The sequence below is a fragment of the Nicotiana tabacum genome, chromosome 15 (genome assembly GCF_000715075.1).
Source record: "Nicotiana tabacum cultivar K326 chromosome 15, ASM71507v2, whole genome shotgun sequence".
Classification (NCBI taxonomy): domain Eukaryota; kingdom Viridiplantae; phylum Streptophyta; class Magnoliopsida; order Solanales; family Solanaceae; genus Nicotiana; species Nicotiana tabacum.
The window spans coordinates 18,405,300-18,477,388 of record NC_134094.1 but is presented as its reverse complement, the minus strand read 5'-3'; the positions used below and the strand labels follow the sequence as shown (position 1 = coordinate 18,477,388).

General features: G+C 40.2%; 1 protein-coding gene and 1 pseudogene across 1 annotated transcript; both read right to left on the bottom strand.

Annotated features, from left to right (window-relative positions):
• Positions 1-31,328: 31,328 nt before the first annotated feature.
• Positions 31,329-56,965, bottom strand: LOC142169542 (pectin acetylesterase 8-like; annotated as a pseudogene).
• Positions 56,966-57,127: 162 nt separating this feature from the next.
• LOC142169541 (uncharacterized) lies at positions 57,128-57,862 on the bottom strand. Its single transcript, XM_075231411.1, has one exon. It carries the CDS (start codon positions 57,860-57,862, stop codon positions 57,128-57,130), a length of 735 nt encoding a protein of 244 aa, XP_075087512.1.
• Positions 57,863-72,089: the final 14,227 nt, after the last annotated feature.

Below are 72,089 nucleotides of genomic sequence, written 5' to 3'. Positions count from 1 at the left end.
TTTTGGAATTATTGTGTGGTTAACTGGCTTACCTAGCGGGTTGGATTAGGTGCCATTACGACTAGTTGGGTCGTTACAGCAATTTTTTGTAATAAGTAAGAAAATTAATATAGTAATAAAGAAACATAGGGAATGCTAAAAATTTGTTTAGAAAAACCTTAGCAGATCCCTAAAGTACACCCCAAAGTTGTACAAGAAAAAAAGTAAACTATAGTTGAGATAAAATATTCAATAACAATAAGAAAAGAGAAACTATTTAAATGATGTTTCTTATGTGTAAGGAAACGACCCTTTTATACTCAATAACTGGTTCACCCTTATAGTCTTTCTGCATAAATTCATACGAGAATTAGTTTGTGTATTATTTTGGGAGCTATATTGTATTCACCCTTCGTGCTTTTACTCTCATCCTTATCATGTAATAGCATGAATATAATGGCAAGATATCATCCTTCATGCTTTTACTCTAAAACCTCACAATATATGATAATGAATGCAAATGAGGCACGACAACACCCTTCGTGCTTTTCTCTCTTTCTCACCAAGCAACAATATGAATTCGAAGAATAAAATCAAGGCGAGGAACAATTTCACTTCAAACACGGTGCCATGATATCAAACTTCAACTTTCAAAATATTCAACATCTTCGAAATAAACAATAAATACGAAACGAATAACTAAAGAAGTAATATTCTAACCTAAGCATGTATAACATAATTAAAGAAATAATATAATACAAAGAAACCATTCCTACCCGCATACTTTAACCCAATGAAAATGCATAGGTACTCGTCACCTCATATATACGTTATGCCCACACATAAAAACACGTAGAAAATAGACCAACAAATTCTAATTCCTTAAGTCAAGGTTAACCACAACACTTACCTCACCCCGCAATCAAATCAATGCTCAATCGCGGCTTTCCTCAAGAATTAGCCTCCAAACCAATCAAATCTAACAAAATATAGTTCAAATAATTCAAAATAAGCTTTAGAAACTACCCGTGAGTGAAAAAGATTCATCTTTAATGTTTTTGGGAAAAGTCAACAAAATTAAACCCCGAGCCTGCTTGGTCAAACCTGAGATTTGGACCAAAACCCAATTATCCATTAACTCCCAAGCCCGATTATGTGATTAGTTTTGAAATTCGACCTCAATTTAAGGTCTAAACCTCAATTTCTCAAAATCTCTAATTTCTACCTAAATTCCTAATTTCTACCATGAAAAATCATATATTAAAGGTTAAAATCAATGGGTGTTTTTGAAAATGTGAAGTAGCAAGTTAAAATCTACTAACCTATGAAGTTGTAATGAAAAACCTCTTCACAATCGCCACTAGCCCGAGCTCAAACTTGAAAATGGTGAGAAATGAAATAAATTCCGATTTTTAGAAGTTTAAAAGATTGGGTGTCAGGTGTTCATCGCGTTTGCGAGACAACATACACGATCGCGAAGCTTTGCGGCCTAAATGGCCTTCGCGTTCGCGGAAAACCCTTCACGTTCGTGATGACCTCACCCACCCGGCCTTCGCATTTGCGAGCCTGGGCTCGTATTCGCATAGAGTAACCACATGCCTCCCCAGAATCTCCCTTAACCCATCACGTTCGCGAGTGAACGGCCTTATTCGCAAAGGATAATCCCCTCACTGCTTCGCGTTCGTGATCCACTCCTAATCCATACTCAACAATGAGTGGGAGAGGTCGTTGGAAGAATAGTACCCAACTATGAGTCGGGTTCAATTTCCTCAGGGAGCTAAATGTGGATGTTAGAGTGTACACTTGATGAGTATGGAAGAAATAGATTAAATGCGCTTCCAAACTAGATAGTTTTGCAAATTACGTCTACAATCTATACTAACAGCGATTAACTAGAGAAATGAAACTAGAGATTAGTTAATTATTTTTTGTTGTTTTCAAATAGGTAAAAGGCCTAGGGATGTAACCTTCGTCTAGGTGTTAGCCTAATGGGTTAATTACTTTAGCACTTGTTTTAGTGATCGGGGTGTATTATCACTCTCAACTCTAAGTTACCCACTCAATACCTCTCGGTCATAGAGTGATTTTGCCCAGTTTGGCTTTCTCAAGCCCAAATGCGTATCAAGCCAAATAGTTGATATGAGCTCAAGTCGGGTTTTTCCTATCTCCAGTTCAAACCCTTTAATTAGGCTAGTCAAAACCTTGAATAGCCCAATGTTTTCATAGCCAAATTTTCCTGGACTAGGTCCCTCTTTTTCAAATAAAGATCAAGTCAAAAAGGCATGAATCCATGTTTGCAACCATTAATTCTAAAATTAAAGCATGAAAAAAGCTAAATAACAAACACCCAATCATAAACAAGTATTAGATTAATTACCCATAAGGTTTACATACTAGGGTTGGGTCACAACCCTAGAAAATATCTAGCTACCCATAATGGGAATAGAAGAAAATAAAGAAGAAATACTAATTAAAGCCATACAAAATTAAAATGATAAACTAATGTGTTTTAAATCCAAATTGTTCACAAATTACAAAAAGTGGTAAACTACAACGGGTACAAGTCAAAAAGCTACCAAACATGACCTAAAAAGTCATTTCCGTCTATTTATAGTGGCCCAAAATTCGCTAATACAAATTCCTTTCGGGAGGTTATACGGCCGCACAATTCCATGTGCAGTACGCATTTTGCTCAAAGTCTGCAGGTTGAGGGATTCTACAACCGCACAATTTGATCTGCGGCTGCACTTTAGCTTCTGGGGCCGTACAATTCCATGTGCGGTCCGCACTTCTCGCAAGGCTTTACTCTTAGTCATTTTGCACACTCTCTGAACTTTTTGAATTCTTGTCAGTGCAGCCATGTTTTGTGGCCGGACAAATTGTGTGCGGTTCACGCTTTTCTTCAATCAACTTCTGAGCTTCAACACTAGATCAGCCGCAGAGAGAATTCGACGGTCTGTGCTTTCTTCTGCGTCCGCAGAAATACTTTTGCGGGCCGCACTTTTAGTCTGTTGTGCTCCTTCTTGCCTTATGAGCTGGAACACTGCCTTTTGAGTTATATTTCTTCATTAGAGTCCAATTCTCCAACATTCCTCCAATTTTCACACTTTCATTAGTTTTGGGAACATAAATCAACACTTTCGGACTAAAATTAAAGCAAAGGTAATAATAAGTGGTTAAAATCCACACTTATCAACTCCCCCAAACTTAAGTCTTTGCTTGTTCTCAAGATAATAGATAGCTCCCACCTCCTTAGAGTGAAATGTCATTTCATAGAGTCAATGGTAAGCGATTCATACTTAGTTGGGACCAGCAATCACCCACACTACTTATGCATTATCAACAAGGTGAAAAATCACATATTATGCACATATAGTTCTAATATGACATTTGGGCTTCAAGAATTGTCTTTACTCATCAAGGACTCTTGTTCTATCATGTAGATCATGGTGGACTCCAAACTCTTTCTCCTCTACCTTCCATTATCCAAGCTCACTTCAAAAGTTAGCACTCAATCTTTAGATCAATGAAAGGTTCACTCTTCTCTCACAAACAAATGTCACAAGTACGACTTCAAGTATTATAGGCTTGCCCCTTATGTAGATTGCCATTAACGTAAGCTCAGTCGGTTCAAAATCAAGTAGGACTTCTTTCGGATTGTAATGAAGGATTTTGGATCGGGGTAGGATACCATATGGGTAAGTGGTTACACTTTTCCTTAAGCACTCCATAATTTCATTTCTTGGCTCATATTTACCAACTCTTAGAGGCATTCTCTTTTTCTTGGGGGTAAGAGAGACTTGACATCACTATTTCTTATTCATTTCTTTCTTTTTCTCCCTTGATGCTCATGCTAGGGATAATAACCTCTTTTTGATTTCATCATCCCTTCTTTTTATTCCCTTTCTTGAATTTTCTTTTTGTTCTTTTTCTTTCTTGCCTTCTCTTTTCATAGAGATTATTTCTTTCTCTTTTGGTGCCTTGATACCTCTTTCAAATTCCTCAACTCTCCCCCAAAACTTATGCCTTAAGCCACTTATTTCACAAGAGTATTAAGTAAGGTCTGGGTGCCAAGAGAGGGTCACGACAAAACGGGTAAAGTCTTATAGCATGGTTATCAAATGAGAAAGGCTAAAGGATTAAAGGGGGTTGACTAGGGATAACAACATTGGTTGGAAATAGTAATCTCAAACGGACCAAGGAAAGACTACAATCATTTCCTAAACCAAGCAAAGTTATTATTTCGCCTTGAAGCACATTCGGGGCAAGTTCTAGACCATTTGCACGGGTACTTGGACTAGTAACGAACAATCACTTCACCCCTCATGCAACTAGACCATAAAAGAGGATAGAGTCGAGATCCTACAACAACCACAATCAAGTTAAGGATCACTATGGTCCAATAAACCACTGAATGATTACCAAAGTCAACTCAAGAGTCTCAAAGTCACTAACTAGAGCTATTTTCTTTCAAAAACCTTGTTTCAAACCATAAGCACGTAGTTAAGTGTGTTGGTACCAAATGAAGCATAAATAACTCTTTTCCAAGAATGACTTGATTAGCCCTTTTATTCATTACTATTACTATTGTTATTACCTAAACACAAAAATGGACTCATTCCCTTAAGAAGGTTGTCACACCATCCATCCTCCAGAAGAGTCACCCGGTTCACATAATACTACTTTTAGAAAGAACCGTGGCATTAAGAAAACCAAAGTTTTATTATCTATACTACTATGAAAAACATAAAAATAAACTACAAACATAAAAAAAAAGCTACTATCAAAACAAACTAAAAATAATAAAAGAAACAGAATCATCCAATTATTATAGCCCGAATGTATCCAAATGTGTCAATCAAATAAACTCCACCCCTCTCCGCCGAATAAAAGTAAGAATTGTCCCCAATGCTTAATAAAATAAGAGTGAAAAGAGAGAGAGCGAAGAAAACACCCTAAGCATCCTTGGACATATTAGTGTCCCCAGCAGCATCATCTCCCGTTGGGTCGGCCAAATGTATCTCATCATCATCATATCTGGGAGTGGAAGGAGTAGTAAACATCGTACACATTGCTTCAGTAGTATCGGCAACAAGGCATGGCTCATCATACTGGCCAACTGGTGTAACCAGTGCATATGGATCTGGGGCAGACTTGTTTAGGTCAAGCAGCATGTGAAATGGGAAATCCCCAACTATTGCAATTCGGGTCACCTCCTTCTTAAGCTTATCAACTGATCTCTTGCTGGCTTGGGACTTCCTCAGCTTCTTCACCTCCTTGGTCAAGTCCTCAATAAATGAACCATGTTATACCAGAGTGTTCATTATCAATTTCTGGTTCTCCAGGACCTTGCACAACTTATCATCAAAATCAGTAGGAACCTGTGGTGCCTATTTGGATGCATGTCCTGGAAAAATACTAGATATATCAGACAACTTTGAAGTAGTTGTCTGCATCCAGTTATTGAGACCCGCCAATGTCTAGGAGACTCGTAGATCAATGGAGTAGTAGGCATGGGCACCGACTTCAGAGCTGGAGTAAGGGCTGCCCTGGGGACTGTGGTAGGACCTGAAGATGGTGGCGGAGGCATAGAAGCAACACTAGAAGAGGGCTCAACTGATGTAGATGGGATGTCAGCTGTGTCAGAAACTACCACTGCCGGCTCATCAGACTGGCATGTGGTGGTAGAAGGCTGAGCTCTCTTCTTTGGGTTGGTCGATCCATCAACGAGTACCAGTCAAACGGCTTCTTCGGCTTCACCTTTGTATCATATGCTCTTGGCTCTACCTTTGCATCAATAAGGTACTCTATGATAGTGTTGAAAGAAGGGTAAGCTGCGTTAGTCTGCTGCGCTACCAATAAGATGTTGGCCGACATCACTGTACCCACATTAATTGGGTACCCGACCATGATAGAAGCCACTAGAATTGCACTTGGAATAGGCAAATTGTTCTTATTCTGGCATGGGTCAAGTCTGCTACACACAAATGTCTGCCAACCCTTTGCCTCAAAGCTCAATGTACTCTTCAGAATGGGTACCCAGCAGTGATCCATGGTGGTGGTGGCCCCGGTGGAGCTAAAATCTCAGCTAGCCATGGTCGGACTTCTTCTTTCATAGCACACTTCTCTAGGTACTCTTTTGGCTCTAAGTCATCAAACCTCAAGTACGCATTTAGCGTGTGCTAATCAAACCTCACCTCGAGGTTGTGTACTTTGGTCACTTTTGTCCCTTTTTGGATCTGAGAAACGTTTGTATAGAACTCGTGGATAAGGTGCTCCTTGGCATCTACCACTCTCTCAGTGAACAACATCCAACCCTTCCTTGATCTAAATTGTTTCAGCACTGTAGGGTTGTATTTATCTAGATCCTTTAACAGAAACTGCCTCTCAAGGGTCAAGGATCTCGTGGGCCTCCACATTCGGAAGTTAGTGAAGGAAGCCAAGATAACAAATATGTCCTCCCATATATCCTTCTTATTTCATCTCTCCACACCAGTTAATGTACCCTCTCCCCCTCTACTATCATCAGCTATATCTTGAACAGTCTGCACATCCGTCTCTCGAACAACTGCTGGCTCAGAAGTCTGGCTAGCACTTTTCGAACCCTCGTAAGTGTTGTGAGATGAAGAGCCTCATCCATGTGCTCAGATTGCCCCTGTGGCCTAGACTGTGCAACTGCCTGCTCCTTCGGAATAGATGTGGATTTTCCCTCAGAAGCTTCTCTAAACAAGACATAAGATCTAGACTCGGAGAGGTCTGCACCCTTCCCTCTGCCTATTGTGGCCTTCTTCCTGATAGTTTTGGGCTAGCTAAGGGGCAATGTACCTCTACCTCGACCCTTAGAAGAGTCACCTCTACCTTTTGTAGTTTCTCCACGGCCGTGCAATTGAACCATTTTCTGTATCAAAGCAAAGAGGATTATTAGTTACAATTCATCATTCAACACAATCAAGACTTATGCAGGCAAGGGAGAATATTGTGGAAAAAGTAAGGTTACAATAGAAACAACATTATGTAGGAATTGGGAACTACGGTCCACAATCAAGAATTGGGAACAGGGAGTGCAGACCGCACAACTGCAAGTGCAGCCGTGCTTCTGACAAATAAACTTTAGAGGCTCAGAAGCCTCTCATCCAAAGATAGTACGAAAGCCTTTCTATGGCCGCAAAATGCATCTGCAGTCAGTCGAATTATCAGTGCGGTCCGCACATTTGTGTCTCAAGAGGTAGACCTCTGATAGATTATGCGGACTTAAGTGCAGCCTCTCTCAGATTTCTGCTATCCGCACAATTGAAGTGCGACTGCAGAAGCACTTTCCTTCACCAGGTTGCCTAGAACAACAAAACTATGGACCGCACAAATTCAAGTGCAGCCACAGATTTCAAATTTTACGAATAGGAAGTCACTTATATTTACTTAGATTTTGCAATTACTTGTACAAATCGCTATGGCAACATGGTATAAACATGAAATCTCACTAACCCAACCCAATTGAGCATATATTATTAACTACCCAGTACAGGTCTACCCTACATGGACACATGGATGAACTCTAATAATAGATGGCCTAAAAAGAAACTAAAATTTCAAAAATTAAACTAACACAAAGATTAACATGAAGTGAAGCATACCAGATAAAGTGAGTGCACTAAGTGTGTAAGCACAGGTAGGTGCAGGTGGTTGGCAGTAAAAATCTTCTCAGTAAAAACTTGCAGAGCAACAGTGATTGTGAAGACAGTGAAAAGTGTAAAATGATCTCAAAACCCCTATTTATACTTTAGGTGATTAAGAGGAAAAGAGATCGAGTGTGAGCGCACAATTCCAAGTGTGGTCTGCATTCTTTTACATGGGCCTGCCTTCTCTGAAACTCGCACATTTTTTAGTGTGGCCATAGAGTTCTTCTTGCGGTCGCAGGTTTGCCCCGCACTGACAGACTCAAACTTCAAAGAGTTTACATTTTGACACTTTGGCAAGACTCCAATTGTGCTGTCCGCATGTGAAATATGTGGTCGCACAAGCAGTTTTGCTGTGGCACATGAAATTCTGCGGCCCAACAATTAGAGTGTGGTCCGTAGTTCCTTCAACACTTAGCCATTTTTAGTCCACCCTTCTTTCATGTAACACAGAATCCTATAGCACACTTTAAATCAAGTTAGAACAACAAATGACATCTAATCTACGAAATAAAAAGGAAATGAACATTGGTTGCCTCCCAAGAAGCATCTGATTAAATGTCGCGGCACTACGCAATGTCAAAGCATCCTCAAGTGAATTAAATGACCGCCACCACGTGACTATCTCCAACCTTGCCCAAGTAGTGCTTCACCCGATGACCATTGAATCAGAATACTTCATTGTTTTTATTCTTCAAGCCTAATGTACCAAAAGGTGTCACACCAACAATTTCAAATGGACCACTCCACTTGGATTTTAGCTTCCTAGGGAAACATTCTCAACCTTGAGTTAAATAACAATACAAGATCGCCCGCCTTGAACTCTTTGTTCCAAATGTATTTGTCATGAACATATTTCATCTTTTGTTTTATACAAGGACGAACTCGAATATGTATGGTACCAGAACTCATCCAATTCATTCAAGTGTGTAACCCCCAAGTTAGCGCCTACATCCCACACAGGATATAATTTCTTTAGAGCCCACATTGCTTTCTGCTTTAGTTCCACCGGAATATGACATGCTTTACGGACACTAACCGGTATGGATACATTCTGATAGGTGTTTTGTAAGCCGTCCAATAAGCCCACAACGCATCATCAAGTTTCTTGGACCAATCCGTCAGATTAGCATTCATCGTTTTTAACAAGATACTCTTTATATCTCGGTTGGAGACTTCCACTTTCCCACTAGCGTATGGGTGATAGGGCGTCGTGACCTTGTAAGTAACACCATATTTGCTAAGTAAAGTGTCAAAAGCTTTGTTGCAAAAGTGTGACCCCCCATCGCTTATGATTGCACGTGGAGTACCAAATCTTATAAAAATATTCTTTTTCAAGAAAGCCACTACACTTCTCGCCTCATTGTTGGGTAAGGCGATGGCCTCAACCCATTTGGACACATAATACACCGCGAACAAGATATAAGTGTTACCATAAGAGCTCATAAAAGGGTCTATAAATCCAATGCCCCAAACATTGAAAATATCAATCTCCAAGATGGTTGTGAGAGGTATTTCATTTTTCTTTGAGAATACACTGGTCCATTGACATTCATCACATCTTTTTACCAAATCACTTGCATCCTTATAAAGAGTAGGCCAATAGAAACCACAACTAAGAACTTTGGCCGCCGCTCTTGTTCCACCATGATGACCACCATATGATGAAGAATGCCAAGCCCCAAGAATATCACCTTGCTCTTCTTCTGGTACACACCGCCTAATCACCCCATCCATATAAATCCAGAAAAGGTATTGTTCATCCCAATTATAATTTTGATAATCTCTTTTGAGCTTCTTCCTTTGGTTTGAAGAGAACTCATCCGGAATGATTCCACTCATAAGAAAATTTGCCAAATCCGCAAACTATGGCACCTCTTTCATTGAAATCGCCAAAAGTTGCTCATCGGGAAAGGAGTCATTGATTTAATAGTAATCATGCGGCCTCCCCTCCTCCTCCAAACGAGACAAGGGATCCGCCACTTGGTTTTTACTACCTTTCCTATCTTGGATATCAATATCAAATTATTGCAACAAGAGTACCTATCCCATCAATCGGGCTTTGTAATCCTTTTTTCTCATAAGATAACGAGGCGCCGCATGGTCTGTGTGGACAATAACTTTGGCACCCATCAAGTACGGGCGTAACTTCTCAATTGCAAACACAATAGCAAGGAGCTCTTTCTCCGTAATGGCATAATTGACTTGGGAACTATTCATGGTCTTACTAGCATAGTAGAATGGATAGAAAATTTTGTTGATACGTTGCCCCAAAACTGCCCCAACCGCTACTTCACTTGAATCACACATGAGTTCAAAAGGCATACTCTAATTTGGAGTTGTAATGATATGAGTAGTTATCAACTTGAGCTTCAATAGTTCAAAATCCCTCATGCAATCATCATTGAAATTGAACTTGGCATCCTTCTCAAAGAGCTTACACAATGGGTTCACCACTTTAGAGAAATCTTTGATAAAGCGCGGTAGAAACTCGCATGGCCTAAGAAACTCTGCACACCCTTCACCGAAGTTGGAGGTAGAATCTTAGAAATCACTTCAATATTCGCCTTGTTAAATTCAATTACATCCCTTGAGATTTTATGGCCAAGGACAATACCTTCGTCAACCATGAAATGACATTTATCCCAATTGAGTACCAAGTTGGTGTCTTCACATCTAGCTATCACTTTGTCCAAATTTGCAAGACAATCATCAAAAGATTCCCCTACCACCGAGAAGTCATCCATGAAAACTTCCAGGTAGTCCTCCACCATATCCATGAAAATAGCCATCATACACCATTGAAAAGTCATCGGTGCATTGTACAAACCAAATGGCATCCTCTTGAAAGCAAAAGTACCATAGGGACATGTAAAGGTTGTTTTCTCTTGATCTTCCGGAGTAATAAGAACTTTTTGTAGCCCGAGTACCCATTAAGAAAGCAATAGAAATCATGGCCGCACAATCTATCGAGCATTTTATCTAAGAAAGGAAGTGGAGAGTGATATTTCCTTGTAACTTTGTTGAGCTTGCGATAATCTATACAATCCCTCCAACCGGTCACCGTTCTTGTAGGAATCAATTCATTCTTCTCATTGGTAACCACCATCATGCCCCTCTTCTTTGGGACACACTGAACCGGAGAGGTCCATGAACTATTGGAGATGGGGTAGACAAATCCGGCATCGAACCACTTGATAATCTCCTTCTTGACTACTTCTTGCATAGCCTCATTGAGTCTTCTTCGATGTTCAATGGACGATTTAACACCATCCTCCAACTTGATCTTATGTATGAAAAAGGTGGGTCTTATACCCTGAATATCCGCTAAAGTCCACCCAATAGCCTTCTTCCTCTTTTGTAACACCGCCAATGTGGAATTAACTTGCACGTTTGAGTGTGGTGATACCCTCCATATTATTAGAGACTGCCCCAGACTTAGGAGGGGTGCACCTCCACAGGCCGTTGAGGCTTCATAGATCTAGTTAGATCTACAGATTTCATAAGCCATGGTTGTTGCCTAGTTGCCACTCCACCCGCACAGCCAGCTACGGCCAGGTTCTATGATGTTCCAGGTAGTACGGAGTCAGTTTCTTCAGATACAGTCATTATAGGTATGGTTCTGGTTTGCTATAGGGATGCATCAGTCTTATTTGATTCGGGATCCACTTATCCATATGTTTCATCTTACATTGCTCCGTACTTGGGTATATCTCGTGATTCTTTGAGGTCTCCCATTTATGTGTCCACTCCCGTGGGAGATTCTATTGTTCTGTACTGTGTGTATCGGTCGTGTCTAGTTGTTATTTGTGTTTTTGAGACTATAGTCGATCTATTGTTGCTTAGTATGGTAGACTTTGATGTTATCTTGGGCATAGACGAGTTGTCGCCCTATCATGCTATTCTATATTGTCACGCCAAGACTGTGATGTTGGCTATGCCAGTTTTACCACAGTTAGAGTGGAAAGGTGCATTAGATTATGGTCCTAGCAAGGTTGTATCTTTTCTAAAGGCTCACCAGATGGTTGATAAGGGGTGTGATGCTTATATATCCTTTGTGAGGGATGTCAGTGCTGATACTCCTACCGTTGAGTCAGTTCGGTAGTGAGAGACTTTACATATGTGTTTTCAGCATATCTTCCGAGCATGCCGCCCAATAGAGATATCGGTTTTGGTATTGACTTATTGTCGGGCACTTATCCCATTTCTATCCACCATATCGTATTGCCTCATCGGAGCTGAAGGAGTTAAAGGAGCAGTATCAAGAGTTTATTGACAAGGGATTCATTCGGCCTAGTGTATCATCGTGGGATGCTCTGCTCTTATATGTAAAGAAGAAGGATGGTTATATGTGCATATGTATTGACTGTCGGCAATTGAACAAGGTTACGGTAAAGAACATGTATCCATTTCCATGCATTGATGACTTATTTGATCAACTACAGGGTGCCAGGGTGTTCTCCAAGATTGACTTACGGTCAGGTTATCATCAGTTAAAGATTTGGATCTAGAAATCTCGAAGACTGCCTTTAGGACTCGTTATAGTCATTATAAGTTCCTTGTGATATATTTTGGGCCCAATGACCCATCAACATTTATGCACCTAATGAACAGTATATTCCAGTCTTATCTTGATTCATTCGTCATTGTGTTTATTGACGATATCTTGGTGTACTCCCGTAGTCGAGACGATCATGAGCAGCACTTGAGGATCATGCTCCAGACCTTGAGAGAGAAGAAGTTATATGCAAAGTTCTCAAAGTGTGAATTCTACATTGATTCGGTGGCGTTTCTGGGTCATGTGGTGTCGACTGAGGGGATCAAGGTAGACCTGAAGAAGATTGAGGCAGTGCAGAGTTGGCCCAGACCGTCTTCAGCCACTAAGATCCAGAGTTTCCTTGGTTTGGCTAGGTATTATTGTTGTTTCGTAGAGGGCTTCTCATCTATTGCTGCACTTATGACCAGATTGACCCAGAAGGGTGCTCCATTCAGATGGACCGAAGAGTGTGAGGTGATATTTCAAAACCTCAAAACTGCCTTGACTAAAGCCCCAGTATTGGTGTTGCCTACGGGCTTGTGGTCTTATACTGTGTATTGTGATGCGTCACGTGTTGGCCTTGGCACGGTGTTGATGCAAGACAGTAGGGTGATTGCCTACACATCTCGACAACTGAAGACCCATGAGAAGAATTACCCATTCCATGACTTGGAGTTAGCAACCATTGCTTATGCATTGAAGATCTCACGGCATTATTTGTACATTGTTCCCTATGAGGTCTTCACCGACAATCGGAGTCTACAACATCTATTCAAACGGAAAGATCTTAACTTGAGGCAGTAGAGATGGTTAGAGTTACTTAAGGACTATGATATCACCATTCTATATCATCCCGGGAAGACCAATGTGGTGGCCGATTCCTTGAGACGAGAGTTGGAGAGTTTGAGTAGTTTAGCATATCTACTGGTAGTTGAGAGGCCATTAGCATTGAAGGTTCAGACGTTAACCAACCAGTTTGTTAGATTAGATATTTTTGAGCCCAGTCGATTTCTTGCCTACGTGGTTTCTCGGTCTTCTCTATATGACTGCATCAGATAGTGTTAGTATGACGACCCCCATTTGCTTGTCCTTAAAGACACGGTTCAGCACGGTGATGCCAAGGAGGTTACTATTGGGGATGACGGAGTGTTGAGGATGCAGGGCTGGTTATGTGTGCCCTATGTGGATGGTTTACGTGAGTTGATTCTTCAGGAGGCCCACAGTTCGCGGTACTCCATTCATTCGGGTGTCGCTAAGATGCATCAGGATTTGAGACATCACTACTGGTGGAGGAGGATGAAGAAAGACATAGTGGAGTATGTAGCTCGGTGCCTAAATTATCAGCAGGTGAAGTGTGAGCACCAGAGGCCAGGCGGTTTGCTTTAGAGAATTGAGATTACCGAGTGGAAATGGGAGTGTTTCACCATAGATTTTGTTGTTGGGCTTCCACAGACTCAGAAGAAATTTGATGCAGTATGGGTGATTGTGGACAGGTTGACCAAGTCGGCTCACTTCATTCCAGTAATAACTACCTATTCTTTAGAGCAGCTTGCTTGGATCTATATCTGCGAGATTGTCCAACTTTATGGTGTGTCGGTATCCATCATCTCACCGGGGTACGCAGTTCACATCACACTTCTGGAGAGTTGTATAGCGTGAGCTAGGCACACGGGTTGAGTGGAGTACAACATTTCACCCTCAGATGGACGGACAGTCCGAGCGCACTATTCACATATTGGAGGATATGCTTCACGCCTGTGTTATGGTGGGGGTGCTTGGGATCGGTTCTTGACACTTGCGGAGTTTGCCTACAACAACAACTATCAATCGAGTATTCAGATAGCTCCTTACAGGCTCTATTTGGGAGACGATGTCATTCTTCAGTTGGTTAGTTTGAGGCGGGAGAGGCTAAGTTATTAGGCACGGATCTGGGTTGAGATACTCTGGAAAAGGTCAAGATGATCCAAGATTGACTTCGTACATCCTAATCGAGACAAATGTGTTACGTGGATTGGAAGGGTGTGATGAGGTTCGGGAGGAAGGGAAAGTTAAGCCCTAGGTATATCAGACCTTTTGAGATCCCTGAAAGGATTGGGGAGGTGATCTACATGCTTTCCTTGCAACCTAGTTTATCTGCGGTTCATTTAGTGTTCCAAGTCTATATGCTCCGGAAGTATCATGGTAATCCGTCTCATGTTCTAGACTTCAGCACAGTCCAGTTGGACGAGGATTTGAGTTATATTGAGGAGCATGTGTCTATCTTGGACCGACAGGTCCGGAAGTTGAGATCAAAGGATATCGCTTCAGTGAAGGTTCAGTGGAGGGGTCATTCGGTCGAGGAGGAGACCTGGGAGACCGAGCACGACATGCAGAGTCGTTATCCTCATTAATTCACCACTTCAAGTATGTCCTTATGCAAGTTCGAGGACAAACGTTTGTTTTAATAGAGGGAGAATGTAATGACCAGATCGATCATTTTGTGTAATTACACCCCGTTTTTCCTTTTCATGCTTCACACATGTGTGTTTATGCTTTTATGACTTGCAGAGTTGATTAGTTTCATTCCAGGAAGCTTTTGGGTTGATTTGGACCCTTGATTCTTGACTTAGAAGTTTAAATTTAAAAATGTTGTGAAAATAACCCCAGAACTGTAATTTTATGGCTCCGATAGCTTCGTATCGTGATTTCGGACTTGGGCGTATGCCCGAAATTGATTTTGGAAGTCCGTAGGTTGATTTGTGTTGATTTGCCGAAATTTGGCAATTTAAAGTTAGAAAGTTTGACCGTAGGTTGACTTTTAGCTATCGAGCTTGAAATTTGATTTTAGGGACTTGGAATAGGTCCATTTTGGCATTTAGAACTTGTTTGCAATATTTGGTGTCGATCGGAGTTGATTTGATAGGATTCGGACGCTTATTCATAATTTTAGAAGTTCTTGAAAATTTCTTCGAATTTCATGCATTTTTTTATTCGATTCGTAGTTTTAGATGTTATTTTTATGTTTTGATCACGTGAGCGAGTTTGTATGATATTTTTAGACTTGTGTGGATGTTTGGCTTGGAGCCCCAAAGGCTCGGTTGAGTTTCGGACACATTCCGAAAGTGTATTGGACTGAAAAATAGAAGCTGGTGTCTGGTTCCCTCTGGTGTCTCAATTGCGAACACCAAGGTCGCATATGCGACTATAGCAGGAATCACAGGTATCGCAAATGTGATGCCTTGGTCGCATTTGCGAAGGTTTTCTGGGATAAGCTAGGTTCGCAAATGCGATGATCTTGTCGCTATTGGGAGGACAGCAGGGGTCGCAAATGTGATCCCATATTCGCATTTGCGATGAGATTTCCAAGGCTTCAGTGCCGCATTTGCGAGGCTTTCTTCGCAATTGTGAACCCATGTTGCAATCGCAACACCTGCAACTGATCAAAAGGGCTGGAAGTCGGGATTTATCAATCATTCTCTCGTTTTTAACCCTAGACTCAGTAGGAGACGACTTCGAGGGGGAATTTTCACCTACAAACCTTGGGTAAGTGGTTCTAATCTATTTCTTATTATATTCCATCAACATATCATAGATTTTAACATCAAAATCATATGAATCAAAGTAAAAACTTGTGAAACTTTGTCATGTTTTTGAAAAATAAGAAATTGAGTTTTGAGAGTCGATTTGGACTCGGATTTTGAAACTAATCACATATATGAACTCGTGGGGTCATGGATAGATGAAATTTACCATTGAATCTGGGTTTTGACCGGGCGAGCCCCGGGTTGACTTTTGTTGACTTTTTGGGGAAAGTGTAATGATCAAAGCTTTATTTATTATAATTATTTTCTCTTGCATTGGTTGATGATATTGAGTTAATTTTGGGTAGATTTGAGCCGTGTGGAGACGAGTTTTAAGGGAAAAACAATTTTTTAGGGTTGAGTTGGCCTAGTCAAGGTAAGTGTCTTCCCTAACTTCGTGTGGGGAAACTACCCCATAGGATTGGTATTGTTGATCTAATTGTGCTAAGTGAAATCTGTGTACGCAAGGTGACGAGTGGGTACACGGGTTGTACGTGGTATTTGATCGTTTTAGGCTACTTAGACTATTTTTCTGCTTTAATTGAAATGTCATATCATGTTCTAAATTCTCATAGTCAATTTATCCTTAATTGTATTAAACTATCCCTACATGCCTTAATTGACTTGCTTAGTACTTGATCTACAACCTACATGCAAAATTGCTTCCATGCTTTAGTTGAACTTGTTGTCTCTTTCTATTTATACGTGCTATCTCTTCATTGATGATTATCATTATTTGAAGTTATTGTCCGTGTTATTTCTTTCCTTATTTGATTTTTGTACTTGAAGTAATTGTTCATGTTATCTCCTTACTTGTTCATTTCCATTATTTGAGGCTCGTTGTTAAATATTATCTCCTTCATTGCAAGTTAGTCTTATCTAATATCGTGGTTATATATTATTTCTCTCATTGTTGAGTTATTTGGGGTTTAAGTTGTGAAAGTCGTTAATACCTTGAAGCGATGTTGGTTATTGTTAAAACATCTATCTTGTTGAGAATTTTTCATTCACTGTTATTATTGATATGCTTGTATACGTTGTGGTGGAGCCGTGAGCTATTGTACTGGGAACATTGATATTGTTGTTGTTAGCAAGTTGTGATATATGGGCACTTGTGGTGCGAATTTTTATTGTGATATGTTATTGACGCGCATGCGACGGTATAAGGCTTGGGGTTGATGTGCATGCGGTGGTATAGGGTGGGACTTATGTACATGTTACTTGTAGAGGAACTACGTGAAGCCACGCGGCATCATAAGGTGGGCTAAAGTGCGTGTAGCAATTTCGGAAAAATTGTTTTCAAAATCTATTTTCAAATGTAAGGCTTACGCGGCGGTATAAGGAATGATTGTGATTGAAATTGAGAATTATGAATACGAGGCGGTACCTCGGTTGTGATTCTTGATTATACGATGCGGTACCTCGATTTAGATTTCGTTATACACGAGGCGGTACCTCGATGTGATTCTTGCCGTTTATTCCATGTTGCAAAGTGTTTTGGTGGGAAATATATATCTTATTGCTTCATTCTTTATTGTACTATCGTTTGTTGACCGCACATGATCATCGTAGCTCTTTTATTTCTTTATTATGCTATTTCCATTATTGATTTCTGGTACTAGTTCATGCTATTATCTTGTTTCGTATCAGTTGTTTCTTCCCTTTTCATTTTATATCTGTATTTCGTTTTTATATTACTTTTTTATATCCTAATAGGTGTCTTGAACTGGCCTCGTCATTATTCTACTGAGGTTAGACTCGATGCTTATTGGGTACTGTTGTGGTGTACTCATACTACGCTTCTGCATATTTTGTTGTGCAGATCCAGGTACGTCTACTCGTACCGGTCGTTAGAGGTTGTGGTAGCTACTGCTTGGGGAGACTTCAAGGTATACCTCCTCCATGTCTGCAGGCCTCGGAGTCACCTTCCCTATTTTATTTCTTGTTGTATTTCCTTCAGACAGTGATGTATTAGATATTCTAGAGTTATTCTATTGAGCTTATGACTCGGTCTCACCGGTTTTGGGGATGTATTCTTGAGACTATATTTTGTATCGGAAGATTTTTATCAGTTATCCAATCTTGCTTTAGCATTTGGTAATTGTTTTTGTCAAGTTAATACTATTTTTTATGCTTACCTAGTCGTAGAGATTAGGTGCCATCACGACATCCTACGGAGGAAAATTGGGGTCGTGAGACATTTGATGGATTTATTTCTCATCCTTATACTTTTTCTTTCTTTTAATTCCATTTCCTCCAACACATAGTTTAACCCAATAAGAGAGGTTGGAGTAATGTATTAAATTTTTTGTAATTTTGGATAAGGTCAGTACTGAATAATATCAGTTGAATGATCTTCTATGCTCGCTTACAATTTGCCTAGAAGAAAATAATCTTATAAAAATATTTCGTATTTTATTTATAAGTCTACTATGTTATTTTCCACTTATCCCATGTGAAAAGGATCATATGGCAAAAATAACATCTGTAATGTACTATGAAATCGCTTCTCCGTCAATTTCACATGGCAGATATCTTTCACCCCTTTTGCATTTTTCAATAATTTGATCTCTGGTAAGATCCTTAAATAGGTCCCAACTGTACTCTATATAGTCTTCCATGCATTGCAGATAGCAAATGTACTCTATTTCTTCAATTGTTTTAATTTTACAATTTACGAATGTCTCAGGAAATAAAATTAAAACAAAAATACAAATTTGTAGTACCGCCATAATTTGCTTATAACACATTTTTCTCATCATATATATTCCTGCAAAATAATACTTTTATCAATACCAATAAAAATTCTTGGTAACCATCTTTTCTAAAATTATAAATTAATTGGCACCTTATTAGAAGACATCCCTTTTAAATATCTACTGTGCATCCAAATAATTATAAAGTAGTTACACTTGTCAATTTAGAATCCTCATGCCCAAATCCGTCCATTTAAATAAAATAGGGAATCGTAATTAGAATGAAATGAAAAGTAACTATAGATTTAATTACATGTAAAAAAGATCTCAGCTTATTGAGAACATTAATTTTGGATGATGAACATTATCAATGCATATTGCCTTGTATAAATAGATTCTTAGACAATCTGTGATAAAATATTACAAAACATTTATCATTTACTTGGATTTATATCATATATTAGGGGTACAAATGCAAAGATCTATGCAAATAGATATACCACAAGTATATAAATAATTTCAACAATTAAATAAAATTAAAGTTTAGTTTGCTTACGCAATTCTGACAGTCAAACTATGTTTGCGAAACAGCTTTATTCTGATTGGTAATGCTTGATCAAGTTAATGTGAGACACAACAGATGTTTATTTGTTTTTCTTTTATCAAACAATAGATGGTTCATAAATAGGTCTTTGACATTGTAACGTTCGATCCAAATTTATTTACTCTTTTGGGAGTTTCAAAAACGTGTTGTATGTTTCATTTTAATTATGAATATGGCATGGAAACATTCATCGCATGCAAGCAATAATCAAACTTACATTGAATTTGAATAAGTTCACCAATACAATCAAACATCTCTATAAAAACTTCATTTGTTCCGGATTTTTTGGTTGTTATAGCGAAGTATTATTATAGAGAACATATATTATAACATAGCATAAAAATCGGTTCTACAAAAAACTTTGTTTTTATAGTGAATGGTTGTTATATATCGATACTATTATAGAAAAGTCTGACTGTATATATTATCTAAAGTTTTCTAGTACAATATAAGCGGCCATCAAATATGATCTACCTAATTTTATTAAATTAATTGGTCTAAGTCTTATTTTTAATCATTGTATTCAATATTTGATTTCAGTTAGAGTTCGCATCAATTTCATTCCTTGTCATAAAAAAATAAAAGAGACTTTGCCTTAAATCTTACGCAGCCCTTCCCCTAGGAGGCCGAACGAGACCAAACAACCCAAATAAGTACTTAATAAATTATTAAATCAACAAAAAAATAATTTGGGGAACAATTCTAACATTTTTTAAAGTATTTAAGTACTACTCCTACTTAATTGGTCTTTACCTCTCTTGGGTTGAGCTTCTTGCTTTGAGTTGTTGAATAATTTGGCTTAAGAAAAGTAAGTTACAATTTTGAGGAATGACTTGCCCAGTTCCATCACTCGTGAGCGTCAAGGGCAAGAACTTGTTCATGAACTTGAAACTTTGTGTTAGTATATATATATATATATACACACTCTCGGCCGAGATGGAGTAAAATGTGAAGAGAATTTTAATCTAAGCTTTTTTCATAACTTGCTCGATCAAAACATGTTGAAGTGAAAAAAAAAACATTACAATTTGCAACAATATATAAAAATTTGATGAACAATCTTAAGAACCACCAGTTGTTTTTGATAATATCCTCACATACATAAGTAGGTTGGCTAACAATATCTAAGACTGTAACGATCCGACCGGTCGTTTCGAGAGTTATAACCTCGTTTCTCCCATTTCTGCTTCTTTTGTGCTTTACCGTTGTATTATGTCTTACCGGGTTGGTTGGTTGGTTCGGGTCCGGAGTGGTTTTGGAGTGAATTGAGACACTTAGTCTCTTAATTGGAAGCTTAAGTTGAAAAAGTCAATCTGATGTCGACTTATGGGAAAACGACCCGAGATTTAAATTTTTATGGTTCTGTTAGCTCCGTTAGGTGATTTTGGACTTAGGAGCACGTCCGGAATGTGATTTGGAGGTCCGTAGTAGAATTAGGCTTGAATTGGCGAAAGTTGGAATTTTGGCCGACAGTGGAAATTTTGATATCGGGGTCGGATTGGATTTTCGGAAGTTGGAATAGGTTCGTGGTGTCATTTTTGACTTGTATGTAAAATTTGAGATCAATCGGACATGGTTTGGTAGGTTTCGGCGTGGAATTCGGAAGTTTAGAAGTTCTTTAGGCTTGAATAAGGGTGTAACTTGATGTTTTGATGTGGTTTTGAGGGATTCAAGGTCCGACTAAGTTCGTATCGAGTTATAGGACTTATTGGAATAATTATTGGTTGAGGTCCCGGAGGCCTCGGGGTAATTTCGGGTGGTTAACGGCTTGATGGGAGTTGAGGAATTGCAGCTGAAGTTGCTGCTACCGGTGTAACCGCACCTGCGGAATGGGAACCGCAGATGCGAGCCTGCAGAAGCGAAGGAGGAGCCGCAGATGCAGCTGAGGAGGATCTGGGCAGAGGACGCAGATGCGATGGCATTCCCGCACCTGCGATGGCCGCAGAAACGGATTTAGGGGCGCAGGTGCGAGTTTGGACCGCAGGTGAGATTTAGTTCCCGCACCCGCGAAGAGCGCAGATGCGGTCACTTGATCGTAGGAGTGGAGGCAGTGCTTAGTGATTTTTCCGCAGAAGCGGGGCTTTGCCGGTAAATGCGGCTCCGCAGATGCGAAAATAGAGCCGCAGGTGCGAAAAGTCTAGGCAGAACCTATAAATAGAACACTTGGAGATTTTTAACCATTTTAATCATTTTTGAGCTCGCATTTTGGGGATTTTGAGAGAGATTTCGGAGTAATCACTGAGCTAAGTTCCTTGCCTATTTATCTTCAATAATGGTATTTTCCCACTGATTTTTACACCTAGTTGGTGAGTGTTTGAGGTGAGATTTGGGAAGTTAGGGCTTGGGAATTGGAGAGTGAATTTTAGAGTTTTGGAGGGGCAATTGAGGTCGGATTTTGATAAATTTGGTATGGTTAGACTCATCAGTGAATGAGCTTTTGGGTTTTGTGACATTCGTTGGGTTACGAGACGTGGGCCTGGAGGCCGGGTTGAGCCGATTTCCGATTTTGGACTATATTTTAGTTATTTTCTTGTGGAATTGATCCTTTTAGCCAATATTGATTATCTCGTACTGTTTGTGGCTAGATTCGGGGCATTTGGAGGTCGATTCGAGAGGCAAAGGAATTTCGGAGTAGGATTTCTGCAAGGTTGAGGTAAGTAACAGTCTTAAAGCTGGTTTTGAGGGTATGAAACCCCGAGAATTTGTATGATGTGAATATTTGGAGGTGACGCACATGCTAGGTGACGGGCGTGTGAGCGTGCACCATGAGGGATTATGACTTGGTCCGTCCTATGAGACTATAAAGTCGAATAGCCATTGTTATTACTCGTTTTTCCTTGTCTTTGATCAATTGACTGCCTTTCATGTTAGACACCATGCTTAGGCCATATGATATCACTTTTGGGACCCGTATCGGTCGAATACTTGTTAAATTGACTGCTAATTACTGTCTTGTACTCAGTCACAGTCTTACTTGTGTGTTATATCTCTGTTCCCTCTCATTTCTTGTTGATACTTGTTGTATTCTCTATTTGGGCGAATTATTATGATATTTTGTTAGCCCGAGGGGCTGGAGAGGTTAGTGACCGAGATAGGGCCTGAGTGCCGAGCTGCGAGGTGTGAGGTATATGGATCGAGTTGTGCGTCGCAACAAGCCTTTGGGCTATATATATATTATTGGATCGGGTTGCATGCCGCAATAATATTTGATCGGGTTGCATGCAGTAACAAGCCTTCGGGCTATATATATATTATTGGATCGGGTTGCACGCCGCAACTATATTGAATCGGGTTGCATGCCGCAATAATATTGGATCGGGCTGCGCGCTGCAGTAATATAGCGCTTGGGCTGAAGGAGCACCTCCAGAGTCTGTACACCCCCAGTGAGCACAGGTACCTATTGAGAGTGTGTATTAAGGGTTGAGAGCCGAGAGTATGAGCTGTTGAGATGAGTTGAGTGACAGCTGCCTTGAGAGGCTGTACTTGATTTTATTTATTGTTGTACTTAGTTATTATCTGTTGTTGTTGTGAAATTTATGAAAGATTCATATATGTTTTACTTGAGCTCGAACTGATTTGACTTATACCACCGGGTTTGAAAGCATGTTCACTCTTTACTGAAAACTTTGAAATGATCTGTATTTTTGTAGTTCGTCACTGCTTCTCTGTTCCTTATTTAATCCTTATTTAGTTCGTCACTTGCTGAGTTGATTGTACTCATGCTACACCCTGCACTTCATGTGCAGATCCAGGTATGTACGGTTCTGGCGGTTGCTGAGTTCGTGCACGAGCTGATTTTCGGAGCCTTACGAGGTAGCTGCCGGCGTCCGCAATCCTTGTTTCTCCTTTCTTATTATCTTTTCTCTCTTGTATTAGCATTTGACACATACTGTAGTAGACTATGTTTCTAGATTAGTTGTTAGATGCTCATGACTTAGTGACACCCCAATGTCGGGCTATCATTCTGCACTTGTGTTTTGGGTTTCTACCTCATTATTATGAAAACCTTCGGTTAGTTTAATTGCTTTAGCTCACTTCTGTTATATATTGAAAGCATATTGAGAATGTCGGCTTGCCTAGTTCTACGATAGGCTCCATCATGACTGGTTATGTATTTGGGTCGTGACAAGTTGGTATTAGAGCCTAGGTTACATAGGTCTCACGAGTCATGAGAAGGTTTAGTAGAGTCTTGCGGATCAGTACGGGGACATCTGTACTTATCTTCGAGAGGCTGCAGAACCCTTAGGAAACTCCACATTCTTGAATTCTTGTCATGCGAATCTGTTGATTCTAGTAACTAAACATATGTTGTTTCATTCACTCACAGATGGTGAGGACTCGTACTATTGGGCCGCGAGAGGCCGAGGCCACGGTAGAGTCCACGGTAGGGGTGGAGGTGCAGCCCGCACAGCATCTGGGGCGGTACCTGCAGATCTACCAATTACCCCAGATCATGACCAAATTCCAATTGTTGATGCACCAGCTCAGGCACTACCTGTGCCCATCGTGATTCCTGGCCTTCAGGAGGCCTTAGCTCAGATTCTGACCGCGTGTACCAGTCTTGCTCAGGCGGTCTATGTTTCGGCTGCAGCAGCCACTTCTCAAGCCGGGGGAGGTGCTCAGACTCCCGCCGCCCGCACACCAGAGCAGGTGGTACAGGGATTCCAGACACCGCTGGTACCACCAGTCCATCCGGTTGCAGCTCCTCAGGACTATGTGGTTCCTGCAATGCCTGAGGATGAGCAGTGTAGATTGGAGAGGTTTGGGAGACTCTAGCCTCTATCTTTCAGTGGTGGAGAGGGTTTTTTGGACAGGTGTCAAAGGATACTCCGTACAATAGGTATTCTGGATACCAGTGGGGTCTCGTTCACTACCTTTCAGTTCTCTGCGGTTGCATTTAGTTGGTGGGAGTCTTACGAGAGGCGTAGGCTAGTCGGCGCAGCGCCCCTTACCTGGAAGGATTTCTCCGTTCTCTTTCTGGAGAAGTTCGTGCCTCAGTCCCGCAGAGAGGAGCTGCGCAGACGGTTTGAGCAGCTTCGTCAGGGTGATATGTCTGTGACGCAGTATGTGATGCGATTCTCGGAGTTGGTCCATCATGCTATCTGGTTGGTTCCCACAGACAGGGAGAGGATCAGGAGGTTTATTGATGGCCTCACTTTACAACTGTGATTGCTTATGACTAGAGAGAGAGTGTCTTATGCTACTTTTGATGAGGTTGTCTACATTTTTCGTCAGATTGAGATGGTTCGCAGACTAGAGATGGTTGAGAGGGAGGTCAATAGGCCTTGCGGACAGGGAGGATTTAGAGGTGCTCCTTCTGGGGGTCAGTGCCAGCACGGTAGAGGCCGTCCTTTCATACATGCTCAGAAGGCTCGTCCAGTTCACCGTGGTGCATCAGCTGGCCATGGTTCTCACAGTTATCAGCAAGGTCGTTCATCTCTCGGTTCCCTCATATCCTAGAGTTCGTCTCGTGCTCCATCGGGTCAGTGTTCGTCTATGCCTGGTCCTTCTACCAGTTATCCCGGTGCTTGGGGCTCCCTTCAGTCCCCTGCACCAGCACCGAGAAGTTGTTATGAGTTTGGGGAGTTTGGTCACATGAGGAGAGAGTGTCCCCATATAGTGGGAGGTCCTGCTCTACAGAGGAGCCAATCTATGTCATCAGCACCATCCCCTCCACCACCCGCTCAGCCAGCCCGGGGTGGAGCCCAGTCAGCTAGGGGTCGCCCGAGGGGGGAGGCAAATCAGGGGGTGGCCAGGCTCATTTTTATGCCCTCCCTGCCAGACCAGATGCCATTGCTTCCGATACTGTGATTATAGGTATTGTCTTAGTTTGCAACAGAGATGCCTCTGTATTATTTGACCCTGGTTCCACTTATTCATATGTTTTCTCGTATTTTGCTCATTTGCTGGATATTGAGTCTTTAGTTTCATCTGTTCATGTATCTACTCCTGTGGATGGTACTATTATTGTGGACCATGTATATCGGTCTTGTGTGGTGACTATTGGGGGTCTGGAGACCAGAGTGGATCTTTTGCTGCTCAGTATGGTCGATTTTGATGTGATATTGGGTATGGATTGGTTGTCTCCATGTCATGTTGTTCTAGATTGTCACGCTAAGATTGTGACGTTGGCGATGCCGGGGTTGCTAAGGGTTGAGTGTAGCGGTTCTATAGACTATGTTCCCAGTAAAGTGATTTCATACTTGAAGGCTCGGTGGATGGCTGATAAGGGTTGTCTATCCTATTTGGCTTTTGTGAGGGATGTTAGTGCAGAGACTCCTTCCATTGATTCTGTTCTGGTGGTGCGTGATTTTCCGGATGTGTTTCATGCAGACCTGTTAAGCATGCCGCCTGACAGAGATATTGACTTCGGTATTGATTTGGTGCTGTGCACTCAACCCATTTCTATTCCACCGTATCATATGGCACCGGCGGAGTTGAAGGAATAGCTTCAGGAAGTCCTTGATAAGGGGTTTATTCGCCTTGCGTGTCACCATGGGGTGCACCGGTTCTATTTGTAAAGAACAAATATGGTTCTATGAGGATGTGCATTGACTACAGTCAGTTAAACAAGGTCACAGTCAAGAACAAGTATCCTTTGCCACGTATTGATGATCTATTTGACCAGCTTCAGGGGAGAGGTTGTTCTCTAAGATTGATTTAAGGCCAGGGTATCACCAGCTGAAGATTCGGGATTCGGATATTCTTAAGACAGCTTTCAAGACCCGATATGGCCATTATTAGTTCCTTGTGATGTCTTTTGGGCTGACTAATGCCCCAGCAACGTTCATGCATTTGATGAACAATGTGTTTCAGCCATATTTTGACTCATTCGTTATTGTATTCATTGATGATATCCTGGTGTACTCTCATAGCCAGGAGAAGCATGCCCAACATCTGAGGATTGTGTTACAGAGATTGAGGGAGGAGAAGCTTTATGCAAAGTTCTCCAAGTGTGAGTTTTGTCTCAGTTCAGTGGTATTCTTGGGGCACATGGTGTCCAGTGAGGGTATTCAGGTGGATCTGAAGAAGATAGAGGCGGTACAGAGTTGGCCCAGACCGTCCTCAGCCACGGAGATTAGGAGCTTTCTTGGTTTGGCGGGCTATTACCTTTATTTTGTGGAGGGTTTTTCAACTATTGCATCGCCCTTGACCAAATTGACCCAAAAGGGGGTTCCATTCAGGAGGTTGGATGAGTGCGAGGAGAGCTTTCAGAAGCTCAAGACTGCTTTGACCACAGCTCCAGTTCTAGTTCTACCATCAGCTTCTGGTTCTTACAGAGTGTATTATGATGCCTCACGGATATGTATTGGATGTGTTCTAATGTAGGAGGGTAGAGTGATTGCTTATGATTCGAGCAAATTAAAGACCCATGAGAAAAACTATCATGTCCATGATCTTGAGTTAACAGCTATTGTTCACACCTTGAAGATTTGGCAGCACTATCTGTACGGGGTTCGTTGTGAGATCTACACTGATCACCGGAGTTTGCAGCATCTGTTCAAGAAGAAGGATCTTAACTTGCGTCAGCAGAGGTGGTTGGAGCTTCACAAAGACTATGATATCACTATTTTGTACCATCCCTGGAAGGCCAATATGGTGGCCGATGCCTTGAGTCGTCATGCGGAGAGTTTGGGGAGTTTAGCGTATCTTCCAGCAGCAGAGAGACCCTTGGCATTGGATGTTCAGGCCTTAGCTAGCCAGCTTGTCAGATTGGATATTTCGAAGCTGAGTCGGGTATTGGCTTGTGTGGTCTCTAGGTCTTCTCTTTATGATCGTATCAGGGAGCGTCAGTATGATGACCCCCATCTACTCGTCCTCCAAGATAGGGTTCGGCGAGGTAATGCTAGAGATGTGACTATTGGTGATGATGGCGTATTGAGGATGCAGGGCCGGATATATGTGCCCAATGTGGATGGGCCTCGGGAGTTGATTCTTGAGGAGGCCCATAACTCACGGTATTCCATTCATCCGGGTGCTGCGAAGATGTACCAAGATTTGAGACAACACTATTAGTGGAGGAGGATGAAGAAGGATATAGTTGGGTTTGTGGCTCGGTGTCTCAATTGTCAGCAGGTTAAGCATGAGCATCAGAGACCAGGTGGCTTGCTTCAGAGGTTAGAGATCCTAGTGTGGAAGTGGGAGCGGATCACCATGGATTTCGTAGTTGGGCTCCCACAGACTTCGAGGAAGTTCGATGCTATTTGGGTGATTGTGGATCGGTTGACCAAGTCTGCACACTTTATTCCAGTTGGTACTACTTATTCTTCAGAGTGGTTGGCTGACATTTATATCCGAGAGATTGTTCGCCTTCATGGTGTCCCAGTTTCCATCATTTCGGATAGAGGCACGCAGTCTACATCGTAGTTTTGGAGAGCCATGCACGAGAGTTGGGTACTCAGGTTGAGTTGAGCACAACCTTTCACCCACAGACAGATGGACAGTCCGAGCGCACTATCCAGATATTGGAGGACATGTTACGTGCTTGTGTCATTTATTTTAGGGGTTTATGGGACCAGTTTCTGCCGCTCGCAGAGTTCGCATATAACAACAGTTATCAGTCGAGCATTTAGATGGCTCCGTACGAGGCTTTATATGGGAGGTGGTGTAGATCTCCGGTGGGATGGTTTGATCCGGGTGAGGCTAGGCTCTTGGGTACAGACATGGTCCAGGATGCATTAGACAAGGTGAAATTGATTCGATAGTGGCTTCGCACAACGCAGTCTAGGCAAAAGAGCTATGCTGACAGGAAGGTCTGTGATGTGTCTTTCATGGTCGGGGAGAAGGTTCTGCTTAAGGTATCACCCATGAAGTGTGTTATGAGGTTTGGAAAGAGGGGCAAGTTGAGCCCTCGGTTTATTGGGCCTTTTGAGGTACTTCGGAGGATCGGGGATTACAAGCTTGCCTTGCCACCTAGCTTGTCGAGTGTGCATCCAGTATTTCATGTTTCTATGCTCCGAAAGAATATCGGCGATCCGTCCCATGTTTTGAATTTCAACACGGTTCAGTTGGATGGTGATATGACTTATGATGTGGAGCCGGTGGCCATTTTGGAGCAGCAGGTTCGGAATTTGAGGTCAAAGGATATAGCTTCAGTGAAGGTGCAGTGGAGAGGTCAGGTTGTGGAGGAGGCCACATGGGAGACCGAGTGGGAGATGCGGAGCAGATATCCACACCTATTTGAGACTCCAGGTATGTTTCTAGACCCGTTCGAGGACGAACGTTTGTTTAAGAGGGGGAGTCGTTTTGAGAGTTATAGCCTTGTTTCCCACATTTCTGCTTCTTTTGAGCTTTACAACTGTATTATGTCTTACCGGGATGGTTGGTTCGGGTCCGAAGTGGTTTTGGAGTGAATTGAGACACTTAATCTCTTAATTGGAAGCTTAAGTTGAAAAAGTCGATCGGATGCTAACTTAAGGGAAAACGACCTCAGGTTTGAATTTTTATGGTTCTGTTAGCTCCGTTAGGTGATTTTGGACTTAGGAGCGCATCTGGAATGTGATTTGGAGGTCTATAGTAGAATTAGGCTTGAATTGGCGAAAGTTAGAATTTTGGCCGGCAGTGAAAATTTTGATATCGGGGTCGGATTGGATTTTCGGAAGTTGGAATAGGTTCGTGTTGTCATTTTTTATTTGTGTGTAAAATTTGAGGTCAATCGGATGTGGTTTGGTAGGTTTCGATGTTGTTGTGGAATTCAGAAGTTTAGAAGTTCTTTAGGCTTGAATCCGGGTGTAATTTGGTGTTTTGATGTGATTTTGAGGGATTCAAGGTCCGACTAAGTTCGTATCGGGCTATAAGACTTGTTGGTATAATTGGTTGAGGTCTCGGAGGCCTCGGGGTGATTTCGTGTGGCTAACGGCTTGAAGGGAGTTGAGGAATTGCAGCGGAAGTTGTTGCTACTGGTGTAACCACACCTGCGCAGTGGGAACCGCAGGTGCGAGCCCGCATAAGTGAAGGAGGAGCCGCAGATGCGGCTAAGGCGGATCTGGGCAGAGGACGCAGGTGCGATGACAACCTGCGATGGTGGCAGAAGCAGATTTAGGGGCACAGGTGTGAGTTTGGACCGCAAGTGCGATGTAGTTTCCGCACCCGCGAAGAGCGCATATGCGGTCACTTGATTGCATGAGCGGAGGCAGTGTTTAGTGATTTTTTCACAGAACCAGGGCTTTGCCCGCATATGCATAAATGGAGTCGTAGGTGAGAGAAGTCTGGGCAGAACCTATAAATAGAACACTTCGAGATTTTTCACCATTTTCATCATTTTTGAGCTCGGATTTTGGAGATTTTGAGAGAGATTTTGGAGTAATCATTGAGGTAAGTTCCTTGTGCCTATTTATCTTCAATAATGGTGTTTTCCCACTGATATTTACACCTAGTTGGTGAATGTTTGAGGTGAGATTTGGAAAGTTAGGGCTTGGAAATTAGAGAGTGAATTTTGGGATTTTGGAGGGGCAATTGAGGTCGAATTTTAATAAATTTGGTATGGTTAGACTCGTGAGTGAATGGGCTTTCGGGTTTTGTGACTTTCGTCGGGTTTCGAGACGTGGGCTCGGTGGGCCGGGTTGAGCCGATTTCGGATTTTGGACTATAATTTAGTATTTTTCTTGTGAAATTAATCCTTTTAACCAATATTGATTATCTCGTACTGTTTGTGGCTAGATTTGAGACATTTGGAGGCTGATTCGAGAGGCAAAGGCATTTCGGAGTAGGATTTCTGCATGGTTGAAGTAAGTAACTATCTTAAATATGTTTTTTAGGGTATGAAACCCCGAGAATTTGTATTATGTAAATATTTGGAGGTGACGCACATGCTAGGTGACGGGCGTGTGAGCGTACACATGAGGGATTGTGACTTGGTCCGTCCTGTGAGACTGTAAAGTCGAATAGCCATTGTTATTACTTGTCTTTCCTTGTCTTTGAGCAATTGATTGCCTTTCATGTTAGAAACCATGTCTAGGCCATATGATATCATTGTTAGGACCCGCAACAGTCGAATACTTGTTGAATTGACTGCTAATTGTTGTTTTGTACTCAGTCACACTCTTACTTGTGTGTTATATCTTCGTTCCCTCTCATTTCTTGTTGATACTTATTGTATTCTCTGTTTGGGCTAATTATTATGATATTCTGTGAGCCCGAGGGGCTGGATAGGTTAGTGATGAGATAGGACCTGAGTTCCGAGCTACGAACTGTGAGGTATATGGATCGAGTTTCACGTCGCAACAAGCCTTCGGGCTATATATATATATTATTAGATCGGGTTGCACTCCGCAACAAACCTTCGGGCTATATATATATTATTGGATCGGGTTGCATGCCGCAATAATATTGGATCGGGTTGTATGCTGCAATAATATTGGATCGGGTTGCGAGATCGGGCTACACGCCGCAGCAATATAACGCTTGAGATGAAGGATCCCCCCGGAGTCTGTACACCCCCAGTGAGCGTAGGTACCTATTGAGAGTATGTATTGAGGGCTGAGAGCCGAGAGTATGAGATGATGAGATGAGTTGAGTGATTGTTGGCTTGAGAGGCTGTACTTGCTTTTAGTTATTATTGCACTTAGTTGTTATCTGTTGTTGTTGTGAAATTTCTTGAAGATTTGTATTTGTTTTACTTGAGCTCGAACTGATTTGACTTATACCACCGGATTTGAAAGCATGTTCGCTCTTTACTAAAAACTTTTGAAATGATCTGTATTTTTATAGTTCGTCACTGCTTCTCAGTTCCTTATTTAATTCTATTACTTGTTGAGTTGGTTGTACTCATGCTACACCATGTACTTCATGTGCAGATCCAGGTGTGTATGGTTCTGGCGGTCGCTGAGTTCGTGCGCGAGCTGATTTTCGAAGACTTGCGAGATAGCTGCTGGCGTCCACAGTCCTTGTTTCTCCTTTCTTATTATCTTTTCTCTCTTGTATTAGCATTTGACACAGACTGTAGTAGACTCTGTTTCTAGATTGGTTGTTAGATGCTCATGACTAAGTGACACCCCGATGTCGGGCTATCATTCTGCACTTGTGTTTTGGGTTTTTATCCCGTTATTATGTAAACCTTCAGTTAGTTTAATTGCTTTAGCTCACTTCTGTTATATATTGAAAGCATATTGAGAATGTCGGCTTGCCTAGTTCCACGATAGGCGCTATCACGACTGGTTCGGTATTTGGGTCATAACAAAGACACTGAGGTAGCTCTATACTAATTACTCCCACTTGTTAAAAGGAAAAAAAACATCTGAAATACAAAAATAGTACGTAATACTACATGCACGAGCACCTCTAATGGAAATTTTTGCCACAAGGATAAGGGCAATAAACCTCTTGAAACCCACTCCAATCAAAAAATCAGTCTCCAACAGCTTCGACAATTGTCTGTTACAATGAGTTATTGTCAAATAACAATTCAAGGAAAGCTGAAAATTATACAATAGAAAAAAGGAAAAACGAAAAGTGACCTTGTTAGCTAATGTTGGAGAGTTGTTGTAGGACCAATAGCCTTGTTCTTCAATACCATTGTGGGAATGGCAATATGAAATGAAATATCCTATTGATATACTTGGTCCTAGTTCGTTCAGTGCCTCCAAAAACGTCAACCTCAAATCTGATGAACAAAAACTCAAAAACAAGTTAGAGAAAATGTTAAAAGAGAATAAACTGGCTAATATATATACCTTGAAGAGTTTGCAGTTGACTAGGTGAGCAATTATTTATATTTGTTTTGCAATTTATCCACCTATTATCTGGATCAGCCTCCTTGGGAACTAAACTGTTGTTTATCTAAATTTTTATGAATCAAAAGGCAAAACCATTTAGAATTTGGAAGGAAACGAAAGAAATAAAGTAATAGGATAAATGAACAAAATTTGTAAATCATAGAAATTTATTTTCTAACCTGCCAAGAATCTTAGGCCGAGTTGACGATGAAAAGTGGTGTGCAAATATGTCTTGCTGCTTACCGAGGGAAGAAGCACTGCAAAATCATCGTATATTTGTGAGACAAATCAATTAGGCTCATTTTTTCACAAAATAACTAAATAAATAAAATTGGTCTTACCAAACTTGGGTCTAAGCTCAAGGCCGTGCAAGAGAGTAGCAGATTCTTGACAGATCCCTAAATTACCCCAAAAGAGGATAAAAAATGTTTATTTAATTTAATTAGGTACAAGGAAAATGTAGTGAACTATAGTCGAGATAAAACTAATAAAAATAAGAAAAGGGAAATCATTTAAACGATGCCTCTTACGTGTAAGGCAACGACTTTCTTGCACTTCTCCTCAATAACTGGTTCACCAATTATAGTTTTTCTGCATAAACTAATACAAGAATTAGTTAAAAAGAGAAAATACACTCTTAAAAAGATTAATTTCTCATAGTTCATGAACTTACACGTTCACAAAAAAACCAGCATCAGAAATGTTACTCGAGCAATCAATGGGAAAAAAAGTCTGAACTTGTCACAATGTTGGATTGCACCCAACCCTCCTGCTGAAGTTCCACTAAGAATGGACTGTCAAAGAAATTTTGAAACATTTTTTGTATTTCTGTCACTTAATTGGAGAGAAATAAGAGTACAATAAGGGAGATATGAGACATACATTTTGAGAGCATACATCGTTCCTTTACGGTATAACAATTCCTCTATGATTGCGCCAGAAATTCTTGCCCCTCTGTAGTGGAGGTTTGTAACCTGATATTTTTGGCATTTCTAGTTAGACAGTTAACATTTCACACTTCTAATTAACACCAACAAATGAGAAGATTCTAACTTACAGGTCAACTTCTTCAGCATTACCGATATATGATGATCCATCACAATATCTAACCTTAACCAGGTTCCAATTGTAGAAATCTAAAAATAAATGTTGAGAATATCACTACTAGAAATCCGGTAAAAACCGACCAAAAAAACCGACCAACGTTGGTCGGTAATGGCCAAAAACCGACCAAAACGCGATCATTTACGTGTGGACGATATTTTTGTGGTCGGAAAGGAATACCGACCAAAGTTGGTCGGAAATTACCGACCAACTTTGGTCGGTCAATTAAATTCAAAAAAAAAATATTGCAAAAAAAACCGACCAAAGTTGGTCGGTATTTTAATTATGTAAAAAAAAATTCACCATCTGGGAATCGAACCGGGGTCTGTACTGTGGCAGGATACTATTCTACCACTAGATCATTGGTACATTTTATTTTAAGACTTTTTTTATTTGATTTATACTCTTTAATTGTATTTTCGTACGAAAATAACCGACCAAAGTTGGTCGGTTTTATTAAAAAGTAAAATTACCGACCAAAGTTGGTCGATTTTTTTAAATGACCCGCCGAATTAACCGACCAATTTTGGTCGGTTTTTTTAATATTAATTTTTATTTATATTAATTGAAAAACCGACCAAAGTTGGTCGGTTTCTTGAAACATAAAATTCGCGGGACTCAAAAATAGTTTCCCGCATTTTTGCGCCAAAGAAAACCGACCAAAGTTGGTCGGTTTCTTAAAAAAAAAAAAATTAAAAAAAATATTTTGAAAAACCGACCAACTTTGGTCGGTTTTTTGGTCGGTTGTTTTACCGACCAAAGTTGGTCGGTCGACCTTGGTCGGTTTTTGCTGAATTTTTAGTAGTGTATCTTCAATAGTTATTAGTGCCACAACATACACTTGCAAGAAGAAAAGGTAAATAGTAAAAATACAAACAACCTACTACATTAAACATGCACCTGGATTTTGTTGAGGAACATTGCTTAGAACTTCTCTAAAATAAGCTACAGTTGGCTTATTTTTCGAAGATAAGTCCGTTGCCGCACGAGTTTGGCAGTCGAAAGTGGTCTCACACCACCCCCTCCCTAGAAATTAAGAGTTCAAGATTAGCAAAAATAAGGTTAAAAAACACACAACAACATTAATTAACCAAATTAACATAAAATATGAGTATATATATATACCTGAAGATGAATGAGCCAACTATACACTCAAAGCCAGTTCCTGGATAAGAGTGGAATGCGGGAGCACTTCCATCCAAACATACTTTATAAACAAAATTAACCAAAATAAGTGTAACGATCCAATCGGTCGTTTTGAGTATTACAGCCACGTTCCCCCATTTACTGCTCAATTTATGCCTTACAGTTGATTTATGACATATCGGGTCAGTTGGTTCGGGTCCGGAAAGATTTCGGAGTGAAATGAGACACTTAGTCTCATAATTAAAAACTTAAGTTGGAAAGGTTGACCGGATATTCAATTATATGTAAACGACCTCGGAATTGAATTCTGATGATTCCAATAACTACGTATGGTATTTTGGAGTTAGGAGAGTGTCCGAAAAATTTTTTAAAGGTCCGTAGTGGAATTAGGCTTGAAATAGCAAAAGTTGAATTTTTGAAAAGTTTGACCGGGGAGTTGACTTTTTGATATCGGGGTCGGAATCCGATTCTGAAAATTTGAATACCTCTATTATGTCATTTATGACTTGTGTGCAAAATTTGAGGTCAACCGGATGTGACTTGATAGGTTCCGGCGTCGTTTGTAGAAACTTGAAATTTCAAAGTTCATTAGGCTTGAATTGAGGTATGATTCATGGTTTTAGCGTTGTTGAGGTGATTTGAAGGTTCGACTAAGTTCGTATGGTGTTGTAGGACTTGTTGATATATTTGGTTGAGATCTCGGGGGCCTCGGGTGAGTTTCTAATGGTTAACGGATCAATTTCGGACTTCGAAGCAAAAGCTAAAGGTTCTTCCATCTGATGCAATCGCACTTGCGGAAAATTCTATCACAGGTGCGAGCTCGCAGAAGTGAGCCTGGCAAGCGCAGATGCGGGCAGAGGGCTGTGAGACAATGGTCACAGGTGCGAGGAAAATTTCGCACCTGCGTGAGCGCAGATGCGAAAGGATGCGCGCAGAAGCGACTTGCGTAGAAGCGCACACATGCGAGCAAAGGCACAAATGCGAAGGATGTTTCCGCACATGCGGTTGGCGCAGAAGCGGCCAAGTTACCGCAAGTGTGAAAATCCCCGGGCACTACAAAAACAGAGGGTTTCCGAGCTTTTGCCATTTTTGGACATTTCAAGCTCGGGTTGGGCGATATATGAGAAAGGTTTTCACAGGAAAACTTGAGGTAAGTCCCTTGTTATCATTTTTATTTCATAATATTGAATTATCATCGAATAATCCGAATAGATTACATGTTTTTGAGGTGTAAAACGAGGATTTGAACTTAGTGACTTGAAAATAAGATTTGAAGAAGATTTGGAAGTTGAGTTGAGGTCGGATTTTGGTAAAATTAATATGGGTAGACTCGTGGTGGAATGGGCTTTCGAATTTTATAACTTTTGATAGGTTTCGAGATGTGGGCCCCACGGATAATTTTTTAGTGTAATTTTTGATTTTGTTGAAAAGATTAGTATTTTGATATGGAATAAATTCCTATAATTTGGGTGGACTGAATCAAATTTATTGTGGCTAGATTCGTGCCGTTCAGGAGTTGATATGCACATAATTGGATTTCTGGAGCATTGTTTAGCTTGCTTGACATTGGATTCGTCTTGTTCGAGGTAAGTAACTCTTCTAACCTTGGAGCTGAGGGTATGAACCCTGAATATATGTATTATGTGAATTGTTGGGAGAGGACGCATATGCTAGGTAACGGGCGTGTGGGCGTGCACCATAAACATTGTGACGTAATTGGTTCCATGGAATTTTGTAGTCATAATCTTCGCATTTTCTATGCAGTTTTATATGTTGAATAAATTTAGGTGAGAATCATATTAAAAATCATGTTGAGGCTATGTGCCAGTATTATTAGGACCCACAGAGGTCATATTACTGTGAATTATTTGTTTTAAATTGAAAATTTATACTCAGTCATATTCATTTCATTGCATATCATATATCAGTCTCTGTTGTTATTTATTGATACATCATATCATTATTTTGGGCTATTTTCATGACATTGTGAGCCCATGAGAAAGAGACTGGAGATATTGATGACTGAGTGAGGCCGAGGGCCTGATTGTGAGGATAATTATGGGATCGGGCTATATACCGCAACAGACCATATTGGCTTTATATACTTTATTATTATGGGATCGGACTGCATGCCGCAGCAGACCAGATTGGCTTATTATAGCATGCGAGTTGTCCGTGCGGATCCAGGAATTGATATTATGGAATGTGAGTTGTCCGTGCGGCACGTGAGTTGTCCATGCGGATTATAGCTCTTGGGTTGTAGGAGCCACTCCGGAGTCTGCACACCCCCAGTGAGCGCAGTCGACTATAAACAGGGATCTGGCTGCACGCTGCAGCAGGTATTGTATAGCGCTGAGTGATTGAGTGTGCTGAGCATAGTGAGAGAGAATGTGAGATAGTGAGATTGAGTACTCTGAGAGTATAAGTACATGAGTACATCTCTGTGATACATTGTATTGATATGCACACATGACATACATGCATATAGATGTATTTCTCTCATGTTGTACGGTATCACACCATTCATTATTTCTCACGCATGTTGACAGATGGGCATAGTGATGCATTTGTTTTACACTGGATATCTGGAAAGAAAATGAAACATCTTATTTATTATTGAAAGGATTTTGGAAAAAATTAATATTTTCAAACTTATTCATATTTCTGGCAATTTCGGTGAACGATTTTGGTTTTCATTGATGTACTTGAAAAGCAGAATATTTTTTTTTGAAATCATGATTCAGCTGAGCATTTTATATCTGGGTTACTCCTTTTATTACTTGCTTTATGTTGTTATGAATTGTTGTTTCTTATGGGAGTTGGACACTGATCTTGGTACAAGCTCGTCACTACTTTCAACCTAAGGTTAGGTTTGTTACATATTGAGTATATGGGGTCGGTTGTACTCATACTACACTTCTGCACCTTGCGTGCAGATGTTGGTTGTTGATGTTGCTGTGTTCGATGGGAGCTGGATTGAAGATGTACCTGCGTCCCAACTGTAGCTGCCTCTTGTTTGTGGTAGCTTTAGATCTGCAAAACTCTGTTTATTTACTATTCAAACAGATGATGTATTTATTTCATTTCCGCTTTGTAAACTCTATTCTTAGAAGCTCATGATTTGTACTACCAGTTCCTGGGAAAAATATTTAAGATTCAGATAATTCCTTTCGTTCAATTGTCTTATTAATATTATTGAAATTGGATGGTTATTAGTTGACTTACCTAGCGGGTTGGGCTAGGTACCATCACGACTAGTAGATTTGGGCTCGTGACAAGGTGGTACCAAAGCTCTAGTTTCATAGGTTCTTTAAGGCATGAGCAAGTGTCTAGTAAAGTCTTGCGGATCGGTATGATGATGTCCATACTTATCTTCGAGAGGCTACAGGGCATTTAGGATAATTTCCCATCTTTCTTTCGTTATCATGCGGAATTGATTCAGCTTGAAATATAACTCTTTGAATTCCTTCCACGCATTCGTATGCGCACATGAGTGCTCGGTATCAGTTGTGCATCGCCAGCTTGTGATTCTATGAATGAGGTTCGAGATGTGTATTCTGTGTTTTGGTGATGGGCTTGTCTGGAGGACTTGAGGCTAGGGTTAGACCGCAGCTTAAGCTCAGTAGCTTCAGTTGTAACTTGTACAATTGGACTCATATGTCCGATAATGACCCTACAAGTAGAATTTGAGGCTCGATGAGCGGTGGAATAGCTGTGTGATGGGTATGATGTGACCGCGGGATGTGTTAAGACGATTTGAATATGACGAGAAGTGTTTCCTTGAAATGTAAAGGAAGGTTATTGGGTGCTTTATTTTTGTTTTGATGTGACGTACAATCTCGAGTGTGAATGTTTTGAAAGATCTTTCACGTTGTTAAATTTTTAGGGAAAATTAAATTCTCGTGTCTGGTTAATGAGTTTGGACTTAGAAAGATTAAGTGATTTCATAGTAATTGTGGCTGCGAAAGGGTATAACAAGATGCCAATTTGAGACTAAGCAGGTGGGTTATCTCCTGCGGAGTAATCTACGTAGGTATTTTTGTTATATGTGAGTGGAGAGTTTCTTTTCTACCAGCATGGAGTATGTGTGGAGATTTGAATTTGAATCTGGCTTAGAAAGTTGACTTGAGTGTCAAGAGAATGATTGCGAACTTAGAGGATGATTTGGGGTATTTTTATGGTTAGCGTTGCATGAGTTTGAGAACAAGTTTCGTTGAACTGACTGTGGCATTATGGCAGTAATAGAGTAATTGTATTGTAAGTTATGAAATGTTTTAATCTATGGCTTTGAGCCAAGTAGGGGAGCCTACTATTGATAATTCAATTTCATGGTTATACGTAAAGGTTTAGTTTTGGGCTGAGGCATACTGGTGGGTTAGTTATGACTTGCAGAAGTTGAGATCGAGGATGACTCGAATAAGGAAATTCCTTGATACGGGTTATATTGCACTTATGAGTATATGGAAATCGTGGGATGTGTGAGTTGTTATTTTGTGAATGATGTGGTACGCACGGAGTATGAATTTGATAGGTGGTATTAAAATAGAGTTACTTATTTGAGTGTTATTGTGCTAATAGGGCACGTGTCTTTTGTCCTATTTGGGCGGTGTAATGTGGATTTGAACAAAAGGGGTGACTCTCAAGAAAGTTCTAATGGATTCGAGATTAATATGTAATAATTGAGAATTTTTGGCGGATTTGTTTATGGCAAAAATCTGAGACTTAAGTTGGATGGTGTCGAAACTTGTGGCATTTTTTTGTATATCATTATGGGTTTTATATTTCGATATCAGGAAGGTGAATGAAATGACCTTAGACTCAAATAAGGTATTTTTCAGAGTGGTTGTTTCGGTTGTGGTATTTATAGGGGTAATTATGATGTGGTGAGACTATAGATGTTTTGGTGGCAATATTCTTGGGTTTTGGTGACCTACGTGGTTTGGTCGAGTTAGAGGAATTTAGTTCTAATAGCTTGGTTATGTGTAGATGGATTTCAACGTGTTCTTGATGGTTTCTACCATGGTTTGAACTGGATATTTTCTACTGGTGTGGGAAACGTGTTGTGTATTGTGATTTTCTCCTAGAAGGAAGCAAGAGGAAGGTTTCTAACTAACCAGGTATGTAATTTGCTGGTGACTCAAAGTTGATAATGGGATTCTTGTGCTTGTCACATGATGGCATAATAAGTGTGATGTGTTGTGTGGGATTAGGATTTACATGTACAAGGTGACAGTCCAGTCTTGAAGAGAAGGTAACGAATGTTGGACAGCATGGTCAATTTTAAATATTTCGATGAATGTTATAATTGTTCGGTAATTCCTGAGAAGGGTGCTCATTTCAAAAAGTGCATTGTGTTTCGCTATTGCGGTACACACATGGTTAATAGACTGCTGATATTCAAATTATTGCTATGCGGCACGGAAGAATTATGGAAATATTCCGAGTGGGATGATTGTGCATTAAGGATGTGATAGTCATTCGGGCTGTGGAGATTGGATCAGAAATGGTGATTCGTGTGTTCTGGGGATTTGAAGACTGGGAGTTCTCAGAAATATATTGTTTCGGGGTTGTGATCTATTTGAGGTGACTATTTTATTTAAAACTCGGTGGAGGCACTAGTTGCGTTAATTATTTGTGATAGCTACGCGCTATGAATGCGCATATATGTGAGGTTTGAGCCCATGTGCGGTCATTAGAGCAAGTATTCATACTACGAAGAATGCTTAGGCTATTATATGCCTAGGGTTGACTGTTAAGTGTAAAGTTAATACATTTCCCATATTCGTACCTTTGTTGAGAACTATCTGGGCTATACCTTAGGTTACAAAGAAGATGAATTCCTTAAATAAACACGGTAGTTACTAATTCTGCATTAAAAAAAAATCTGATTTGAAGTGTGATAGCAGACTTTGCACGTGCTTACACTATGGCGTGCTATTTCTACCAGTCCAGGAGCATGAGAATCTTATTTTATTATCATATACATGTGTACTTGTTTATTTTCTCCTGTATGATATGTTAGGATTGGAGGCCTGTGACCATGCCGGGCGATTCATATTATTGGCACGTGAGTTGTCCGTGCCTTGGGTGGGAATTCTATTTCTATAGTAATTTATCTGATCTATTAATTTCCTTCGTCTACAATTGTGCACAAGAACCTACGGTTATCCTTTTCACAAAATTTGAGGAGTTGGTTGTAATATTGCGTTTGTGTTGGTACTTGTTGAACTTGCAATACAGTTCCCTTCCTTGAGATATCTCCCATATTTGGGTACACAGATTGCGCAGTTGTGGCTTGGGTTATATTGATGTGGCATGTCTGTGGGATAGTTGTGTTTAATAATATAAGGTCATTGGACCTAAAATGGGTACTATCAGGTGTGATTACGGTATATTCGGAAGGATAATATTGAAAGTCGGCTCAGAAAGAAATTTTGGTTCTGGTTGAGGCGAGAGAGCTTCGTGACTTGTTGATCTGGTAAGTGGTCATGAGATTTCTGCATGTTTCTTTAATTATCACTAGTGAACGAAGGTTTTTGGAACGAGGTTTGGCTTGATATGAGGTTTTATACTAGTACTTGGTTGGTTTTGAGTAGTTATTGTGATCAGAAATGGTGTTACGAGTATGCGAGTTGTGTAGTATGTTATGCGATTAAATCTGGGATTATGGTTATGGCTGGATACAAATTGTTCAGGATTATACATTGTGTAAATATAAGATTCGTGTCTTGAAAAAGAAATTTTGAAGGTTGGGAATTGAATTCCAAGGTTTTTGGGCTAAGGTTAAATTATGGATATTCAGTTGTATTGTGTTGTGAGGCCTATGTGGAATAGGATGATGTGGGATCACCCCCGAGTATGTGCATGGTAAGATGCAATAGTGATTTGATGGCTTGGAAACAACTCTTGGCATGTTCGAGGACGAACGTATGTTTAAGTGGGGAAATTGTAACGACCCAACCAGTCATTTTGAATATTACAACCTTGTTCCCCCATTTACTGCTCAATTTATGCCTTATAGTTGATTTATGACTTATCGAGTTAGTTGGTTCAGGTCCGGAAAGATTTCGGAGTGAAATGAGACACTTAGTCTCATAATTAAAAACTTAAGTTAGAAAGGTTGACCGGATATTCACTTATATGTAAACGACCTTGGAATTGAATTATGATACTTCCAATAGCTCCGTATGGTGATTTTAGAGTTAGGAGCGTGTCCGGAAAATTATTTGGAGGTCCGTAGTGGAATTAGGCTTGAAATAGCGAAAGTTAAATTTTTGATAAGTTTGACCGGGGAGTTGACTTTTTGATATCAGGGTCGGAATCCAATTTTGAAAATTTGAATACCTTTGTTATGTCATTTATGACTTGTGTGAAATATTTGAGGTCAATCGGACGTGATTTGATAGGTTCCGGCATCGTTTATAGAAACTTGAAATTTTAAAGTTCATTAGGCTTGAATTGGGGTATGATTCACGGTTTTAGCGTTGTTGAGGTGATTTGAAGGTTCGACTAAGTTCGTATGATGTTGTAGGACTTGTTGATATATTTGGTTGAGATCCCGGGGGCCTCAAGTGAGTTTCGGATGGTTAACGGATCAATTTTGGACTTTGAAACAAAAGCTGAAGGTTCTGTCATCTGATGCAATCGCACATGTAGAAAATTCCATCGCAGAAGCGAGCCTGACAAGCATAGATGTGGGCAGAGGGCTATGAGACAGTGGTCGCAGGTGTGAGGAAAATTCCCCACCTGCGTGAGCGCAGATGCGGAAGGATGCGTGCAGAAGCGACTTGCGCAGAAGCGCACATAGGCGCGTAGATGCGAGCAAAGGCGTAGATGCGGGGGCTTTTTCTGCACATGCAGTTCGCGCAGAAGTGGCCAAATTGCTGCAGGTGCGAAAATCCCTGGGCCGTACAAAGACAGAGGGGTTCCGAGCTTTTGCCATTTTTGGGCATTTCAAGCTCGGTTTGGGCGATGTTTGAGCAAGGTCTTCAAAGGAAAACTTGAGGTAAGTCCCTTGTGATCATTTATACTCCATAATATTGAATTATCATAGAATAATCCGACTAGATTACATATTTTTGAAGTGTAAATCGGGGATTTGAACTTAGGGATTTGAAAATAATATTTGAAGATTTGGAAGTCGAGTTGAGGTCGGATTTTGGTAAAATTAGTATGGGTAGACTCGTGGTGGAATGGACTTTCGGATTTTGTAACTTTTGACGGGTTTCGAGACGTGGGCCACACGGGCGATTTTTGAGTGTAATTTCGGATTTTGTGAAAAACATTAGTCTTTTGATATGGAACAAATTCCTATAATTTGAGTGGACTGAATCAAATTTATTGTGGGTAGATTCGAGCCGTTCAGGAGTTGATACGTGCAGAATGGGATTTTTGGAGCATTGTTTAGCTTGCTCGGCATTGGATTCATCTTGTTCGAGGTAAGTAACTCTTCTAACCTTGGAAATGAGGGTATGAACCCTGAATATATGTATTATGTGAATTGTTGGGAGGTGACGCACATGCTAGGTGACGGGCGTATGGGCGTGCACCATAAAAATTGTGATGTAATTGGTTCTGTTGAATTTTGTAGTCATAATCATGGCATTTTCTATGCAGTTTTATATGTTGAAGAAATTTAGCTGAGAATCATATTAAAAATTATGTTGAGGCTATGTGCCAGTATTATTGGGACCCACAGAGGTCATATTGCTGTGAATTATTTGTTTTAGATTAAAACTTTATACTCAGTCATTTTCATTTCATTGCATAGCATATATCAGTCTCTGTTGTTATTTATTGATACATCATATCATCATTTTGGGCTATTTTCATGACATTGTGAGCCCATGAGAAAGAGACTGGAGAGATTGATGACTGAGTGAGGCCGAGGGCCTGATTGTGAGGATAATTATGGGATCAGGCTATGATGACTGAGTGAGGCCGAGGGCCTGATTATGAGGATAATTATGGGATTGGGTTGCACGTCGCAGCAGGCCAGATTGGCTTATTATAGCACGTGAGTTGTCCGTGCGGATCCAGATATTGATGTCATTCCAGAAGAGAGTTAAAGCACGAAGGGTGATGCCGTGCAGATTATAGCGCTTGGGTTGTAGGAGCCCCTCCGGAGTCTGCACACCCTAGTGAGCGCAGTCGACTATAAACAGGGGTCGGGCTGCATGCCGCAATAGGTATTGTATAGCGTTGAGTGATTGAGTGTGTTGAGCATAGTGAGAGAGAATGCGAGACAGTGAGATTGAGTACTCTGAGAGTGTGAGTAAATGAGTACATCTCTGAGATACATTATATTGATATGCACACATGACATACATGCATAGAGATGTATTTTCCTCATACTGTACGGTATCACATCATTCATGATTTCTCACGCATGTTGAGAGATGTGCATAGTGATGTATTTGTTTTACGCTGGATATCTGGAAAGAAAATGATACATCTTATTTATTATTGATAGGATTTTGGGAAAATGATTGTTTTCAAACTTATTCATATTTCTGACAACTCGGGTGAACGATTTGGGTTTTCATTGATGTACTTGAAAAGAAGAATAGTTTTTTTTGAAATCATGATTCAGCTGAGCATTTTATATCTGGGTTACTCCTTTTATTATATTGGCGTCATTATGCGCCAAAATATTACCTGGGAACAAATTGGCAAGTATATTTACGCAAGAAAATCCGTAGGTAAACCAATAAAGAAAATAGAAACAAAATCCTATGTTAATTCGAAGGAAAATTCGTAGGAAATTCTACATGCGAATTTAGTTGGCGATAGTTTCCTAGGGATTTACCTGGGAATTCTCTTAGCGGCGAAATTACCTGGGATGTTATTATTGCGGATTTAGTTAGGAATAGTTTCTTGGGGATTTACATGGGAATTTTCTTACCTAGGAAATTACCTAGAGATTATGTCGAAGTGAATTTGGTTAAAATATTTTTCTTGGGGATTTACTTATTTGGGGAATCACATATAGATTTTATTATTGTAATTTTGCTAAAAATTTATTCTTGGTGATATAGCTTGGGATTTACCTAGAAATGTTACTACGTAAGAAATTAACTAGAGATTACTTGTGTGGATTTAGGCGAAAATTATTGTTTGATAATTTACTGAGTATTTCATGATACAAATTGGGAATTTGTTCTTAGGATTTAGATAAAAATTTATTGTTGTTGTTTTATTTCGATATATGATACTAAAAAATTTACCTGATAATTTTATAACTAGATATTTAAGTTTGAAATTCTTTGAAAACTTTTTAAAATGTTATTTGAAATTTTAAGAGGATATTATTTTAAATTTAAAAATTATATTTTTTCGGAAAGTTACAAAATTAATATGTGTCACAACCCGAAATTTCTCACCGACGGGACCGTGATGGCGCCTAACATTTCACTTGCTAGGCAAGCCAACGTTATAGAATCATTAAACAATAATAAGCATGGATTACAAGATTTAAGACTACAAATTTGCAAGAGCTATGACTCGAGCACAACGTATAGATGCTCGTCGCCTCAACTATAAATCGTATTCAACAACAAAATGCGTAGCAAATACACACACAATACCTATTCCCTCAAGACAAAGTTAGACATGATACTTACCTTGCTCCGAAGGCCACTTAATTCTCAACCATAACTTTTCCTTTAGAATTCACCTCCAAACCACTCGTATCTATTCAAAAATGACTCAATAATATCAATTATTTCTAAAGGAATCAATTATATTTCATAAATTAAATTTCTCAAACTTTCCTCCAAAAAGTCAAAAAATTAACCCCGGGCCCGCTTGGTCAAAACCCGAGGTTCGGACCAAAATTCTTTTACCCATTCATCCCCGAGCCCGAATTTATAATTGGTTTTGAAATCTGACCCCAAATTGAGGTCTAAATCCCCAAATTCCCGAAATTCCTAATTTCTACCCTAACCCCTAATTCTACCTTGAAAACTCTAGATTTTAGGTTGAAAATTCAAGAAATGTAATGGGTAATTGAAAGAAAATGGTTTAGAATCACTTACCAACAATTTGGGAAAGCAAAATGACTCTTGAAAATCGCCTCTACCCGTTTGGTTCTTGAAAAATATTGAAGAAATGACTTAAACCCGTGTTTGGAGTCTGTTTTAAGTCACTCGACAGGCCTTCATCGCGTTCGCGAGAAGCCTATCGCATTCGCGATGCACAGCGGCCTAAGGCCTTCGCGTTTGCGAGTCTTTCTGCGCGTTCGCGTAAGGCAACTCCCCCAAGCCTTCGCATTCGCGAAACCGTGGATGTGTTCGCGTAGAAAAAACATGACCAACCACCCCTCAGGTCCCCACATGCTTTGCGTTCGCGTTGAGCCAGTCGCGTTCGCGAAGGGTAAGTCCCCCATTATTTCGCGTTCGCGAAGACGAAAACTTCAGCTGCCCAGTTTACTCTTCGCGTTCGCGAGAGTACCTTCGCGAACGCGAAGAAGGACATGCCAGAATGCAGACTCTGCAGAAAAACAAGATTTCCAAAGTCCAAAACATCCCGTGGCATATCTGAAACTCACTCGAGCCCTCGAGGCTCCAAACCAAACATACACAAAGGTCTAAAAAATATCGTGCGAACTTGCTCGCGATATCAAATCGTCAAAATAACACCTAGAACTACGAATTTAGCACCAAATCGAATGAAATCCTCAAGAACACTTAAAAATTACTATTTTCTCAACTGAAGGTCCGAATCACGTCAAATCAACTCCGTTTCTCACCAAATATCTCAGACAGGTCTTAAATAACATAATAAACCTGTACCGAGCTCCAAAATCAAAATACGGACCCGTTACCAACAATGCCAAACATCAATAAATTCTTAAAAATAATTAATTTCCAATCTTTAAATTTTCATAAAAAAATCATAACTTGTGCTAGGGACCTCCGAATTCGATTCCGGGCATACGCCTAGGTCCCATAATTCGATACGGACTCACCGGGACCGTCAAAATACGGATCCGGGCCCATTTACCAAACATGTTGACCAAAGACAACTAAAATCAACTTTTAAGGCAAATATTCTTATTTTCTTTAGTTTTCAACATAAAAGCTTTCCGGAAACCTTCACAGACTCCGCACTGAAATAGAGGAGGGTAAAAATGATATTTTTAAGGCTTAAGAGAACAGATTCGAGTTCTAAAACATAAGATGACCCATTTGGGTCATCACGATCTCCACCTCTAAAATAATCGTTCGTCATCGAATAGACATAGAAAAGTACCCGGGCTGGTGAAAAGGTGGGGATATCTACTCCGCATATCGGACTCAGACTCCCAAGTAGCTGCCTCAATAGGTTGACCTCTCCACTGCACTCGAACTGAAGGGTAACTCTTTGATCTCAACTGGCAAACTTGCCGGCTAGAAGTGCCACCGGCTCATCCTCGTAAGTCAAATCCTTGTCTAACTGGAGAGAGCTGAAATCTAACACATGGGACGGATCGCCGTGATACTTTCGAAGTATGGACACATGGAATACCGAATGAACAACTGCTAAATTAGGTGGCAACGCAAGCCTGTAAGCCACCTCTCCCACTCTCTCCAGAATCTCAAAAGGTCCGATATACCTAGGGCTTAACTTGCCCTTCTTTCTGAACCTCATTACACCCTTCATGGGTCATACCCGAAGTAACACTCTCTCTCTGACCATGAATGCAATATTACGAACTCTACGGTAGGCATAACTCTTCTGCCTGGACTAAGCTGTGCAAAGTCGATCCTGAATAATCTTGACCTTATCCAAGGCATCCTGTACTAAGTTTGTGCCCAACAACCGAGCCTCTCCCGGCTCGAACCACCCAACTGGCGACTGACACCGCCTACGATATAATGCCTCATAGGGAGCCATCTGAATGCTCGACTGGTAGCTGTTGTTGTAGGCAAACTCTACAAGGGGCAGGAACTGATGCCACGATCCTCCGAAGTCTATAACACAAACGCGGAGCATATCCTCCAAGATCTGAATAGTACGCTCGGACTACCCGTCCGTCTGAGGATGAAATGTTGTGCTTAACTCAACCCACGTACCCAACTCACGCTGAAATGCCCTCCAGAAGTGCGAGGTAAACTGCGTACCTTGATAGGAAATGATAGACACTGGCACACCGTGGAGACGGACAATCTCCCGAATATAAATCTCTGCTAACCGCTCCGAGAAATAGGTAACTGCCACAGGAATGAAATGCACTGACTTAGTCAGCCTGTCCACAATAACCCAAACTGCATCGAACTTCCTCTAAGTCCGTGGGAGTCCAACAACAAAATCCATAGTGATACGCTCCCACTTCTACTCAGGAATTTCTAACCTCTGAAGTAAACCACCAGGTCTCTGATGCTCACACTTTACCTGCTGGCAATTTAGGCACCGAGCTACATAGGAAACTATGTCCTTCTTCATTCGCCTCCACCAATAATGCTGCCTCAAGTCCTGATACATCTTGCCGGCGCCCGGATGAATAGAATACCGGGAACTGTGGGACTCCTCAAGGATCATTTTACGAAGTCTATCCACATTTGGCACACAGATACGACCATGCATCCCCAAAACTCCGTCATCTCCAATAGTAACCTGTTTGGCACCACCGTTCCACACTATGTCTCTAAGGACAAGTAAATGAAGATCGTCATCCTGCCGGTCTCTGATGCGCTCAAATAAAGAAGACAGAGCAATTGTACAAGCAAGAACACGGCTGGGCTCAGAAACATCCAACCTCACGAACTGGTTGGCCAAGGCCTGAACATCCAATGCAAGCAGTCTCTCACCCACCGGAATATATGCATGGCTACCCATACTAGCTGATTTTCTACTCAAAGCATCGGCCACCATATTGGCCTTCCCGGGATGATACAATATGGTGATATCATAGTCTTTCAACAGCTCCAACCACCTTCTCTGCCTCAAATTGAGTTCCTTCTGCTTGAACAAATACTGCAAGCTCTAATAATCAGTGAATACCTCACATGGAACGCCGTAAAGATAGTGCCTCCAAATCTTCAGCGCGTGAACAATGGCTGCCAGTTCTAGATCATGAACAAGGTAATTCTTTTCGTGAACGTTCAGCTGCCATGAAGCATATGCAATAACTTTGCCACCATGCATCAATACCGCTCCCAGACCAATACGAGATGCGTCACAGTATACTGTATAAGATCCTGAACCTGTGGGTAACACCAATACCAGTGTCGTAGTCAAAGCAGTCTTGAGCTTCTGAAAGCTCGCTTCACACTCGTCTGACCACCTGAACGGGGCACCTTTCTGGGTCAATCTGGTCAACGGGGCTGCTATGGATGAAAACCCCTCCACAAATCGACGGTAATAGCCCGCCAAACCCAGGAAACTACGGATCTCTGTAGCTGATGTGGGTCTAGGCCAGTTCTGGACTGCCTCAATCTTCTTAGGATCCACCTAAATCCCTCTGCTGATACAACGTGACCCAAGAAAGCAATTGAACTCAACCAAAACTCGCATTTTGAGAACATAGCATATAATTGGCTGTCTTTCAGAGTCTGAAGAATGATCCGAAGGTGCTGCTCATGCTCCTCTCGACTGTGGGAGTAGATTAAGATATCATCAATAAACACAACCACAAAGGAATCCAAGTAGGGTTTGAACACCCGGTTCATCAAATCCATGAATGCTGTTGGGGCATTTGTTAGCCCAAATGACATCACTAGAAACTCATAATGCCCATACTGAGTCCGAAAATATGTCTTAGGAACATCGGATGCCCTAATCCTAACTGATGGTAGTCAGATCTCAAATCAATCTTTGAAAATACCTTGGCACCCTGAAGCTGATCAAATAAATCATCAATCCTTGGCAATGGATACTTGTTCTTGATGGTGACTTTGTTCACCTGTCGATAATCTATACACATCCTCATCGATCCATCTTTCTTCTTCACAAACAACATAGGTGCACCCTAGGGCGAGACACTAGGTCTAATGAAGCCCTTACCAAGCAAATTTTGCAACTGCTCCTTCAATTCTTTCAACTTTGGCGGGGCCATACAGTATGGCAGAATGGAAATAGGCTGAGTGCCCGGAGCCAAATCAATGCAGAAAACAATATCCCTATCGGGTGGCATCCCCGGAAGGTCTGCAGGAAACACCTCTAGAAACTCACGAACAACCGGCACCGAATCTATGGAAGGAACCTCCGCACTAGAATCGCGGACATAAGCCAAATAAGCTAGACACCCCTTCTCGACCATATGCCGAGCCTTCACATAAGAGATAACCCTGCTGTCAGAATGGCCAAGATTTCTTCTCCACTCTAATCGAGGCAACCCCTGCAAGGCTAAGGTCACTATCTTGGCATGACAATCTAATATAGCATGATAAGGTGAAAACCAATCCATACCCAGTACGACATCAAAATTAACCATGTCGAGAAGTAGAAGATCTACATGAGTCTCGAGACTCCAAATGGTGACCACACACGAACGATAAACACAATCTACAACAATAGCATCTCCCACTGGTGTGGACACATACACAGGAGCACCCAAAGAATTACAAGGCACAACCAAACAAGAAGCAAATAGAACTGAAGCATCTCTACTGCAAACTGAAACAGTACCTATGATAACAACGTCAGATGACTCAGCCTCAGGCCTGGCTGGGAAAACATAACACCGGGGCTAGGCCCCATCACCTTGAACTACGTCCCTGGGACGACCTCTAGTTTGCTGGTCTCCACCTCTAACGGCCTGACCTCTACCTATAACAGTCGGGCCTCTACCTCTAGCTACCTGACCCCTGCCTATGGCTGGCTGAGCAGGTGGTGCAGCAACTGGTGCAGGAACCATGGCACGATAACTCTGATGCTGTGAGCTGCCCGTCGCCCGAGGGCAAAATCTAGCAATGTGCCTCGGATCACCACAAGTATAACATAACTTCGGCTGCTGTGACTGCTGACCCTGAAATTGAACCTGTCGACCTGAATAACCACCCTGATGACTCTGGAGTGGAGGTGCACTAATAGGAGCTGGTGGTGCACTATAGGCTAGCTGGTCGGAATAATGCATCTAAGGGCAACTACCACCTAAGGCACCATGGGATGCCTGGAGCGCTGAATGAAACGGCCTGGGAGGATGGCCTCTACCAAAAGTACTCCTGCCTCAAGGTGAGGCACTGCTGAACTCATCGGAATGATGAGGTCTCTTGTCACACCCCTGACCTCCCTGAGTAAGAACCAGTTCGACTCGTCTGGCGACATTAGCAGACGCCTGAAAAGAAATCTCACTCCCAGTCTTCTTAGCCATCTGCAATCTGATAGGATGAGCAAGTCCATCAATAAACCTCCTCACCCTCTCTCTCTCTCTCGGTGGGAAGTAGGAGAATACCATGATGGGCAAAATTCACAATACGGGTCTCATACTGAGTAACAGTCATGCTGCCGTGCTGGAGATGCTCGAACTGACGGCGACGCTCCTCTCTCAATGTGATAGGCAGAAACTTCTCTATAAAGAGCTGAGAGAACTGGTCCCAAGTAAGAGCAGGCGACCCAGCTGGTCTGGTCAACAAGTAATCTCTCCACCATTTCTTGGCGGAACCAGTCATCTAAAATGCAGCAAAATCGACCCCATTGGTCTCCACTATACCCATGTTCCGTAGAACCTCGTGACAGCTGTCAAGATACTCCTGGGGATCCTCTGAAGGAGCACCACTGAAGTGAACATGAAAGAGCTTGATAAACCTGTCTAATCTTCATAAGGCCTCAGAAGACATAGTTGGCCCTTCTCCAACATGTGCCGTAATAACCGGCTAAACTAATCCGACTAGCTGAGCTGCTAAAGCCTGATACTGGGGAGCTATCTGCTCTGGAGCGGGAGTGGTAGGAGTCTGGGCTCCTCCTCCAGCCTGAGAGATTGCTGGTGCCATGGGAAATGCGCCAGTTTGGGCCACACTCTCCATAAGGCCCACCAAATGGACCAAAGCGTCGTGAAGTACTGGGGTGACAATGAACTCCTCCAGAACCTGAGCTGGTCCGGCAGGAACAGTCTGGGCTGGAACCTCCTCGTCAAGCTCTATTTGAGGCTCCACTGCTGGGGCTGCTGCTCGGGACCTAGGCTGAGCCCTACCCCTACCTCGGCCTCGACCTCTGCCCCTCGTAGGAGCTGTCACTGGAGGCTCTTGCTGCTGCTTAGCGGAGGAAGCAGTACGTGTTCTCGCCATCTGCGAGAGAATAAGAGGAGAAGAGTTCAATCAGTATTGAGAAAGCAAAATCGCACGACAGAGAAGAATAGAAGGAAAACTTGTTCCTAAACTTCATAGCCTCTGAAAGATAAGCACAGACGTCTCTGTGCCGATCCTCCAGACTCTACTAAGATTTCTCGTGAATCGTAAGACCTAAGCAACCTAGTGCTCTGATACCAACTGTTATGACCCGAAATTTTCCACCGACGGGACCGTGATGGCGCCTAACATTTTACTTGCTAGGCAAGCCAATGTTAGAGAATCATTAATCAATTCCTTATTTTCATTCAGTAATTAACACTAATTAACTAAGATAAAATATAATAAGTGTGAGATATCATAAATCTGTATTAACTACTACCACCCGGATTTGGAGTCACAATTCACAGAATCAATAATAACGGATAGAGAGAGAAATTTATTGTATATTTCATCAATGATTACTTTCACAATTTAGCATCTCGACCTCGAATCAATATTCACAATTTTATCGACCTTCGTGGAACCAGATACAAGTCTCCCAACATTTCAACAACAATAATAGGCATGGATAACAAGATTTAAGACTACAAATTTGCAAGAAATGGAATTTCACTCATATGCTATGACTCGACCACAACGTATAGATGCTCGTCACCTCAACTATACATCGTATTCAACAATAAAATATGTAGCAAATACTCACACAATACCTATTCCCTCAAGCCAAAGTTAGACATACCACTTACCTTGCTCGGAAGGCCACTTAATTCTCAATCACAACTTTTCCTTTGGAATTCACCTCCAAATCACTCGTATCTATTCAAAAATGACTCAATAATATTAATTATTGCTAAAGGAATCAATTATATTTCATAAATTAAATTTTTCAAACTTTTCTCCAAAAAGTCAAAAAATCGACCCCGGGCCCACTTGGTTAAAACCCGAGGTTCGGATCAAATTCTTTTACCTTTTTATCCCCGAGCCCGAATATATAAGTGGTTTTGGAATCCGACCTCAAATTGAGGTCTAAATCCCCAAATTTCCGAAATTCCTAGTTTCTACCCTAACCCCTAATTCTACCATGAAAACTCTAGATTTTAGGTTGAAAATTTGAGAAATGTAATGGGTAATTGAAAGAAAATGGTTTAGGATCACTTACCAACAATTTGGGGAAGAAAATGACTCTTGAAAATTGCCTCTACCCGTTTGGTTCTTGAAAAATGTTGAAGAAATGGCTTAAACCCATGTTTGGAGTCTGTTTTAAGTTACTGGACCGGCCTTCATCGCGTTCGCGAGAAGCCTGTCGCGTTCGCGATGCACAGCGGCCTAAGGCCTTCGCGTTCGCGAGTCTTTCTACGCATTCGCGTAAGGCAGCTCCCCCCAAGCCTTCGCGTTCGCGACCCCGTAGATGCATTCGTGTAGAAGAACATGACCAACCATCCCCCAGGTCCCCACATGCTTCGCGTTCGCGTTGAGTGAGTCGCGTTCGTGAAGGGTAAGTCCCCCATCACTTCGCATTCGCGACCAGGCCTTCGTGTTCGCAAAGAAGAAAACATTAGCTTCCCAGTTTACTCTTCGCGTTCGCAAGAGTACCTTCGCAAATGCGATAAAGGACATGCCAGAATACAGACTCTGTAGAAAAACCAGATTTCCAAAGTCCAAAACATCCCGTGACCTATCCGAAACTCACCCGAGCCCTCGGGGCTCCAAACCAAACATACACACAGGTCTAAAAAATATCATGCGAACTTGCTCGCGATATCAAATCACCATAATAACACCTTGAACTACGAATTTAGCACTAAATCGAATGAAATCTTCAAGAACACTTAAAAATTACTATTTTCTCAACCGAAGGTCCAAAACAACTCCGTTTCTCACCAAATTTCTCAGACATGCCTTAAATATCATAATAATCCTGTACCGGTCTCGAAACCAATATACGGACCCGGTACTAACAATGCCAAACATCAATAAATTCTTTAAAATAATTAATTTCTAGACTTTAAATTTTCATGAAAAATTAATAACTTGAGTTAGGGACCTCCGAATTCGAATCCGGACATACGTCCAAGTCCCATAATTCATTACGGACCCACTGGGACCGTCAAAATACGGATTCAGACCTGTTTACCAAAAATATTGATCGAAGTCAACTAAAATCATCTTTTAAGGCAAAAATTCTTATTTTCATTACTTTTCAAGATAAAAGCTTTTCGGAAACCTGCCCGAACTGCGCACACAAATCGAGGAGGGTAAAAATATTATTTTTAAGGCTTAAGAGCGTAGATTATAATTTGTAAAGAATATCCATAGGAATTGATTTTATCTATTATAATTTATCGATTTATGTGTAGGTAAATGTAAAAATATTGATCCTATATAAAACCTATAGATGTATACATGTTTGGATTGAACATTATAAGGCATTAAGCATAACATAGTTAATTATTTCTCTTTTCAGCAAATTCAATACAAAATAATTATCACAAAGCTAGTTATTTTAAGAATTAAAAATTTAATATGACTGATATAAAGGACATGATAAAGCTAGGATACAACTACATGTGACATATTTTAGCTAATATCTTTAAAAAATATATTAATGATTGAATAGTATTTAAGTTTAGTTTCTTAGCAGAGAAAATTATGTTACATTTATAAAAACGTAACTAGTTTTTATAACTTTCTATGTTAAGTATGTCATTTTTTCACGTGTATTTAATAAGATAAAATTTAACTATAGTATGTATAAAATGATGTAGTTTGAGATTGTCAGTATTGAAACTTAATCTAGTGATCTTATGATTCTACTTTCTAACATCATCTCTGGATTAAATTCTATTATTATTAAAATAACTTAATCACATATACTTTATTAGGAGTAGCGAAATAATTCTTACTAATTATCATGTACAATGTATTTAATTCTTGTTAATTAATGTATTTTTTATATAAAAAAAAATAAATTAATATGTTATTCGAGAATATAAATGAATTTTAGAAAAACAACAAAAAGATATTAAATTTAACAGTAATATGAACGTAATTTGCTATTACTCGCAGAAGAGTGTTTCGTTGTTTTGCGGAATCCTTAATTAATGCATCCTTTTACAAAATAAAAAAAAATTATAAAATAAGAAGTAAGCATTAGTAAGTAAATAGTAGTACTACATTGGGAAGTGGCAGTTGGGTATATATATAGTATATACGAAAAACATATATGCTGAGAGTTGAATTAATAAAATACATAAAAATGCTATGATACTAATTTTAATTTATAGTCTAAAAATTTTGACACCTACGCTTGAAAATTCCTATCAAAATCCACAAGAAAACTCCTAATTTTCGTTATTTTTTTACCAAATATTTCATGCGAATATTTAGAATTTTTTATGGAAACATCCGCAAGTACTTTACATGCGAATTTAAAACCCCAGATAATTTACATGCGAATTCAAAATCCCCACGTAACTTACCTGAGGATCTTGAAAATTCACAGGTAATAATTACCTACGAAGATTTTTCATCGAAATATTTTCGGAAGAAAAATTTGTAGGAAACTTATTTTCCTGCGAATTTTGCTATATAATCCCCAGTAAAATGCTGTAAAGAAGAAGAAAGAAGCGTGAGATATAAAGCCTTTTTATAAAGCACTGTGATCAACCAGTAAGTCTTTGTAATAGAACTAAACTTAGCAGCATGTGAGTACAATTATAAATTCACAGCCCATTAATTAAATTGGTCCCCACATTCTTAATATTTTAACGGCTTATAAACGAAATATAGGGCAAATCTTCTTTAACTTAGTTACTAAAAATGTTTTTTATATGTGACCCCTTGCTTTCTAATTTTGAAGCAGAAAATTAAATTGGTCCCGTTATGTTTTGCATGTTAATTCTATATATACCTTAAGAGAAAACTTTTAGCAGCATTTTGATCCCCTTTTCCCCCATAATAGAACGTAAAGCATGCAAATTAATACATATGTAATTTAATATGGAGTGTTCCTTATGTTGGGAAAATAAATATATCCCGCCCAGGAATAATATCCATGACAAATAATAATAACACAAGAGAGTAACAATAACACCAAATTTTTTAACGGGGTAAATACAATACCCGATAGGAGCAATATAATACCACTATAATATTACAACTGTGTAGTGTCAAAAGACTACTACGACTCAAAAGAAATAACACTCTTTATTTTAAATATTTCACCATAATATTACTCCCACTCTATTTTCTCACAGACTTTTAAATATTCCCCACAAAATAGTCTGTGGATTACTCACACAACTCTAATACTTCTATCTTATTTTGGTGTGTTTGAGATGGAAGTGAATGTCTTTATTTATAAGGGGAGGAGCCGTCTAATGCAACCCATCAAATTTGGCTTTTGCAACTTGCATTGCAAAATGCTAACTTTCTTTAGCCGCCCACATGCAATGTAACCAACCAAATTTGACTTTTTTTATTTTACTTGGTCCCACAAATCTACCCCTTAATTCTGATTTTTCTTCTTCATTTTAAGTCTTGATCTCAATCTTTGAAAATCTTCAAGTTTGAGAGGTTTTGTAAAAATGTCCGCAACTTGATCATGAGACTTCACATATTTGAGTTATACCTCCTTCTTTGAAATGCATTCTCTGATAAAGTGATACCGTGTGTCAATATGCTTGCTTCGATCATGATACACCGGATTCTTGGCAAGTGCGTGTGCGAATTTTTTATCAATACAAATCTCTGTAGCTTCAATTTGTGGCAAATTGAGCTCCTTCAATAATCTTCCAAGCCAGATAGCATGACACGTACAAGATGTTGCTACAACATATTCAGCTTCACAAGTCGAGAGAGTAACAATGGACTGTTTCTTTGAACTCCAAGAAATAACAGAATCACCCAAGAAAAATACAAAACCAGTTGTGCTTTTTCTATCATCAATATTTCCCGCATAATCACTATCACAAAATCTTGTAAGGTTGAAATCACTAGAAGTAGAATAAAATAGCCCAAACTCAATCGTACCTTTTAGGTAACGAAGAATTCTTCTAACGACCTTCAAGTGAGTGGAGCTAGGAGCTTCCATGGAGCTACTTACTACACCAACTCCATAGAGTATATCTGGCATGGTAGAAGTCAAGTACCTCAAACTTTCCACAAGACTTTTAAAAAATGTGGGATCCACTTTTTTTCCTTTGTCAAACTTGGACAATTTTATCCCACTCTCCACCGGTGTGTTCACGGGGTTGCAATCGAGCATGTTGAACTTCTTCAATATCTCTTTTGTATAGCTTTCTTGAGAGATGAAAATTCCATCCTTCACCTGCTTTACTTCTAGACGCAAGTAGTGTGATATGAGCCCTACGTCTGTCATCTCGAACTCACGAAACATATCTTTCTTAAAAGATTCAAACAAACTTGGGTTATTACCCGTAAAAATAAGATTATCAAGATAAAGATAAACAAGTAAGATATCTCCATTAGTATAAACTTTAAGATAAAGAGCATATTCATGGAGACAACGAGTAAACCTATTGTCATGAAAATACTTGTCGATGCAACTATTCCATATTCGTGGGGCTTGCTTCAATCCATAATAAGCTTTGTTCAACTTTAACACTTTATATTCAAGGTTTTTTACCACGAAGCCCAATGGTTGTTCAACATAGAATTCTTCTTCAATATAGCCATTCAAGAAGGCTGACTTGACATCAAGTTGATAGATCTTCCACTTCATTTGCGCTGCCAAAGAGATCAGCAAACGAATCGTCTCCATGCGGGCAACAGGTGCATAGACTTCTTCATAGTCAATTCCGTGCCTTTTCTTGTATCCTTTAACCACAAGTCGTGTCTTGTATCTCTCCACATCTCCATCAACATTCTTCTTTGTATTGTATACCTATTTTACTCCAATTGCTCGATGACCCTTGGGAAGAGTTGTTAACTCCCAAGTCTTGTTCTTCTCTATTGATTCGATCTCCTCTTTCATGGTTTCTCTCCACTTTTTGTCTGTAACAACTTCATCAAAGTTCATTGGTGCACTTTCAGTAAAGAGACAATATAAAAAATCAAAATTAGTAACTTCTTCTATGTCCTCATAGATCTCTTGAATACTCATTGTCCTTTGCGGTTGTTCATTTGAACTTTCTTGAGAAGAGGGAGGTGTAACATTGGTTGGAGAAGGAGGGGGAGTTGTATCCTGAACAGGTTCCAAAGTCTTTGATTCTTCTTCATCACCAAAGTATGGAAGAAAATCATATAAAGGTTCTTCTTGAGCTTCCCAATTCCATGCCAATTCTTCATCAAATTCAACATTGTGATTTACCACCACCTTGCCGCTGCTTGGGTTGTATAACTTATAGCCTTTTGAACTCGAATCATAGCCAAAAAATACATTCTTGACACTTCGATTGTCAAGCTTCACTTTTCCTTGTTGTGGCACATGAGTATAGGCTATGCTCCAAAAGATTCTCAAGTGCTTGACACTTGGCTTTCTTCCTCTCCATGCTTCTTGAGGGGTTTGATCTCTAACATTTCTTGTTGGAGATCTGTTGTTCAAATAAACTGCAGAAGAAATAGCTTCGGCCCAAAATTCCCTGGGCATACTTTTAGCTTTCAACATACATCTAGCCATATTAAGAATCGTTCGATTCTTTTTCTCTACAAGCCCATTTTGTTGGGGTGAATAAGGTACCATTAGAGGACGACGAATTCCACGAGATTAACAAAAGTTATTAAATTCATTTGAAGTGAATTCGCCTCCTCTATTTGTGATGACCCAAGAATTTATCTTTAAATTTAATAATTATTTCTGTATTCTAAGACCTCAAAAATTACTATTCATCATTCCTCGACTTGCGTGCGCAATCCGTATAATTTTCTGAAAAGTTTTTATATGAATAATTGATTAAAATGTGAAATAGAGCCTTAAAACTCAACTGAGTTGACTTTGGTTAACATTTTGAGCAAACAGATTCGGATTACTATTTTGACAGTTTTGGTAGGTCTGTATCATGATTTAGGACTTTGGTGTATGCGAGAAATTTAATTTGGAGGTTCATAACTTGAATTATTGCCAATTGGCGAAAACTAGAAGCCTAAAGGTTTAAAGATTTTAAAGTTTGACCACAAATTGACTTTTATTGATATCGGGGTCGGATTCGAGTTTTGAAAATTTTTATAGGTCTGTTATGTTATTTATGACTTGTGTGCAAAATTTGAAGCCAATCGGACTTGATTTGATAGGTTTCGGCATCAAATGTAGAAGTTGACAATTCTTAAGTCCCTTAAGCTTGAATTGTGGTATGATTTGTGGTTTTAGCCTTGTTTGATGTTATTTGAGGTTTCGACTAAGTTCGTATGATATTTTAGGACTTGGTGGTGTATTTGGTTGAGGTCTCGGGGGCCTCGGGTGAGTTTCAGATGGTTAACGGGTTGAATTTTGGACTTGGAACTCTGCTGGAATTTTTCTGATGCACTGTCTGGTTTCCTTCTTCGCGTTCGTGATAGGAGTCTCGGGTTCGCGAAGAGGAACTGGAGACATGCAAAATTTAATCTTCGCGTTCATGAAGAGGGGACCACATTCGCGAAGGGATAAAGGGCAGTGTACATCACGAACGCGTGGGAACGCTCGCGTTCGCTTAGAAGGGCGAGGCCTAGCCGGACACCAAGCGATAAGGCTTCGCGTTCGTGTAGGGGAGACCGTGTTCACGAAGGCCAAGTTTGGCAAGGCATCACGTTCGCGAGACTGCCCTTGCATTCACGAAGAAGAAATCTGGGGCAACACAAAAATATGCTTCGCGAACGCGAAGGTGCTATCGCGTTCGCGAAGAAGAAATTCCTGGACATCAGAACTTACGTTTTGGAAATGGGATTTCGTCCCATTTTTTATTTTTCGAGTTTTTGAGCTCGGGTGAGGCGATGTTTGGGCGATGTTTACGGAAAAATATTGAGGTAAGTGTTCCTTATCATATATTGATTATATTTCATGATTCCATACTCATTTACATCATGAATCCGTGAATTTATGGAAGAAAAATCAGATTTTTATAAAATCTTCCAAAAAATGTAAAATGAAGATTTGAAAGCCAATCCGATGTCGGAATTCGATAATTTTTGTATGATTAAACTCGTATCGGAACGAGTGTTCGGATTTCGTAATTTTTTCGGGATTCGATACGTGGGTCCCACTGTTGAACTTTTAAAATAAATTTTGAATTTTAATCCGGAAAATTTGTAAATTCATATGGAATTAATTCCTATGATTTGTATTGAGTATATTGAATTGTTTATGACTATATTTGATGATTTAGGACACGAATTTGCGAGGCAAAGGTTTATTAGATTCTTGAATTTGGTTGCAAAGCGAGGTAAGTGTCGTGGTTAACCTTGATTTGAGGGAATAGAACCTTTGAATTATCTGCTATCTGAATTTCATGTGTAACGATGTATAGGCAAGGTGACGAGTGTCTATACTTTATCAAATTAATTGTTTGCTTAATTATTTTAACATCTTAAATTATTGTAAGACACGAATTAATTGTTATAATAATTATTTCTCTCCTATTCCTTGTCAAATATTAATTCTTGAATTCCTGCAATAATTGTTACATGTTTACTTGATTTATATGTCTTAATTCCTACTTGACATTTAGCATATTAAATATTAGACAACCTATTTTCTTCCTGATTTCCACAATTAATTGCTACTTGTCATTGTTTGTTTCATAAATAAATTATAATTATTGTATGCCTTGAAGCTTAATAGTTTCTAATTGAACGTGGTATTTATTGGAGTATTTTTATTACATTTAAGAGTTGTTAAAATATATGGGGGGATCGGGTTGCACGCTGCAACGAAAATAAAAATAAATATATTGGGGGATCGGGTTGCACGCCGCAACAGATTTATTTAAAGTTTATACTGGGGGATTGGGTTGCACGCTATAACAGAATTATTTAAAGTTTATAATGGGGGATCGGGTTGCACGCCGCAACAGATTTATTTAAAGTTTATATTGTTGGAACGGGTTGCACGCCGCAATGGAAACAAGTTGAGGGATTGTGACTGATGAATTGACTTCAATTATTGAGATTATTTACCGGTCTTACTACTATTCTTGTTATTATTATTATTATTATTGTGTACATGTTAATGTAAGCGACCTGCCTTAGTCTCGTCACTACTTCGTAGTGGTTAGGCTCGGCTCTTACCAGTACATGGGGTCGGTTGTACTGATGCTACACTCTGCACTTCTTATGCAGATTTCGGAGTTTGTCCCAGCGGCGTACCATAGGCTTGCTCGGATTTCAGCTACCCAGAAGAGACTTGAGGTATAACTGCACAACGTCTGCAGTTCTGAAGTCCTCGTCTACTTTATTTTAGCTGTGTGTTTTCTTTAAGACAACTTTATTTTATTCAGACCTGTAACGACCCGACTTGTCATTTCAAGAATTTAAGTTCCGTTCAGCGGCATAAGGCCTGGAGCAGCTTCGTATTACGCGTATTGACTTGCGTGTGTGGTTGAATTCAGTTAGCGGATGATTCAAAGTGATTTGGGATACTTGGTCCCTAAAAAAGAAGCTTAAGTCTTAGGATTTTGACCGTAGTCGGAACCGTATGAAGACAACTCCGAAATGGAGTTCCGTCGGTTCAGTTAGCTCTGTATGATGATTTTAGACTTAGGAGCGTGTTCGGAAAATTATTTGGAGGTCCGTAGTGGAATTAAGCTTGAAATGGCGAAACTCAAAATTTTAGAAAGTTTGGCTGTGGGCTTGACTTTTTGATATCGTGGTCGAAATCCGATTCCGGAAGTGGGAGTAGGTCCGTAATGTCGAATGTGACTTGTGTGCAAAATTTGAGGTCAATCGGGCGTGATTTGATAGGTTTCGGCATCGATGGTAGACGTTAAAGTTTTAAAGTTCATTAAGTTTGAATTAGGGTACGATTCATAATTTCGATTTTGTTTGATGTGATTTGAGGCTTCGAGCTGGTCTGTTTTATGTTATGGGATAGGTTGGTATGATTGGACGGGGTCCCGAGTGGCTCGGGTGTGTTTCGGGGTGGTTTCGGACCAAATTGGAGCTGTTTGGACTGTTGTTGCTGAAGTCTGGTTTCCTTCTTCGCGAACGCAAAGGGAGTCCCTCGTTCGCGAAGAGGAATTTGAAGGGCTGATGGTTTGGCCTTCGCGAACTCGAAGCAGTGGACGCGAACATGAAGAAGGAGCAGGGCAAGCCTTCGCGAACGCGACCAAGGGAATGCGAACGCGAAGAAGAAAGGAAGAGTTGGGGCTGAGTTTGTGTGACCTTCGCGAACGCGAAGCGCGGAACGCGAACGCGAAAGAGCTGGACAGCTGGTCACGAACGCGAACGCGAAGAGGAAATGATGGGGTAGGAATAGTTGGCCTTCGCAAACGCTACTCTGGTCACGTGAACGCGAAGAAGGATTTGAGGCAACTGGGCTTTGGCCATTGCGAACATGAAGCAATAGTCGCGAACGCGGAGAACGTGTATCTGAGCAGAATTAAAAGTCCCAAAAATGGGGGTTAGAGTTCATAACTCAAAATCAAATTAGGAGCTCTGTAGAAGGTAATTTTTGGAGAGATTCTTGCGTGGGTGTTTGGGGTAAGTGATTCATATCCAGTTTTGATTAATTTCCATGATTATGTCTTTGAATCCATCATTTAATTTGGATTTAAATGGAGGAAAATCAAGATTTTTGTAAAATCTTTCAAAAATGAAAATTTAAGATTTGGAGGTCGAGTTGTTATTGGAATTCGATAAACTTGGTATGGTTGAACTCGTATCGGAATGGGTGTTCGGATTTCATGCAAAATTATTTCGGGTTCCGAGGGGCGGGCCCCGCATTGGCTTTTGTTGACTTTTTTGGAATAAATTTTTAAGTCGACGTATTATTATCCGGAATTATTTTTGATGAATTTTAATGAAGTTATACAATTAATTTGGATAGATTTGAGTGGTCCGGAGGTCAATTCAAGCAAGAAGGCGATTTTAAAATATCTACATAACTTCAAAGAGGTAAGTATCTTGCTTAACCTCGAGTGAGGGAATTACCCCTTAGGCATCGAGTCTTATGTGCCATTTGTGAAATGTGAAAAGCTGTGTACGCGAGGTGACGAGTATGTACTCGGCTTACATGTATAAATTTAATTGAGTTAAAGTCTTGAACATATTGTGTGGTAAATTGGATAATTGTTGGTATATATTTAATCATCTATTTGACGTGCCTAAATCCTTGTTGTTGTTGAATCTATTGTTATATGACAATTTGATGTGATTGTTACTTGATTATTTATGTAATTTCGTGAATTTGTTGGTTTGATAATAATTAGAATTTAATTTAATTATGGATTTTTCCTCTACAAATAATTAATTAAATGAGCTTAAGAATAGGTGCTTATATAATTATTGAAAATTTGAATTTAATGAAGACTTTGCTTTATGTTGAGTAATTTCTATCTCTATTGGTTATTTTTTGGTGTTGTACACATTGTGTGGAACTTTTGGCTATTTGTTGTGAAATTAATTGATTTTGTTATATCCTTGGAATTTGTTGTGGCCATTGAGCAAACTGTAATGTGAATTGATTTTGTTATATTGCCGTGATAATTTGCCGTATAAATTGTTATGTTGTGTGAATTATTATTTTGAGGAGATAAGGATGGCATTTCACCGTTGATATTATGTGGGTATAAGGGTGGTATTTCACTGTTGTTGTGTTGTTGGAGTATTGTCTGGGCGAAGCGATAAGGGTGGCAATAGAAGCGAGAAGGGTGGCTATTGATATTGTCTGGGCGGAGCGATAAGGGTGGTTATAGGAGCGATAAGGGTGGCAATAGGAGCGATAAGGGTGGCTATTGTCAGGGACGATATGTGATGATGTGGGGTTGTGGTGTTGATGATTTTCATGTGATATTGTGATTTTCTTGTGTTTATTTTTATACCTTGTGCAATTTATCTTGTTGTTGGTAAATTGATAACAATATGATTTATGTTGAAATTGAGAGCCTGTGGCTATGGCCAGGCGAATTATAAAATAAAATGTGGGAACGAGTTGCCGTAAGTAAATAATGAGGATATTTGGCACGTTAATTGTCTGTGCAGTTGAGATATGAATTGTGGGCATGAGGTGCTGTGATGAAATGATAATGATTTTTAGCATGTGAGTTGTCTGTGCAGTTGTGATATGAAATGAGGGCACGAGGTGCCGGAGAAATATGATCGTTTAATTATGGGCACGAGGTGCCGTGGAAACATAAAAAATGGGCTGAGACCCGTGTTTAAGAAAAATATAAAAATGGGCTGAGACCCGTATTATTATGATTTAGAAATGAGGTGTCACATGGTGACTTTTAATTGAAAGAATTATATTCAAGATATTTATTTGAGAAAATTATATTTGAAGATATTTATTGAAAGAATTTTATATTCGAAAGATATTTATTTGAGGAAATTATATTTGAAGATATTTATTGAAAGAATTTTATATTCGAAAGATGTTTATTTGAGGAAATTGTATTTGAAAAAGGGTTTTATTCGTAAGAATTATGCGTGAAAGATATTTAATTGAAGAACTTGATTTAACTGGGTGTAAATGTATTTATCAATTGCTGAGCTATATTAATGGTGATTTTATTGTCTTACTGTGCACATCACTGGTTGTTTTATGTTACCCTTATTGTTATTTGTTTCCTATTATTTTGTATATTATATTGCACAGGTTATTAGACTATTGATTGTCTTGACTGTACCTCGTCTCTACTCCACTGAGGTTAGTCTTGATACTTACTGGGTACCAACCGTGGTGTACTCATACTACACTTATATACATTTTTGTGCAGAGCCAGGTATTGGAGATATCAGACTTGAGCAGAGTTAAAGAGGGATCGTAAGGATTCAAGGTAGAGCTGCTTAGTCGTCGCAGTCCCTTGGAGTCTTTTCATTTCATTGTATTGTTAATTTGTAATCAAACAGTATAGTATATTCGGTCCTTGTGATCAGTCCATGTATTCAGTTAGAGCTCGTGACTCACTACTACCAGTCTTGGGAGGTTGTATATTGTAATTATTTCCGCTGTTAGTTTCAAAAAAAAATAGCTTCAAAATATAATTGAAATCGGCTTACCTAGTCTTAGAGACTAGGTGTCATCACGACGCATGTGGAGGGATTTTGGGTCGTGACAAGTTGGTATCAGAACTCTAGGTTCATAGGTTCTACGAGTCACGAACAAGTCTAGTAGAGTCTTGTGGATCGGTACAGATACGTTTGTACTTATCTTCGAGAGTCTACAGAACTGTTAGGAAATTTCCATTTCTTTCATTCCTGTCGTGCAAAATTTGTTGAATTTGGAATTTGAACCTTTGTATCTCCATTCTCTCACAGATGGTTAGGACACATGCTACTGGGTTAGCTGAGCAGGCATCTGCACATACTACTAGGGCTGCAAGAGGCCGGGGCCGAGGTAGAGGTCGAGGAAGGGCACGTGCTGCGACTAGAGCAACTGTCAGAACAACAGTTGAGGAGCCACTAGTAGCTCCAGTTGGGGGACAGGTACCAGAAGCACATGTTGTTACCTCCGGACTTCAGGAGACCTTAGCACAGTTCCTGAGTATGTTTGGTACATTAACTCAGGCGGGATTGATCTCTGTTGCACCAAATAATTCGCAGATTGGGGGAGTAGCTCAAACTCCTACCACAACTCCAGAGCAGCAGGTTCACGTTGGTCAGGTTTTGGGTGTAGTACTGGTACAACCTGTTATTCAGGTTCGGTCTGAGGTCAGGCCCGAGGCATCAAAAGAAGAACAAAAGAGACTAGAAAGGTTTAATAAATATGATCTACCAACTTTCAGTGGCACAACTACAGAGGATGCCCAAGGATTTCTTGAAAATTATCACCGTATTCTCCGCACCATGGGTATTGTGGAAGTGAGCGAAATTGCCTTTACTACATTACAACTGTCAGGCGCAGTGTATCAGTGGTGGCAAATCTATGAAGAAGGTACACCTAAAAAAGGTTGCACAAAATAAAATTTCGCAAATAAAAAGTCAATTTCCCAGCAATTATATTCTCTAATTCCAGATTACATAAAGAAGATTCAAGAGATTCAACTTTATTCTTCGCAATGTATTGAGTTGTCACGACCCCAGTTTTCCTCCGTAGGATGTCATGATGGCATATAGTCTCTACGACTAGGTAAGCCTAACACTTACGAAATTAATTGTTAGAAATTAACCAACATAACTATTAATCAGAAACTAGATATTTCTAAATGAAACCAACATTTTCGACATGAAATAATATCCCAAAACCGGTAGTATAAGTCATAAGCTCTATTGAGTTTGCTAGAAACTCCCTAAATACAACTGTTCCGAAATAGACATAAACAATACAAGATAAAATTTCAGAAGGTGACTCCAAGGCATGCAAACGCAACATCAGGTTTACCTTGAGTCTCCACAGCAATGCCCGATTAGCTAGATAATGATCAACAACCATCCGGGGTACCTGGAGCTGCACAAAAATGGGCAAAAAGCGTAGCATGAATATACTACAACTAGGGGCGTTCATGCTTCGGTTTGTATCGGTTTTTCCCTAAAAAGAAACCAAACCAAGTAAGTCAATTTTTCAGATATTAGAACCAAACCAAACCAACTAAGTCGGTTTTTTATCGATTCGGTTTATTTCGAATTTTGTCGGTTTTCGGTTTTTTCGGTTATTTATTATTTTTTTCTTAAATCTAAGACATACACTACCAAACACATATTCCGACGACTACATTTTTAGCGTAACACTATCAAATCAATTGCCCTTTGAGAAATCTATCATTTACCAATATATATTGATGATAATTGAATCAAATAATGATGAATAATTTACTCACGTGCCAACAGGTAACTCTCGGCAAAGAATTTACCAAGAAATCTATTATTTTTGACATGAAATAGATTCTTATACTTAGCAAAAGAAAACTACCAATCAAACTTGAATATAAAGACAAAGAATTGTAATAAAAGTATAAACGATTAACATATACCATAAAATTTTAGAAACTTTGTACAAAAATATACATATATATAGGTATAATAATAAATTTTAAATAGCTACTTCTATAATCGGTTTGGTTCAAGTTTTTTGGTTATTTTTTGATTAAAACCAAAACCAAATCAATTTCGATTGGTTTTTAAAATTCAAAACGAAAACCAAAACTAAAACCAAACTAAACCAAAAAGTATCATTTATTTGATCGGTTTGGTTTGGTTTTTGGTTTTTTGGATTTTTATGAACACCCCTAACTACATCAGTACCTAGTAAATATCAAGTGTAACCTCGATGGAGTAGTGATGAGGGACAGTTAAGACACCTATTGGACTAAACAACCCGAACAAGTATAAATGTGAAATAGCAGGGGACAGTAACAATATAGATCTAAGGATGGTAATAATAACAAAACATGCTTACAATAGAAAACTAGGGGCAATGATTAGCAATAGGGAACAAACAGATAATAAACCGATGAAACCAAATAAAGAAAATCAAGTAACAACTGAATAAGAACAACTACATTCACACCAGATTTATTCAAGAATTTTCACGAGTTACAAAACCTCATAATCACAATTCACGGTCCCAATTCATGAACCCTAATCACTTGGAATCTTGTGCCTACATTAAAGTTCATAACCACATGGACGACTCACGTGCCAAGAGAGTGACAATATCTAATAACCACACGGACCACTCACGTGCCAACAATAACAATAACTCAGAACTGCACCGACAACTCATGTGCCAACAAATAACTCTCACACAGAAGGCAAGTACATATGATTACATATAAATGGTCAATAACATCAAGATTCATCCTCTTAAACCGATATGGGTGATTTATTTATGTGCATTCTTGTGCAAGTGTTCTACCATAATCCAAGTCAACAAGTAAGAGTAGAGACAACGAATAGCATATAAGAAACGATCACCACAAAATGTACACGGTATAAACTCACACAAGGTAGGCACACCACAATAAAAATATCAACAATAACAATGCCCCTGGGCCATCACAAGTCATCACAAATCATTCCCCAACATAGACTACCTTGTCTTGTCACGTTTGCAATAATAAAGTAAATGCCCGTCTTGTCTCGCCGCACGCACATAATAATATTCCCACCTTGTCTCGTCACATGCGCAAATCCACATATATAGTCCGACCTGTCACGCCGCATGTGCAAATATCAATAATAGCAATAGCACGAACAACTCATGTATGAACACCCCGAGAATCTCTCAACAATATCACGTGTGCCAAAAAATATAACAACACAATAAAATGACTTTCACAACATGTGCCTATATGCCACAATATTTCTTCATAAACAGATTCAATACCACAACCACGCATAGCCCTTGGCTCAACAACACTGAGTACAACAACAATAAAATAATAACACGAGAATACAGCAAGTAAATCAACACAAGAACTTCGGAACACAAAGAAATGGAAGAAAGAGCTCACAAAGTAAGACACAACAAGGAATAATGGTCTCAACAAGTAATAACTTCAATTAAGGATAAGCAATTATGGAAAAGATAGCATGGCAATAAAAGAGGCAACAACTTCAGTTAAGGCAAACACGAGTTTAATTGGCAATAAGGGTAAAACATGAATCAATTAATTCCAAATAAGACATGTAATGATGAATTTAGTAAATGGAGGATTTAACATACTAATACAACTTCACATCTATTAATATAAGAACCAAAGATCCCTAAACGTTCAAATTTTCACAAATAAGCCCGGGCATGTACTAGTCACCTCGCGTACACGGCCTTCACATGACACAATTAGCATAAATGACTCAAATCCTATGGGATAGTTTCGCCCACACAAAGTTAGACAAGATACTTACCACAAAGAAGCTAGACTGATAATCTAAAATGACCCTCTCATGTGAAACAACCTTCGAAAGGCTCAAATCTAGCCAAAATAACCTAACATCATAAATAGAAATCAAAGGGAACAATTTCGGATGATAAAGTTTCGATCTTTAATTGAAACTAAAAAGTCAACCCCGAGCCCGCACCTCAGACCTTGATAAAATTCATAAACTCTAAATACCCATTCCGATATGAGTCCAACCATGCCAATATTATCAAATTTCGATATCGAATCGCCCTTCAAATCCTCTTTTTACATTTTGAAAGATTTTTACAAAATTTCCCATTTTCTTCCATACAATTCACTAATTAAATGATAAAAACAAGGATAAAATCAAATCCGGGTAATGATCACTAACCCCAAACAACCACGTAAAGAAATCCTCAAAAATCACCCAAATCCGAAGTTTACAACTCAAAATAAGGTACAAATGGCAAACTCTCGAATATAACCTTTCTGCCCACCATTTTCCGCATTTGCGGACAATTACTTCGCACATGTCATCACGCTTTTGCAAGAACAATCTCGCATCTGCGACCCTCACTTAGCAGCTCATTCTTCACACCTGCGATGCTGCAAAAGGGCCAAATATTCCGCAGAAACAGATGACAAACTGGAGCATCAAACTCGCATCTGCAATGGGCTCACCGCGGATGCGGCCACGCACCTGTGTTCTCTATTCCGTAGAAGTGGAACTCCTACCCAGGCCCAATATCATAGAAGCGACAAACACTTCGAAGAAGCGGCTCCACACCTGCGCCCCAGAAATGCGTAGGTGCGACACACCAGAAACACGCCTGCCTTCATGACCAAAAATGATCCTAACTCGTATGAAACCCATCTGAGCCACTTGGGACCCCGTCTAAATATACCAACAAGTCTTATAACATAATGCAGACCTACTCGAGGCCCCAAATCATATCAAACAACGTCTAAACTATGAATCGCACCATGAATCGAACTTATGAATTTCCAAATCTTCTAACTTCCGAAACCCGTGCCGAAACATATCAAATCAACCCGGAATGATATCAAATTTTGCATGCTAGTCCCAAATGAAATAACAGAGCTAATCCAACTCTCGGAATCGCAATCCGAGCCCGATATCAACTAAGTCAACTCTCGGTCAAACCTCTCAACCTTCGAAAACTTTAACTTTCTAGTTTTTGCCAAATGCTTCAAAATATCCTACGAACCTCCAAACCCAAATCCGGACGCACACCTAAGTACAAAATCACCATAGAAAGTTATTAGAATCATTAAAACGCCATTTCAGAGTCGTCTATACAAAAGTCAAACTCCGATAAACTCTTACTGCTTAAGCTTCTAAAATAAGAATTCTTCTTCCAAATTGACTCCGAATCATCCGAAAATCGAACTCGACCACACATGCCAGCCATAACACATAATACGAAGCTGCTCGAGACCTTAAGCTGCCGAACGGAATGCTAATTCTCAAAATAATCGGTCGGATCATTACATTCGCCTCCTTTTAAACAAATGTTCGTCCTCGAACGTGCCAAGAATCGTTCTGATGTCATCAAATCAGTGAACGTCCTCATCATACATACACCCGCGGGTGATCCCACGTCACCCCATTCCACCTAGGCCCGACAACACCACCTCAACTAAAAATTATCCCTTCCACCCAAACTGGTAAACGTTAGAACCAAATTCCTCACCATCTGATCATATCCAAAAGACCTGATTCCCACATCGACACACAGTATCTACCTCAACCAGCAACAACTTATGCCTACACCCACAAGGTACAACCACACGATGTGACACATCACACATATGCCCATAACAACCTCTCCGATCACAATAGTTGTCCATAATCAAACCCATCACCAACAATTAACCCCATATTGTCTAGAACCCTGTTCCAAACCTCCACAACACCGACTACGATGCAAGAAACATGAAGATGCCATGACTATTCTCTCAAATCAACAATTCACACCCAACACCACTTGGGCATACACCTCGCAAGATAAAACCCAATAAGCATAACGCGAATATGACTAAATATACAAGGAAACACATGAAAGACCTATCAAACCAGCCCGATAGGCAAAAATCCCTATCAGTAGCATGCCACAAATCAATTCCACAAGGGAGAATCAAAGTATATTAACAAATCACGAGGACTTCATCCTAATATAACTCCATCGCGGCCCACAACCCGGTTCAAACATATCAAACCATATGAAAGTGCGAGGATTCCATCCTCAGCTCCGAATCACAAGTAGTATACACATCATACCAACCGAAACCTTCCACTAATTTAATTTCACCAAAGAAATCATAACACGTACTAAACTCCCACATCGGTAGAGTATCTAAATCACAAGTCGTAACCAATCACCCATAAATCACATCAAAACCTACCATAATGGGTAACAGAAAGTCACTCCCAGTCTCATAGCTCTCAATAATGCATACAACGAAATGATAGACACGAGCTACCACTGTAGAATATCCCAACAGGGGTAAAAACATAAAAAAAAATTTACAAAATCATGAAACTCATCCATATGTGAAGCAGAATAGGAGGACTCACTCCGATAAGCAAAACTGAAATAAAATACGAATGATGCTCCTCTATAACAACTGAAACCCTACCTGTACGACATCATCTGGTGCAAGGGCCTCATCCTTTCCATAGAAAGCACATAAACGGGTTGGGCCTCCCCCTCTTTGGGGCACTCTACTCGCCTGACCTGTACCGTAAGCAAGTAGTGCAAGGATATCAGCAGCTGGAGTAGAACTCATAGCCTGAATGCCCCATTGATACACATCTGTCCGGAGTGTGGGAAAATCTCTCACCATGTGGCTGGTATCTCCACACTCAAAGAAACCTCTCCGTTGATGTGGTTGTGGAAGCTGCCGGTATGGGTACCCTAAAATCCGTGGGTACCTAAAACACCGTGCGAAGCCTGAAGTGCAAACTGAACTGGCTGGCCCACAAAACCTCTATCATGTCGTACCCTGCCTCTAAAATAGGGACCAGTACATGTCTCCAGTCTATGAGGCCTCTTAGCCTCCCTGGTCTCTCCCTCCTGATCCCACATGCCCTCTAATCTGTGAGCGATCTTAACCACCTGCTGGAACGAAACATCCATCTCCAAATCCCGAGCTATGCTGAATCGGATACCATGATTGAGCCCCTCAGTGAACCTGCTCACCCGCTCTCTAACTGTAAAAACCAAAGTAGGTACATGTCTGGACGAATCACTAAATCTAACGGCATACTCTGACACTCACATAGTGCCCTGGCGTAGTTGCACAAACTCCATGCTCCATGCATTCCGAAGGGTCTGAGGGGCAAACTCTCTCAAGAACATCTCTGAAAATTGAGTCCAAGAAAGTGAAGCCGTATCAGCCGGGGTACCCAACTCGTACGCTCTCCACCACTGATATGCCTCTCCCTTAAGCTGGAACGTAGTAAAAGCAACCCCAGTTACCTCCAAAATACCCATAGTGCGAAGCATACGGTGGCACTCCTCTAGGAACCCATGTGCATCCTTTGAAGCCAAACCACTGAAGGTGGGAAGGTGATACTTCTTGAATCTTGCCAGTCTAAGTTGATCTTCCTCAAATGATGCTGCCTTAAATATGAGCTGGACTGGAACAATAGGTAGTGTCCGCACGACACCTGACCAATGAGGACTCACTGCTACGGAGTACGGGCGATGGGAGTCTAAGCTCCTCCCATGATCTGTGAAGTAGCTGGTGCAACCGGAATTAATCCTGCCTGAGCCAATGTACCAAACATGCTCAGGAACTGTGATAAAGTTTCCTGATGTCCCGAGGTAGCAATAGTCACCTCCGGTAATTGTCCCCCAACCAGAGCTACTGGCGGCTCCTCAACTGTTGCTCTGACAGGTACTCTAGTTG

Excerpts from the sequence above, each read along its gene's own strand:
- LOC142169541 (XM_075231411.1), bottom strand. The coding sequence starts at position 57,862 with ATGGCTAGATGTATGTTGAAAGCTAAAAGTATGCCCAGGGAATTTTGG.